General features: G+C 41.9%; 4 protein-coding genes across 8 annotated transcripts in view; all 4 read right to left on the bottom strand.

Moving 5' to 3' along the window:
- The window catches only part of LOC149314233 (membrane-spanning 4-domains subfamily A member 4A-like), a 15869-nt gene extending 13980 nt beyond the window's left edge, over nucleotides 1–1889 (bottom strand). Inside the window, exons 1-2 of the mRNA XM_089520698.1 lie at nucleotides 1855–1889; nucleotides 1–112 (exon numbers count right to left, since the gene is read on the bottom strand). The exon at nucleotides 1–112 is cut by the window's left edge and continues 100 nt beyond it. Of these exons, the coding sequence (XP_089376824.1) occupies nucleotides 1–112; nucleotides 1855–1873 (131 nt within the window). The 5' untranslated portion in view covers nucleotides 1874–1889. The remainder of the gene's footprint in view (nucleotides 113–1854) is intronic.
- Nucleotides 1890–13773: 11884 nt separating this feature from the next.
- Nucleotides 13774–29046, bottom strand: LOC149314232 (membrane-spanning 4-domains subfamily A member 12-like). Of its 2 annotated transcripts, none has more exons than XM_089520692.1 (7): nucleotides 29027–29046; nucleotides 25443–25684; nucleotides 23478–23600; nucleotides 21864–21920; nucleotides 18388–18495; nucleotides 15200–15313; nucleotides 13774–14519 (listed from the first exon to the last, which is right to left on the bottom strand). In XM_089520692.1, exons 2-7 carry the CDS (start codon nucleotides 25671–25673, stop codon nucleotides 14406–14408), a joined length of 747 nt encoding a protein of 248 aa, XP_089376818.1. In that variant the 5' UTR covers nucleotides 25674–25684; nucleotides 29027–29046; the 3' UTR covers nucleotides 13774–14405. The 2 variants fall into 2 exon arrangements, with proteins under 2 accessions (XP_089376818.1, XP_089376817.1); XM_089520691.1 differs by having other exon boundaries at nucleotides 29032–29046.
- A 3449-nt stretch (nucleotides 29047–32495) lies between these two features.
- On the bottom strand, nucleotides 32496–44149 carry LOC149314231 (membrane-spanning 4-domains subfamily A member 8-like). Its single transcript, XM_089520690.1, has 7 exons — nucleotides 44098–44149; nucleotides 43139–43385; nucleotides 41596–41718; nucleotides 37473–37529; nucleotides 36615–36728; nucleotides 35635–35748; nucleotides 32496–33868 (listed from the first exon to the last, which is right to left on the bottom strand). Exons 2-7 carry the CDS (start codon nucleotides 43376–43378, stop codon nucleotides 33710–33712), a joined length of 807 nt encoding a protein of 268 aa, XP_089376816.1. The 5' UTR covers nucleotides 43379–43385; nucleotides 44098–44149; the 3' UTR covers nucleotides 32496–33709.
- A 4005-nt stretch (nucleotides 44150–48154) lies between these two features.
- On the bottom strand, nucleotides 48155–64476 carry LOC149314230 (membrane-spanning 4-domains subfamily A member 8-like). 4 transcript variants are annotated; one of them, XM_089520694.1, is made up of 8 exons: nucleotides 64378–64475; nucleotides 61821–62125; nucleotides 60979–61229; nucleotides 57677–57772; nucleotides 56621–56677; nucleotides 54577–54702; nucleotides 52991–53104; nucleotides 48155–49723 (listed from the first exon to the last, which is right to left on the bottom strand). In XM_089520694.1, exons 3-8 carry the CDS (start codon nucleotides 61195–61197, stop codon nucleotides 49610–49612), a joined length of 726 nt encoding a protein of 241 aa, XP_089376820.1. In that variant the 5' UTR covers nucleotides 61198–61229; nucleotides 61821–62125; nucleotides 64378–64475; the 3' UTR covers nucleotides 48155–49609. The 4 variants fall into 4 exon arrangements, with proteins under 4 accessions (XP_089376820.1, XP_089376821.1, XP_089376819.1 ...); XM_089520695.1 differs by having other exon boundaries at nucleotides 61962–62125; XM_089520693.1 differs by lacking the exon at nucleotides 61821–62125 and having other exon boundaries at nucleotides 64378–64474.
- Nucleotides 64477–71032: the final 6556 nt, after the last annotated feature.

The following is a 71032-nucleotide window of genomic DNA, read 5'->3' as shown; positions in this document are numbered from 1 at the left end:
GATTGTATATAGTGCATTACATTACTAGGAATCTGCTCGCTGCCATTTGGATCTATGATGACCACTCTTCCGTTAGCCAGCTTCATTGGCTGTGCTGTTGTATCTAAGCTGTCTGTAAAAGAAACATATAAACTAAAAACAAAACATTGCTTGTTCTTATCCCAAAAAATAGAATCAAAAGTGAGAAAATAGGAATCATGGTCAAGGTTTTTTGAATAGTGGAGGAAAACAACTTCTCATCTTCACATAGCAAGGCTCAGTCTTGCTAATTTTTGAACTAATGAATAGTGAGTTTTGACTTATTATTTTGTTATTGTTCTGTTTCAAGCCCTGGAGAGGTATAACAATGAAATGATCTCTGCTATGCAACATACAACAGGAGCTTTGGTTTTCAGACTGGCTATGTTTTCATGAAAGAGGAGCTCTGCTATTCACACTGGCAAAGATTTGTAGGGACAGAAACTCTTGTTTGTAGATTGACTTCCAATTGAGGAAAACAGTTGGCATAATAATTAAGATGTGCAGGAAAAGATAGTGGAATACCCTGCCTTGGCGAGTGATGAAGTCTCCTTTTTGGAGGTTTTTAAACAGAGGCTGATGGCCATCTGTTGGGTGTATTTGATTGTGTCTTCCTGCATGGCAAGGGGTTGGACTGGATGGCCCTTGTGGTCTCTTCCAACTCTGATTCTCTGATTCATTGTTAAACAATTTTTAAAATGTTAATATAAATACATCAGATTTTTAAAAATTATTCAGACATGGAAAACTAACCGCACACATATGTTGTCTATATATTTAAACCATACATACAATAAAACTATAAATGCTACAAAACAGCAAAAAGAAAGAATATTAACACTACTGACTTCTCACTCCTTAAATGATGACTGCATTCCACAGTTGAATATACTTACTTTAAATGATAATATATTTATGCTTCTATATCACGCAAACTGTTTAGTTTACAAAACCTAAAACCAATGTACGGTTCCAATGAAACAGTAGAAAAGTAATAAACAATTCACAATCTTTCTTAAAATTATTCAAGGATTTCACCTTATTCAGCATTGTCAATTTGTCCATTTTAGCAAGTTCAATTATTTTCACCAGCCAATCTGTTTTTGTTGTTGTTGTTGGAATAACAGCATCTTTCCATTTTACACATATAAATGTGTTAGATTTTGACCTCAGTAATGATTAAGAAAACAAATTAACCTTTCTATTTAAACCTGGCTTTTCAAATTCTGAATAAAACCAGTATCTACTTTGCTGTCTAGATAGACATTTTTGCTGGTGTAAGTGAAATGACTGCAGGGAATATCACCAGATCTTCCTCTAATTACTGAGGCTATTTTGAAAACTCAGCTTTCTTTAAACTCTTCCTCACTGTTTCTTCAACGTGTCTGAACTCATCTTCTCATGAGCATAAAGGAGTATGCTTTTCAAGATGTTGTGAGTGTAACCATAATACATGTTGAGTTCCTATACAAAAACTACATTCAGGTAATAAGTCTTCCATTATGTGGGGATACACATATTGTCTGATTAAACACTTTTCTAGTTCTCAACCATTGTTGTGTACAGTAATGTGTCCCTCAACTAAACTGACCAAAATCAAAACTAAAGAAAAACAACCACAAAAAACAAACAAACAGTGTACATGACTTTTAAAATGTCTCCCGTGCATTGCCTCCCACTCTTTAGTTGACTTCTGGTTATTCAGTAGCAGAGATGGGGAAGCCTCTGCTTATGCTGAGAAGGAGCACTGGAACTAGGAAGCCTTTCACATCTGAACCATGGATCAAATTGAGCTGCATTTCCAAATTCATTCACTCTCACTTCAAAAGTACTTACGTGTTGTGTTACACTCCATGATGTCCTTGTTCTGAGAGTGGTCCTGCAACTTCACCAGGGTGTGCTAAAGATGAAAGCAGTTTGAAGTGAGAGCAGAACAGGAAGTGGGGTGGCTTAGGCAGTTTTAGGATGTGGTACACTCGTGTTCACTGCATGAATGTACCCAGAGGAGTAGATGGGGAAAAGGATTTCATTTGGCTTCCAAAGTTCTCAATCACCAGATTGCCTCTTTCCCTTCCTTCCTTCAGTCTTGCTGGGAATCACTGTCTTGTGAGAGGAGTGCTGCTGTGTAGCCTTTATTAGTGACAACATTTAACAAAATCAGCCAAACAAAGGTGAGAAGGGAAACCCAGAAACACAAGATCGGTCCAGCTTTCCTTGCATATCCTGAGGTTGAGCTCCTAGACTTGAGCCGAAGCTAAATTTCACCTGACTGTGGGAATGCAGAGAGGGCTAGTCTGGGATCCTGCCCCCTTATCTGCCCCAATGGGAGAGGTGGCCCATCTGTGGCCAACTCTTCACCTACTATGTCTCTATTGAGCCCAATTTACTGTACAGGGTTTTTTCTCTCACCTTAATACCTGCCAGTGTTGGGGAAAAATAATCAGCAACAGTAAGCTAAAAAATTAGTGAAAAGTGAATATATATATATATATATATATATATATATATATATATGGTTAACATATAGAAAAAGTGACCCCCAAACCCATGGGGAGTCTCCCAGAAAGTTGAAAAACATGTCACTGAGACCTGAAAAAAAATCCTTCTTGGCCCGGTAAGATGACCAGCAAATAATGCCTGTGGAAACCCAAAATGCCACACAGGGTGGGCGAGTGTTCAGTGTCTGGCAGAAAAGAGGTCGACTACATGGCATGGGCCTATTTAAGGCTCTTCTGTACTCTTGTGATACATGAGTTGCTTATGAGAGTCCCCAACCCAGCAAGAACTGCATCTCATGACTCCCTCCCCAATCTTGTAGCTGCTGTAAGCAGCTTCATGAGATCACTGTTTTCACTGAGAAACTGCCCATCTCCTAAACCAGCTAGAGGTTCACAGCCATGGGTCCCTCTCAATCAGATATGCTTGGAGGGGGATACTGTGAGATTCAAGAAGGTTTGGCAAGCCAGGTGACCACTGGGGCTCCAAAATTCTACTCCAGTAATCAAGTTCAATGCAACAACTTGATTAATTGATTTTTTAAAAATGGTTATATATTTGTAGTGTGAGAGAACTGGACCTCCATTCAAACAACTAAATCATGTCTATCAGTGTAAATGGAGTGTACAGAGATGCTCACTGAAGGACCATTTCCCTAATAGTCTAAACAGTCGTTTGCAATTCCACATGAAGGTTACCATGGATAAGCAATGAACTTGGAGGCTTCTGCTGGAAAACAATCACAGTATACTAGTGAATGAACAACTACAAAATCAATTTTATTTCCCATTTCTGATGGAGTGGCATGACATGTCATACCGTCTGGGGAAAGAGGATGTGTGCTGCTGCCTCTTCCCCTTTTCTATCTCCCCCATTTCAGAAAAAAATGTGTAGCATTTTGTTTCATTTTTATATATTTTCAGTAAGGTATAATAAATAAGGGTTAAATGATGAAGGTCGGAGCCACAATCATTCAAGTTCACATTCAAGGAACATGTCCAAAAACAGAACTTAAAATAAGCATACTACAGGAAGGATAGTCAGGGTCAGTTTGTAGACCATTTGGAGGTTGTGTTTCCTCACCAGTTTCCCTATTCTGTCTGTGACTCCTTTGATGTATGGTAGAAATACCTTCCCTTTGGGCAGTTGTTTGTCTATGGGTTTTTCTGGATATGATAGCCCTTCTGATGTCTGAACTGAAGTACCCATTAGCCTGTGGATCCCAGTCTAGGTGCTTCAATTCATATTCCAGGAAGTGGGGTTCACAGATCCTTTTTGCTTGGTCTACCAAGCAATTTCTTTCGAGGCTCCTGCATGGCTAGCCCCTGAATGACTGAAACTGACATGACATCAACTTTCAGTTTCAGGAATTGCCCAAAATATGGCTGACACCTACAGTTTTGTGGATTTATTAGTAGCGGGGGGTGAGGTGGGGGCAAAGACATCAAGCCGTCACATTTTTTGCAGTAGTTCAGCTATTTTTTTAAAAAAAAAACTTTTGAGGGCAAGGTCAATTAGTGTTAAACATGTCATTTCAACAGAAGACATGGGGTGCATCTACACTGTAGAAATAATGCAGTTTGACACCCCTTTAACTGCCATGGCTTCATGCTACGGAATTCTGGGTTTTGCAGCTTTGTGAGATATTTAGCCTTTTCTGTCAGAGAGCTCTGGTGCCACAACAAACTGCAAATCCCAAGATTACATAGGATGGGGCCATGGCAGTTAAAGCGTTGTCAAACATCATTAATTCTGCAGTGTGGCAGCAACCCTAGAAATGTTTTATTAACAGCAATCCAATTGTGTATTAGATCCAAGTAGGAAAACATTCCTGCCACTGTCTCTTTGTTTAATGGCTTCTCAAAATTTCAGATACAAATGTTATTATTAGAATTAAAAGATATAACCATGTTAATCTGTAGAATCAGTATGTGGAGATATCTTGTAGCACCTTTGAGACTAACTGAAAGAAAGAAGCTTTTGTAGACTAAAGTCTAATTCATCAGATGCATTTGGTGGAGTGGAAGCTAGGGATAGACATACATATGCCATTGGTATATGAGAATGTAAATTCAAATTCAAAATCCTTTGTGCATGGGAATGAAGTAGCAAGCCCAGTTTTAATGATGGTCATTTGTGAACAAAGGCATTGGGAACTATCCTTTGTGCATGGAAATGAAATGGCAAGACCACTTTTTGGTATGGGAAACTAGCCTGTAGGTGAAGAGAATAAATGAGTGTAGGACACCCCCATGAGGATGGGGTCAGATATTGTTGAAATGTCTGCAGTGTGCCAGGATGTTATTGTTGTTATTGTTGTTGTTACTGTGTGCCTTCAAGTTGTTTCCAAATTATGGTGGCCCTAAGGTGAACCTATCACATAATTTTCTTGGCAAGATTTGTTTAGAGGGGATATTGCCTTCCTCTGAGATTTTAAGGTGCTTTACAGAGCGCCCAAAAAGGGCGCTCTGCTGGCGCCGCTGGTTGCTGCATCCGGGAACCGCAGCGGACAAACCGCGCGATTCCCGGATGCAACAAAAAAGAAGCTGCAAAATGAAGCTTCTTCTTGCGGCGTGGAAATGGCACTGCAAGTCGCTAATGGCGCACTTGCAGCGTCATTTCCGCCATGCAATGTGCGAACACTAGGCGTCTGCAATGTCAAGATGGCGGTACCCATGTAGAACGGGTGCCGCCATTTTGTATGCGCTTGGTGCATACTAGGGTTAGGGGCGTTCAGAAAGGACGCCCCTTTCTAACCCTAGTACGTGCCGAGCACGTACTTTTTGCCCGTCTGTAACGGGCCTAAGTTTCATGCACTCCTTCAAGTCAGAGGCAGAGCAGTAAGTATGCTTGACAATGATCTTCTTACTTTAAAAATTTTTTAATTGCGAACCAACCAAGCTGATGAGCTTGATAAAGCTCTCTTGAGTGGTAGTGGGACGTGAGGGGGACCATTTTACTACAGCACTCATTACTATATTAAGGACAAGGTTAGCCCATATTTCTCAATAAAGAGGCATAAGAGAAACAAAGAGGTTTAAATGGAGGGGGGCACAAGGTGCAGTTTGAACAGAAAATTACAAACAGGAAGCTTTTACTCAGAGAGAGAAAAAACAACAGAGAGAGCTTGGGGAAATTACTTTTCTGGATAACAACTCTCAGAAGCCTGGCTTTTGGGAGCTGTCATTCAAAAAGTGACATTTGAAAGTTTGTTTGTTTTTGTTTTTTGCATGAAATCTGCCTACAAAAGGTGGAGACAAAGACATATGTGGGATGGTTAAACATTGCCTATTAGTGTCCGGATACATCACTAAAGGGCTTTTGGGAATATGTGTGGAGTACTGGCTATGACAATTAGCCAAAGAAACATCCACAGCTGTTAACATCCACAGCTGTAATCAGCTGTTAATACGCTGACCATATCAATGGTAAAATGTGGACGCTGTGACTGTTTCTGTTTCTTTGGGGTTGTTCCCACTTAAGATTTGAAACGATTTAAGATACAACGTTTTTAATAAAATCGATTCAAAATAACACTGTTCTTATCCCGCTATCCGAATCGCTTTGTTCATCGTTCCCATCTGGTTATTTAAATCAAAGTTTTTACCTGCAAGCGTTCCTACTTGGCATGAAATCGGTGTTTAAATAAAGCGATTCTTCTCCTCCATACCTTATTTGGAGCTGTCAATCAATAGTACGTCAGAATGACGTAACGTTAATCCGGAATATTTGGAAGCGATTTATCTTTTGGCATCGTTTCCATTTCATTGACAGCCAGGGAGAATCCCTTCAGAGAGCACAGAGATCAATGAAGGAGGCTTCTGGCAAAAAGCGAAGCTCTTTCCAGAGGAACTATGGGATAGGTTTTGGAGGGCAGCATCCTGTCTCCCAAGACAGCCAGGGAGAATCCCTTCAGAGAGCACAGAGATCAATGAAGGAGGCTTCTGGCAAAAAGCGAAGCTCTTTCCAGAGGAACTATGGGATAGGTTTTGGAGGGCAGCATCCTGTCTCCCAAGACAGCCAGGGAGAATCCCTTCAGAGAGCACAGAGATCAATGAAGGAGGCTGCTGGAAAAGCAGGGAGGGAGCACTCTTCCCAAAGATTCTCTTTCCAGGGTTGGAGGAGAAGGGAGGAGGCTTCCCTTCCATGCCTGGGCGAGATCAGATGCCTCCTCGCGAGGAGCCTTCCCTTCCCTGCCTGGGCGAGATCAGTGCCCAAGCGGGCAGGGAATGCCTCTTTGAGAGGAGCCTTCCCTTCCTGCCTCTCCTCCATTAGAAATGGGCTCTCCCCACACAGAGGGGAGGTTGCAATCCACCGGGGGAAGCCTTGTACTCCTTTGGCAGATGCAGGCGCTTGAGCAGCCGGGACTTCAGGCGCTTAAAGCGCTGAAGAGATTAAGCGCCTGTAAACCATTAAAATAAAAAATAAAAATAATCCTTATCTCTTATTGAAAGACCACAGCGGACAAAGGGGTGAGGGAAGCAAAAATGGCGACAGCCAGACGGATGGGGACAGAAAGGGCAACTCCCCCAAGGACAGCCCCATCGCACTCCGCTCCTCCCATTCATCTAACGCAATTTCAAAGGCTGTCGTTCCTATTTAAATGCTCCGGTTCCTAAATCGAATCAATGGAAAAACGTAGGTCAGACCCTAGTGTTTTTTTAACACGCATTAAATGAGGAAAACTCGAATCAAAATTTTATTCCGCTCTACAATTCGATTTGTAGTGGAGACGATTGCGGGTTGCTCTAGAACCGTTCTAGGTTTAAATCGGATCCTAATAGGAACGCCACTCCTTGGATTCGATTCAGAACGCGGGGTTTCTTCAGCCTGGTTGACTCTCCATCATAGGTTTTTAAATGAGAAGATTACTGCTCTTTGCAGTGGAAAGATAATCTAGCAACCATTTTTGGAAGAGGCTTCATGAGTAATATTAGATCAAACTCAATTTTAAAAAGAAGTCCAAGCATAATCTTTAACAAATGCACTTAATGGAAACTTGCAAATAGTCTGCCTAAGTGAAAGGTTGCAAACAGTCTATTGAATTGCCTGAACAGACCACATCCTGAATAGCTGAACACAGCACAATGTCCTTTGAACCTTCACCAGATAATAAGTTTCATTTCTTATTACATTATGGTGAAGTGGGTTTCCATGACTGTGTGCAGTACAAACCCTGGTCTCCAGAGTTGTAGTCCCGTGCTAAAACTACTACACCACACTGGCTCTGAAGGCATACACCCACACACAGTTTTTTTAAAAAAAAGTTCTGTAAATCCTGACATTTGCTGTTTATGGAGGGATAATCGTTGAAATACAAAAATCAGGATACCATTAGATACTGACATGTGAGTTCAAGTGGAATCAAAGTGCTATAACTGTGAAGTGTGAAAGAAAGGGGGCTTAAATCTGTCCTGAAAAGAGAGATTTTCTGGATACTTGGCTTCAGCGCTCCTAACGCAGAAGTTAATGGAGGATATTGAACTTCCTTTGAACTGACATCTCTGTTTTGAGTTTACAAGAAGGAGTTGAACTAATGCAACACAGCTGTTCTCCATCAAGTACTGACAAAAAAAAAATCTCTCCATGTTTGTCAAGAGTGGGAGTGCATAAAAAGCAGTCATCCTTTGTTGTTACTGAAAGTAGCTGTAACAGAGGGTGAAATGAAAAGTATCAGCACAGATCACTGGGAAGAATAGTAAGGCCTGATACAGTTGGACGAAAAAAGCACCAGTCTGTGGTAGGGGTGAGGGCTGAACGTCCCCATGCTCATACTCCTCCCCGTGCTGCCCAGGTGCCATATTTGCATGCACCTATTCAGGCGGCGCACATATTAATGATGTCCCTTTAGCACAGACCCAAATGGGACTGTGCCAAAGGGGTGTGATCAAGCTGCCCAGCATCCTTTTTGTGCTCTGCTGAGGCCTGATCAGTGCCATGGTGTGAGTTTGTCATGGCACCAATCCAGGGCAGAAAGGGGTGGTGTCTTGCCACCCTGCCCCTTCCTGCCTGTCTGTACCGAGCCTACGTTGGTTACTTTGAGAAAAAGTTTGTATTTTGAGGGGGGGAATTGTATGTTTATTAACTGAAATATTTGTTAAAGCTGCAAGATGTGAAATGTTATGGAAGGTTGTTCACATGACTTGAGTTATTGTGTTTATTAGCCTGGCTTGGATAGTAGAGATGACTGTGTTATTAGGCTGGAATGTAACAGCAAGTACACAGGAGACAAAGTGCTGTATTTCAGTCCAATGTTTATAGATGAAGAATATTCACAGTGGAATTAGGCTGTAAATTTTTGTTTGTATATAACTAAGTTGGTATATTTGCTAAATGACTGTTTTGTATGTTGTGCTGTATTGTTGTACCCTATGGATATTATAAAATATTTTAATAAAACAAGTATTTAATCGTTTTTTGTGGGTTTTTCAGGCTATGTGGCCATGTTCTAGCAGAGTTTCTTCCTGACGTTTTGCCAGCATCTGTGGCTGGCATCTTCAGAGAATGTTTGCCTGGAAAGGATTTGGCTATATATATTGTGTGACCTGGAAAGGCAGGAGTGATTTGCATGTGTATTGTTTGTTGCTAATGGCAGACCTCAGGGTGTGAGGGTCTGCACAAGAGGATTACACAACTGCACAACATCCACAGGCCTAATCCTCCTTCCATATTCCATGAAGACTCCCTTTTCATCCCTGCTGACAGGGGATTACCCACACCTTTCTCTGGATTCACCAGCTTTGAGGACTCCCACCTTCCACCATTCTACCTGGACGCTATGGCACTGGACCTCTTCTGCTATCTTCAAAGGGTTGATCCCAGCGTCTTCTCAGCTTACCACTCCTACGATGAAGAAAACATCCCTCCTGGGCCCAGCCACCAACAGGGAAGAGCACACAGTGCTGTTGACCACCACCATCGTCTTGTCATGTGACAGTGGTCCTTCTCCATGAGGGACCATACACCTTATATGAGGGGCCGCGAAGCCTTCTGCGAGCCCTACTGAAACTAGACTGTGCCTGGGTTTGGAAAAGTTACTGTGGGAGTGAGATGGGGAGAACTGTACCATGTGGGTCCATGCCCTGGTGTCTCTGCTGTTTGCACCAAGGTTGTTTTGGTTCTTTTGGTCAGCATGCAACTGAAAGGGAGTGTGTCCACCATAGGCTTTGTTGCTGGCTTGTAGGGCTAGGAGGTAGCTTACTGGTGTCTTGTAGTTTGTATTAAACTTTTGGTATGTGACCAACTGTTTCAAACAGGGGTGACCTCTGAGCTTTGGAAGCTCAGAACCTGTGAAGGAAATGTCCTGAGTAGTTAGGAAGTTTATAGCACTAAAGGCCACTTTTGGGGACTTTTGAGGGAAAGACCTATCATCCTTTTGCAATTGTATTTGTGCCAAGAGTATGGTCTTTCAACTGTCTGGTCCAATTTCTTCATCACACCTGGCTGCCTTGTTGCATGGCTGAGAATGTGGAGTGGATATTTAGATACTGGTTTTTCTAATTGAAATTTCCTTCTTGGAAGCAAAGAAACCCCACAGCACAGTGGGAGGCAAATGACAGGTAGTTGTTCTTCAAGGCAGTTGTGATCTATGCACTTGACCCATTTATGATGTTTTGTTATCTATTGGTACATGCATGACTCAGATGTCTTCCAAGTTTAGCGGATCTGGCTGCATTGACTGTTTGTGTTTTTGAAGGTGTTTTATCATAGAATTGATGAAGGGTGAGCTTTCTCAGAATGTCCATTTTAAAAGAGAAGCTATTGAAAGTGTTCTCCTATATATTGGTTAGGCTTGCCAGACTGAAAACCCAAGAGGGCTCTTTTCCCTCTAAGAGTCGTGCAGAGGAGGGGATTTCAGCAGGTTTTGTTTGCCGCACCACCAGGTAACAAGCAACCTGTTGAATAGCCATCTTCTGCCCAATCATTACAGGTACAGGAGCTGTCTCTGGTTTCAACCTTGGCAGTTGGAGTTGTGGTCATTTTGAGGTCAGCTTTTACAAATTAAAGCCTAATTTTTGGGGATGGGACATTGCCTTACTTTTATTATTATTTTATTTTAAAGTTCTTTTCCTTTTTGGCTTTAGCTTTTTCACTTGGAGAAGCTTGATGAGGCTTTTGTCTGGAAAGGCATTATTTAAAAAACCCTTTAAGTCAAAAGTTTGGGTGGCTGCTTGTCTTCAAAGGGAAGATATTTTTACCATACATCAAAGGAGTCACAGACAGAATAGGCAAAGTGGTGAGGAAGCATAACCTGCAAATGGTTTACAAACCGACGAAGAAAATCCAGCAAATGCTTCGGCTCAGCCAAGGACCAGAGAGACCCTCTCACAGCTGCAGGAGTTTACTGCATACCATGCAGTTGCAGACAAGTCTACATAGGGACCACCAAATGCAGGGTGCAAACAAGAATCAAGGACCACAAGAGACACTGCAGACTGGGCCAGCCAGAAAAATCAGCAGTAGCAGAACATGCCACAACCATCCTGGGCATAAAATATTTTTTGAAAACACTGAAATTCTGGACCATGCCAACCACTACCATGTCAGGATGCACAGGGAAGCCATTGAAATCCACAAACACCTGGACAATTTCAACAGGAAACCCTTTGCAGGATAAATATGAGACTCTTGTTGTGCTTTGAGTACTTGAAGTAAATAAACAGTTAATGAAACATTTTGTTAAGACAATACCTAAAAAAGTGGAGAATGCTTTAAGTACCCCTGCAAGACTGCCCCTAATATATCAGAAGCAAAATTAAATGAAGGTATTTTTGTTGACCCAGATATTAGAAATCTGCTGTCAGATGAAAATAGTGTAGTAATGCACAGCTATAGCATTCCTAGAAGATGCCCATCTTTTAAAAGAACTTCAAAGATGGGAGAGTCTACTACTCTTTGAGGCATTCTGTTCCACTGGCACACTGCTCTCAAAGTAACAAAAGTTCATCTTAATGTTTAGGTAGAATATCTTTTGTTGTAATTTTAATTCATTGCTTTATATTCTAGTCTCTACAGCAGCAGAAAACAATCTTGCTCCATTTTCTATGTGGCATCCCTTCAGATATTTAAAGATAGCTATCATGTCACCTCTCAGTCTTCTCTTCTCTAAACAAACATATCCAGCTGCTAAGTCATTCCTCATAGGGCTTGATCTCATCTTGATTTCCCTTCTCTGGACACATTCCAGCTTATTGATATCCTTCTTGAACTGGTGCCCAGGAATGGACACAGGATCCATGTTTAAGCCTAACCAAAGCAGAATAGAATGGCTCTAATACTTCCCTCAACTGGGACACTATATTCCTCTTGATACAATGCAAAATTGCACTGGCTTTTTTGGGCTGCTTCACCCCACTGTTGATTCGTGTTTAGCTTGTGGTCTACTAGATCCTTTTCGCATGTATTGCTTTCAAGCCAGGTGTCCCCTATCTTATATTTGTGCATTTCATTTTTCTTGCTTAGATGGAGTACCTTACATTTATACATGTGGAATTCATTGTTAGTTTTGCCTAAACTCTCTTATATGTTAAGGTCATTTTGAAATCTGGTCATGTTGTCTGGGGTATTAGCTATCTCTCCTAATTGGGTGTCATCTGCAAATTTGATGAGCCTGCCCTCTATTCCATCATCTAAGTCACTGATACACCTATTCAAAGATATTGAATAGTACAGACCAAACCCTGTGGCACCCTGGTAGTCACTGCTCTCCAGGATGAAGAGGAGCCATTAGTAAGCACCCTTTGTGTTTGTCCAGTCAACCAATTACAAGCTGTTTATCCCACATTTTAATAATTTGTTTGCAAGACTGTCATGGGGTACTTTGCCAAAGACCTTACTCAAATCAAAATACACTATGGGCCCAAACAGACAGGCCCAAATAAAGCTGCTTCAGTTCACTTTGGTGATATGCTGTTTAAATGACAAATGCATCTTAAGAAGCCAGAAGTTGTGCCGAAGCTACACTCCAGTCCTTAGGAGAGGCACGTGGCTTTGGCATGGCTTCCAGCCTCTTAGGATGCATGCAGCATTTAAACAACATACTTCCAAAGTGATCCGAAGCAGCTGTATTTTGGCCTGTCTGTTCAGGCCCTATATCTACAGTATTCTCCTGATCTATTAAGCTTGTAACTATTTAAAGAGAGAGAGAGAGATAAGATTAGTTTGTCATGACTTATTTTTGAGAAACCCATGCTGGATATTAGTAATTGCCACATTCCTCTCTAAGTGCATATTTAACTGACTGGTCAGTAGTTGCTTGCCCCCCCCCCCCTTGTTGTTGTTGTTGTTGTTGTTGAAAATGGGGACATTTGCTCTCCTCCAATATTCTGGGACCTTTTCTGTCCTTTAAGAATTCTTAATGTTTACTGACAGTAGTTCTGAGATTACATGTACAAGTACCTTTAGTACACTTGGATGTTGCTCATCCTATCCTGGAGACCTGAATTCATTTAAAGTACTCCTAATATTGTTTTGGTTTCCTTCCATTTTCTGGCAGTTGGTGCAGCCGCTCATTGGTCCCAAGGCAGAAAACTACTTCCTGGACCTGCCACAGTTCTCCACCCAGGTTTACAATAATAAAAACATATTGGCAATAATTTCACATTTATTTGAAAATATTACTTTGGCGCTCTGTCTATCTATCTATCTATCTATCTATCTATCTATCTATCTATCTATATGCACTTTGAATAAATTCAGAAATATAAGGCAGACAAAACACCTAGAATAATATACACACACACACACACCATTTTAGAAAACTGGAATGGAAGGCTTGGTGTACCTCATTATCCTGAATGTTATTATGAAATAAAATTGGTTTGATTTTAAATAAGAATAAATCAGATAACACTACTGGTATGGAAAAAGAATAGTTGGAAAATAATCTCTGTACATGTTCTAGATGAGTTTCTTCCTGAAGTTTTGCCAGCATCTGTGGCTGGCATCTTAAAGTACTCCTCTGAAGATGCCAGCCACAGATGCTGGCAAAACTTCAGGAAGAAACTCTTCTAGAACATGGCCACAGAGCCCAAAAACCCCACAAAAAACTATGGATGCCAGCCATGAAAGCCTTCGACTCCACAATCTCTTCTACACTTTCAGTCTCAGCTTGTTATTACAACATACACAATCTATATTTTTTCCTTTACAAATGGTGCAAATTTCAGATTTTAGCATAAATTAGGAAATAATAAACATGAAAGTAACTGGATGTTTATTAAGGAACATCTACAAGTATTCTTTCAAGAAAATCAGCAGAATATATATCTTTATTACATATAACAAAAATTTTATTTAGAACAAAATAGGAAATTTATCAAAACAGGGACAGAAGTAAAACCTCAGTATTAGGTTTTATAGTGTATAATCATCTAAGTTTTATATCAATACGTGATTAATTGAACAGCCTGTTTTAAGCCTCCTGTTCTTCAAATCTTTCATCTGAGGTGGAGACTGAGATATAAATTGAAATTCATTGCTGTGTGCCTTCAAGTCATTTCTGACATGGTGAACCTATCACAGGGTTTTCGTGGGAGAAGGGGGTTGCTCTTGTCTTCCTCAGGTGATGAAAGTTTTACTTGTCCTTGGTCTGCATGGCTGAGTGGGGATTTGAGCCCTGGTCTCTCAGTGTCCTAATCCAACGCCCAAACCACTACATATGCTAGCCCTCGGTATGGATTTAAATTACTCAGCCCAAATTAACATTATTGTCAAATATAATTTATCATTTGACTATCAACACATTCACATCTAACCTGAAAGTTAAAAAAAAGGATAATAGTTTTCAAATGTTTACAAAAGATATATGTAAAAATGCAGTTTAGTCTTGAGATCTAAATTGCCGAGACCATTTGCAGGGGTGGCTTTTCATTCCTCTCATGTGCTATTTGCTAACCTTCTACATTGGGAGAAAGCATTGCCTGATCATAGGCTGGTGGAGGTGGGTTATTTTCAGTGGGAGGCACACCATTTCCGATTATAGTGTATGGCATAAAAGCCATAGTCTGAAACAGAAAAAGAAGTTACTATAAGAACAAATTCCTTTGCCTTCAGCATCAGTCTCATGGCAAGATTCTTTAGTGCCATCGCCTCACTAGGCATTATCAGTTCACATTTGTTCATCCCTATCCCTTTGCTAATTGAAACTTATGATCCAGACATTTTCTCCTGTCCCTAACAGTGGATACCTTCTAAGGGCAGTAGTGTCACGGGGGGGGGGGGTTTGCAAGGGGTGGGGGCTGCACCGGATGACATCCCAGAAAGGGGTGACACTTCAGAAAGGGGATGATACCAGGTTGGCTCCGGATGCTATTTCAGCTGTGCGGGTGCTGCTTTGGCCTGCATGGTTGTTGCTCCGCCCCTCAGGGCTGTGTGGGTGCTCCTTGGCCCTATGCAGGCACTCCTTGGCCCTGTGTGGTGCTCTTTGGCTGCATGAGTGCTCCTTGGCCCCACGAAGGTGTCTCTTGTGGCTGTGAGGGGGGGCTGATCTGGCCCTCATGGGTGCCCCTCTCCACCCCCTGCACCGGGTGTCACTGGGTGTGGGAACGCCACTGTCTGAAGGATCTCCTTCAATGGAGGCAGGTTTAACCGGGCAACCTAAAGGCATTCTTCATTTACATTCATTTATTTCCTTAAGTGGAACGTTTTCTTCTTCTCACCTTGTTGGGTCTTTTAATAAACTTACCATATCATAGCTAAAGCAGGCTTCCTGACACCTGAAACGGGCTGAACAAGTAGTGATACAGAATTCTAGCAAGGTAAACAGGAAGAGCATGACACAGAGACCCGTACCTACAGCCTGTTGAGAAGAGAAGCAGGTTGAATGGCATAACTCACATACCGCACAGAACTGGCAAATTAATTCAATAGTTGCAACACTGAAAAACACCTTAGTTGCCACTTTCTGAGTTGAAAATATATTACCATAATTTATATCTTTAAATATCAAAGTCAAGATCATCCATGCCATAATATTTCCAATCTATATGCATAGTTGTGAAAGCTGGACAATGAAGAGTTCTAACAAGAAGAGAATCAACTCATTTGAAGTTGGCCACTGGAGGAAAGCTCTAAGCATACTATGAGCAGCCAAAACCACAAATCAATGGGTCCATGAGCAAATAAACTGACTTCTCACTGGAAGACAAAATGACTTAACAGAGGCTATCATACTTGTGACACATGAAATTATATGACACACAAGAAAAATGATAATACTTAGTAAAGTTGAAGGCAGTAGGAAAAGAGGAAGACCACATTACAGATGAATTGCTTCAGTAAAGGAAGCCACAGAAACCTTGAACAAAAATGTTGGTGCACTTGGAGCTCTTTCATTCACTGGTTGCCTTCATATCATAAGTCATGCTTTAGTTGATGATCTCCGTCTGGGCATCGACAGGGGAAGTGTGACCCTGCTGGTGCTCTTGGACCTCTCAGCAGCTTTCAATACCATTGACCACGGTATCCTTCTGGAACGCCTGAGGGAGTTGGGTATTAGAGGCACTGCACTGCAGTGGTTCCAGTCCTACCTCTCAGGGAGGTTCCAGATGGTGTCACTTGGGGACAGTTGTTTGGCTAAGAGGGAGCTCAAATCGGGCGTCCCTCAAGGTGCGATTCTGTCCCCAATGCTGTTTAACATTTACATGAAGCCGCTGGGTGAGATCATCCAGAGACATGGGGTGGGGTATTATCAGTACGCTGATGACACCCAAATATATTTCTCTATGTCTCGGACTGAAGCAGTGACTAAGGATGGCATCTCTCCTCTGAATGCCTGTCTTGGGGCGGTAATGGACTGGATGAGGGAAAACCGACTCAAGCTGAATCCAGGTAAGACGGAGGTACTCGCTATAGGAACCCTGAATCCAGGAATGGAGTTGTGTCAGCCAGTTCTGGATGGGGTCACACTTCCCCTGAAGGATTCTGTTCGCAGCTTGGGGGTGCTCCTTGACTCATCGCTCCAACTGACAGCTCAGGTGGATGTGACAGTCAAGAGGGCCTGCTATCAGCTCCGTCTGATATGCCAACTGCGCCCTTTCCCGGAGCCGAGGGACCTGGAAACAGTAGTACATGCACTGGTAACCTCTCGATTGGACTTCTGTAATGCGCTCTACTTGGGGCTACCCTTGTGCCAAGTTCGGAAACTTCAGTTGGTACAAAATATGGCAGCCAGATTGATCACGGGAGCTTCTAGGAATGACCATATAACACTGGTCTTGAAGTCCCTGCACTGGCTGCCTACTAGTTTCCGGGCAAAGTACAAGGTGTTGGTGATCACCTTTAAAGCCCTACATGGCTTGGGCCCAGAGTACTTGAGGGAATGCCTTCTTCCCTATTGTCCGTCTCGCACACTAAGGTCCTCTGGAAGAAATCTACTACAGCCAAAAAAATCTAGATTAACATCAGTTTCCCAGAGGGCCTTCTCTACTACTGCTCCTGAACTATGGAACGACCTGCCGGAGCAGATCCGTCACATTTCCACTCTGACAGCCTTTAAGAAAGCACTCAAGATGGATCTCTTCCGGCAGGCCTTTCCAACTTAGTTACCCTCCCCAGATATAGAGATATTGTCCCTTCATTTGTCTATTCTTCCCCGCCTAGGTTTCTGCCTTTTTAAATGCTTTTAATGTTTTTAATGTTTTAATACTATTGTTGTTTAATTCTGTTTTAGTACTGGGTATCGGGGGGGTGGTAGGTCTAGGGTTTGATTTTTAACTTCATTGTAATTGATCTATTTTATTGTTGTAACCCTCCTGGATTCTTCTTGATTGGGCGGACTATAAATAAATCTTTATTATTATTATTATATATCGACTTATACTGACCCCATCCTAGGGTTTTCTTGGCAACATTTATTCAGACAAATTTGCCACTGCCTTTCTTTAAGGCTGAGAAAGCGTGACTGCATTTGCACTGCAGAAATAAATCAGTTTGGCACCTCTTTAACTCAATGCTATGGGATCTTGGGAAGTGTAGTTTTTGAGACATTCAGTCTTCGCTGTCAGAGAAGAGCTCTGGTGCCATAAGAAACTACAAATCCCAGAATTCCATAGCATTGAGCCATGGCAGTTAAAGTGGCATTGAACACTCAGGTCCTCTGGGAGGAATTTACTACAGCCTTTAAAGACCAGGTTTACGGCGACTTCCCAGAAGACATTTTCTGCAGCCGCTCCCAATTTATGGAATGGCCTGCTGGACGAGGTCTTTCAAATTACCAATCTAGAGAGCTTTAAAAAAGCCATTAAGACGGATCTCTTCTGGCAGGCCTTCCCGGAATAGAATACTTGGCCACGAATAAAACTCCCATCTATCAAACTCTGCCCATGATGACTATTTTGTGGACTATACGGATTTTAATATGTAGTTTTTAATCTTATATTGTTTAATCTTGTTTTACGGGAGGGCACTATGTATATATGGATGTATTTTAACTTGTTGTATGCCACTTTGATTGCCTGGCAAAAAGCTGGATAGAAATACATTTTTTATTTATTATTATTTAGATTATTTCTACTGCGCAGATGCAGCCTGAAACTTACTCAAGGTCACCCAATGGGTTTCCATGACTGACCAGGGACTGGAACCCTGGTCTCTTGAAGTCCTAGTGCAACCTTCAAACCAGTACACCATGCTGGCTCTCATTTATTGGGGTCATCATAAGTTAAAGCTGATTTCCTGGCAAATAACAAAAACAAATACCAGGTTCTCATCCTCAATGGTCAGACAATATGGTATTAGTAGAATTAAAATACCATTTTGGCTCAAGGAATTACTTCAGATCATGGTATACAAATTGCTGTTTAAGTAAAACACACAGTCTTCTGTGGATCCTGCTCACATAGTCAAAGTTCTTTGTGCAATTTGTTCACTTACATAAGCATCATAACGTCGAGAGTTTACAGTCAGTTGTGCTATGAACAGAATCATGCCAACGGATGCCAGTATTGCACTGGTGATATTCATTCCTACACTGCATTTCATCTGAAAGAAAGTGGTAAAGAAGGAAGCTATTCAAAGGGAGAAATGGCATACTAATTTCTGGAAAAGCAATAGATCAATAAAAGGGTTGCAACTACTGTATATACTCACATGTATAAGTTTAGAAATTTTAGTCAAAAAATTGAGTTGACTTACCCACAGGTCAATGTAACTACTGTACTTTAACTTTTATTTAAAAAGGAACCATTCCCTGGTGACAGGCAAGAATGTAAGACTGACCCCCCCCCCCCCCCACACACACACTCTTCTCTCTTCTCTCTGCTTCTATTCTTCTTTACTCTCTGATTCATCAAGGGTGAGCACAACAGTTCTGCCAGCTAGTATTTTGTAAGATCTTTGGCATTGTTTTCCTTTGCTTCATCTTTTAAATCCTTTGTTACATTCCCCTAAGTTTTACCCTTGACTTATTCTCAGATCATATCAAAATCCATACTTTTGGCCTCCAAACCTGCCCTCGACTTATACATGAGGTCAGTTTATAGATGAGTATATATGGTAGTCTATGTGTATACCCAAATGTATGTTCAACATAAAGCCTCAGTTTTAAACTATATTCTGTAGACAAATGTGAATCAGCTGAAGTGTTCAAAAACTAAAGAAAAGAAAGCCTGATAGATTCTTCTGCCGCAAGGCCGAAATAATCTTCTAATTAAAGAAAAGCACCTTGTTCATCGTGTCAGGCAGATGTATAAAGGTTCCAGCCTTCCAATTTGTAGTCTATATGCACTGTAGAAGATCTGAACCATGGAACCTATCTGTGTTCAGCTGGTCACACAGATTTTACACACACATTTAAACTAGAGTTACAGACTTACTTGTCTGGCAGATCTTTTGCAGTAGTTGCAGGGGGTCAGACTTCTTCTCCTGTTCCCTTATCTGTTGGAGTTCCCCAGGGCTCTGTTCTGGGTCCCCTTCTGTTTTCTCTCTACACACTGTCCTTAGGAAAACTCATCAGCTCTTTTGGTTTTTCCTACCATCTGTATGCTGATGACACCCAGCTGTATCTTTCTGCCCCTGACCTTTCTCCAAGGCTTGAACAGCAAGTCTCGTCTTGCCTTACAGCTGTCTCAGAGTGGATGCGCCATCGGCGTTTGAAGCTCAACATGTCCAAGACGGAGCTTCTTGTCTTTCCTCCTAAGCCCAACCTTCAACACTCCTTTTCTGTCTCTGTGGACAACATTTCCATTCAACCAGTCCAGCAAGCCCGCAGTCTTGGCTTTATCTTTGACCCTTCTCTGTTGTGTATCCCTCAGATCCAGACCACAGCCAAGGCTTGTAGATTCTTTTTGTACAATATTGCCAAAATCCGACCATATCTCTCCGCCTCTACTGCCAAGATCCTGGTCCATGCCCTAGTGATCTCACGACTTGATTACTGTAATGTCCTCCTGGCTGGACTTCCTCTTTCTCACCTCCGTCCTTTAATCTCTGCCCAGCATTCAGCTGCACGCATTATCACTTCCACCCACCGCTCTGACCACATCTCTCCTGTGTTGGCATCCCTTCACTGGCTCCCTCTCCCTTTCCGCATTCAGTATAAGCTCCTGCTGTCTACATTCAAAGCCCTCCATGGACTGGCCCCTCCTTACTTATCAGACCTTCTTTCTCCTCACCTTCCCACTCGGGCCCTCCGTTCTGGTAGTCAAGGGTTCCTGTCTCAGCCCAGGATTTCCTCTGCCCCATCCCGGATTCGCCCCTTTTCACTTGCTGCCCCTCACTCCTGGAACCTTCTTCCTCCACAAGCAAGAGTCATCACTTCTTTAACCAGCTTCAAAACGGAGTTGAAAACCATCCTGTTCAGAGAAGCCTTCCCAGACATCGCATAATTGTCGCTTACTATCTGATATTCTGTTGCTGACTGTTTATTGATCCATTTCCTGTATTGCTATGTACTGTATATGTATTATCCTACTTGTGAGTATGTATTTTCCCTGGATAATGATTAACCTTCCATTTTGAAGCCAAGCCCTCCCTCCTGTCCATCTGCCTTGGTCCAGGCCTCGGAGGTTGAGAGGAACTGCTGGACCTCTTACCCTTTCCCGTCACCACTCCCTTCTCCTTCTGTGTCATGTCTTTTTAGATTGTAAGCCTGAGGGCAGGGAACTGTCTAACTAAAAAGATTGCATGTACAGCGCTGTGTAAATTTACAGCGCTTCATAAATAAAGGTTAATAATAATAATAAAATAATAATAGAGCAAAGGTTGGAAACGCACCCCACTGACTGTTTTTGTGCCCCTAATTGTCCCCAAAACATGTTCTTGAAAAAACTACCCTAAGGCATGCCTATCACAGAGTTTTTTTGGGCAACATTTGTCCAGAGGGAGGTTGCTTTTCCCTTCCTTTCAGGCTGAGAGAGTGTGTTGTGCCCAAGGTCATCCAATGAGTTTCCATGGCTAGAGTCATAGTCCAATGCTCAAACCACTACACTACACTACACTGCCTTTCAAGTGCAAAAGTAGTTGCGCTGAATCAACTCAAGAGGGAGGGAAAGGAAGAGGAAAAGAGATGAGAAGGTGGGATATTGCCCTTCCCTGCTGACTCAGGCAAAGCACACTGCTGTAGCCTCCTCTAATTTGTCTGTTCTTCCTCAAAAAATAGCTTTTGTGAACTTGACTACATTCTGATGTTACTTGGCCACATATGTCTTAGTTTTCATCTGTGAAAAATTGGAGAGTATAGCAGAGACCATTTTTCCAAAATGAAGTAAGATAGATGTCAACTGGGCAGCACAGGGGATATTAGGAGTGATTTGGCCCTCTGAGGACCCCTGGGGGTATCAGTGTGCCCCCCTGACAGTTGCCCATCCCTGATCTAAAGCTACCAGCCACATTGAGTGGACTATATGCTTGGTTTAGGGGGAAAGATTCCTTGATGGGCCAAAAAAACCCAAATCTCCCAAAGAGCAATGCTGGTCCAAAAAGCAATTTTTACTAAGAGGTGACTGTGTGCAGTCAGCTAAACACATGTGGTCTCCTCCTTCAGACCTCCTTCAAAATGTGTATGGGTTACCCTTCCAGTTGTTGGATTGCAATTCCCATGAACTACCCATTTGAGACAAAGCCCAGCATGTTCAAGGGCTGTTACCAGGTTTAAAAAAGGTATCAAGATGACTGGATCTGAGGCATGGCTGCTCTAGGGTGGTTAAAAGTTATCTGATCTAAAAAACAAAAAAACAAAAAGAAAAAAAAAAGAAAAATGAGATGGGGGGGAGAGAGAGAGAAGTGAAAAAGAAAATGGTACTGGTATTTGGTGGATATCATCCTGGAGGTATAATTAGAAGAAACGTTGCATAAGCAGGATGATAGAAGAGGGGTGTAAAATACTGTTTTTATCTTGTTCTCTCTCTTACCAAAGATGTGTTCAGTTTTTTTTCAGCAGACACAGAAATTGATCCCGAAGCAATGAACTGTCCAAATAGACAAAAAAGATACATTTCAATTCACTTACATTTTGCAGGAAAACTCCTCTACTTAAAAAAATGTGACACTGTAGGAAAAATAGTTAAATTTCTCAGTCATCTGCATGGGTCAAATTCAATACAAGATAGTTATTCCAAGACTGTTGAGAATCATATGATACCTGCCTGCCATTTAGCTGGTAAATATGAGGAGCATGCCAGGAAAAAAACCCAGAAGTTATAGCCCTCATTCAGCACCAGTCTGAATACACAGGAACTTTAAATCATACTTTTAAAAGCTAAATACCCAAAGGTCTTTGCCTGAGGTGAATGTGTCAATTTTATTTTCTTTGACATTCATCTAAGTAAACCTCTATTAAATGTATGATCTGTGAATTTTGGAAAGTCTCATAAAACAAAACAAAACATAAACACACCATACAAAATTCTTACCCATATTGGTGTATCATGAGTCAACCTAAATCTCTAGCTGACTTTTCCCAGTGCTTTCTTCTTTATGTAGGCAGATGAAACCCAGAGGCCCCTTATATGACAAAAGTCATTGGGTAAAGTAGCAATAAGGAACACTCCCTGAGATAGGACTGAAGTCACCATAGCATTATGCCTCAAAGCCAAACTCGGATGAGATGACCCCAGAGCTGACTGAGAAAGCTGCAGTAAAAAATACCAACTTTTCTATGCTCTGCATTTCTGGATCTCACAGGAAGTTACTTTTCTGTTGCTAATGGAGCTGACAGTTTATTACCTTTGTTTTATTGCCCTTTGTCCCTAGTCCCCACATGGCCAAGAAGGGAGTGGCATCTGCATGCATTGATATCCCTCAAGACCATCTTAACTGACAACAGAAGTAACATCTGAGACAAAATATAGGCCCATGACTCGTCTAACATCATCATCTTTCTTCTCCTGTATGATTTTAAACCTTTGTCTGATGAAGATGCCAGTGAAGCTTTGAAAACTTGCATGATATATTTTGTGGCTTTTTAGTTGGACCAATAAAGGTATCACTCTTTTGTGTATTTTGTATTTTGTGGTAGTTTGCTGCATGGCTACCATGACTACCCATGAATATGTTTCCTGTGTTCCTTAGGAAAACTCTCATTTGCAAGAGTTGACTATCTGGTTTACATTCTTGTTCAGAACTAAAAAGTGCTGTTCACAGTCAATGAGGGCAGAGAAAGGTTTCTACATAAGAACCCTTTTTTTTCTGTGTGCATGTCCAGATGTCTGCATATACATCTGTATCCTTAATCACAGAGATGTATGGCACTCCCTTGCAAGATCCACTCAGTGGAAACTTAGCCACATAGTGTCAAGAGTTTGAGATCAGTATTCAAACCACCATAATGTCATCCCTTTCATTTCTCCACAGATACAAAAGGCTTCAACAGATCACTCTGTGTGCAAGGAAAGCGACGAAGAATAGTCAGAAGACGTGTGAGTGTGCAGAGCTAATGTGCCCATTCTTTCCCTCCCTTTCCCCACATTTCTGTTAACAAGTATTACAATACTTTGGCATTCAAAGACAAATGATATCCTACGTACAAACAGTCCTCCCCAGAATGGATAACCTGCAACAGCAGACACGCTGATGTACGGATAAGCAATAAACACAGTGGACACAGCCCCAAAGCCAATATGAATCAATCCAATGATGATCTGGATAGCCTGTGGAGAGAAAGTATGCATATAAGATACAGTTCTGGAGTGATGGGTAGAAATATAGACCTAAATCCCAATGGCTAACTGCCCCTAACTAGAGAAGGCTCAATGAACCATTGGAATTTACATAAATACAGTGTGCCCACATCATACGTGGGGGCCTTTTATGTGGCTTTCAGTTTATGCTGAAAGCTGCACGATGGGAGGATGAATGGTGCGTGTGCCCACCATGCTGCGCATCATGCACAAGCCCCATTATATCCAATAGGGCTCGAGTAGGGTTGCCATAATTCTCTACTATAAACTGCGACAAAATGTAGGACAAAATTTAGACCAAAATATAGGACAATTGTAGAATAAAATTTAGTCTAAAATGTAGGACATTTAAGGTCCTCCATTTTTCTTAAATGTCCTACATTTTGGGCTAAATTTTATCCTACAATTGTCCTATATTTTGGTCTAAATTTTGTCCTACATTTTGTCCTGGTTTAAAGTAGACAATTATGGCAAGCCTAGGCTCGAGCATACATGCTATTTGCCTTATGCGGTGTGTGTGTGTCCAGAACGGATCCCTCTCGTAAGGCAAGGTCTCACTGTATTTATTTAAATACTCAACAAATTTCAATTAGGCTATTTAAGTTGGGGCTAGCAATTGGTTTTAATGTACAGGGTATTTGGGGGGTTGGTTTGTTAATGGAAATATTTTCCTTTATTTTTACATGGGTTTTTCTGGGTTTTTTTTGGGGGGGGGGATAATTCATAGAAAACTCAGATAAAAAATAATCTAAATATTTTACATGTAGTTACTCTTCAAAAGTATGGAAACATCAATTTAAATTTAAGACAAAAACCAAATGACATCATTCACTTATTACAAAAAGTTAAAAGAAGTGGAGCAGCTAATAAATGACTTCCGCCCTTATGCTGAACTTTTTCACAGCCCTGAGTGTATGAAAAAGATTTTCCTTCAGTTCTATCCCCTCTCACTCTCCCAGACTGATATGTTAGCCCAATGCTTTCAGTAATTCCATGGTGCCAACACTCACCCAGTCAATGGAGTCTTCCTAGTGTTTTGTAAGATTTACATCTAATTAATAAATCTATATTTATTGGATGGTGGGACAGGGCTATGACACTCCAATGGACTTCTATAGGTACAGTTGTTTAGAGCAGTGATCAAAGGTGGGGTCCAGGGACCTGTGTCAGTCCACAAGTCAGCAGCTGCCAGTCAGGGATGTAGTCAGGAATTTGAAAAGGGGGGTCCAGACTAAGTGTCACCATTATATTGGGGCTTGGGCACGGCGGCGTGGCAGCATGCACCATTCATTGTATCTAATGGAAAGGGGGGGTCCGGACTCCCTGGACCCCCCCTCCGGCTACATCCCTGTGCCAGTCCATGGAGAGTTTCCAGGAAAGAAAGAAACAATCATAGCCAAATTATTACATCAGCACTTAGATTCACAAGGATACTCTAGGTGTCTCAATGCTGTTGTTAGCATTTTACATCTGGCTAAAGGGACACAGTCAGATATTTCTCTGATCCTGTCTACTCCCCACTAGGCACAGGATGGCCATTTTAGAGAAGGCAGGTTCATAAGCTATACAGTAAGTCTGTGGAAGGAGAACAGGAATACCAACCTCCCCAGTGTCTGAAAAAGGACACATGAAGACATTAGAGAAACTTATCTCTGTGTTTACCACTAACAGAATGTCAACCAGGGTGTGTTAGAAGGGTTTTTATGCTTTATTTTCTTTTACTTTACAAAAGCATATGCTGCTTCAGCAGCAGCAAAGAAATCACTGAAGTCACCGTGGGCAGGAACATACACAGATGACAAATGTACTTACTGCCAGAGTCTTGGTCTCAGCTTTCAGGAATTTTTCCAGTGGTCCCAGTGGGCGGTTTTGCTGGAACTGGTTACTTCCAAGTGGCTGGCTTGCACATTGGATGTATTGTGCTGTTCCTGGTGTGGGAATAACAGTGGCAGGGATTGCTTGGCTTCCCTGGATTACATTGGCTCCATTTGTAGGAATGAAGATTATTACACCATTTTGCATTCTCAGTGGATCTGTTGCCATAGTTAAATTTTCTATGAGAAAACGCCAAAGAAACAATGAATTCACTCTTGTATTTGGACAAGTATTATGTGTCATTCCCTCTCAAAATCCCCCTCCCCCCACAAAGTAACATAGTAAGGTTCCCCTATATTGACAGACCACTGGTCCATCTCACTTAGGGTTTCTCTACACCAAGGGTGGGCAGGGGTATTTGGCCAGGACCCAAACCATCTGTTTCAGACTATAGGGTCTGCTCAGCTGCCAAAAACAGAAATAAATGAAACGAAAAAGCAAAATCATGACTGGAATCCTGTTGGTTACTACCAAATGCTAATCTGTTTCATTCATTGGATCTACTTGGGACTAATAATAGAATTTAGGCCCAGAATGTGTTGTCTTTTCACAAAATAGTGGCATTTTTATTCCAAATATTGCATTTTCGGTGAAATACAATGCCCTTTGCACAAACCAACGCTCCCTAAATGTGAAATTTTGTAAAGATTTGTAAAGATTTCACAAAAAAGTTCAGCAATGTGAACATTTTAATGCACAAAACTTCTCAATCTCACCTAGAAGGAACATTTTTTTTAAAAAAAGATTGTCCACTCTTGTGTTTAAAAACTAAACAAGCAAAGATTGCTGCCCAATTTATCCACTTTGAGCCTAGGTGGATAAAATCTGTGAATGTTGGCAATTTTTTATTTTAACAAATTGAAATTAAATCCTCATCTATCCCTGTCTCTAAATCCTTCAACCTTGTGTGTTACACTGGAGTTGCCAGTATTGTCCTTTCACAGCCATTCCACTCCTCCAATGCCCTGTTCATTTTTTCCATTTCTTGAGAATCTGAACACATACATGCCCAGCCAGCTGCCCATGATTACAACATGGTCTTAAAAATTAAGAAGAAAGCAGGATGTTATGGTGAGCAGTGTTGTCTACAGCGAACTCTGGCCTGTCCATGTCAACCATGCCTTGCTGCCCGTCAGTGGTCATCTGATGAGTGGGTGATCTTTGGGTGGTGCAGTCTCAGAATTCACAGTTGAGATGCAACCTTAGTATGCTGCATCCCTCTGTCCACCATATTGAGCTTTTGCCCCAGGACAACAACAGTATTCTCCTCTCCTATTGCAATGCATTAGGCAAAACAGGAGTGAAATACCTGGTGATCAGCTAGGGATGCTTGATCATTGGTTTGGTTCATGTTTTCCAAATAAAAATAAAATATTTTCAAGCAAACTGACCTGACCTGAAATTTCTGGACTCACGAGCAAACTGTAATGCAACTATCTTTGGCTTTTGCACATCTTCACACTCTGTGATGTAGTTTGCGGCCCCCAAAGTATACCACAAATGGATATAAACATTCACATTAGCCAGAAACTAGCACTGAGAATATGACCACCGATGAACTAGGTGAATTAGTGAGACTACTAGATTCTATGATTCACCAGGTTGTTTGAACAGGCAAACTGAATCACTCCAGTGATAATACTCTGCCAAGCAGTTCACCTATATGCAATTTTCCTAGCTCTCAGTCCATAATTAACCTGTCTGTTAAATATCCATACTTCCCCTAGCAAGTGCCCTGTGGGTGCTCACATAGCTTCAAAGCAATGAGTTACAAGCAATATAGTTACACACAAGTAGTTATTTCTTTGTGAGTATGTAAGTATGATGTTTCAGAAGTCACATGAGTAATGTGAATGACATTTTTCAGTATAAGAATCTATATTTACTGATTATTTAAAAAGTTACTGTGACATAACTGCAAGGGGCATTGTTATAGATTAGTGATTATTGATTATTTTTAAGCTACATTTTAAACCAGAAATCAGCAGGGAGACCAAGGACTTGATTGTAGTACTAAGGGACTGCGTGGCAACCGCACGGTCCCTAGCCCTATTACAGCGCCGCGCCATAACAATGGTGGCGCCCTGTACAGATGGGTGCTGCTATTGCTACGTAAGCGCCGCGTGATGTCTGCACAGTGACACACGGCGCTTACGTAACTAGTGCGCCATAGCGAATCATGGCGCACTAGTTATGCTGCAGCTGGTTTGTTCGCTGCAGCTTCTCACCGGCAGGAAAGTAGGCACCGGCAGACCACCCTTTTTGGGCGGTCTGTCCCATGCCATAGTTTATTTAGCTGCAGCATTGTTCCCAGAGGAAATTCATATTCCAAATTCTGGGATCCTGAATTCAATGTGAACCCAGTTTTTATAGCATTTTGAACAAAAAAAAAGAGTAGAAATCACATTTCATTGGTTACATTGAATTAAACATTTACACCCCTCTATATTCATTGGATATTCACATATTACACCTAAAATATGTCACTACCCCTTGTGGGATATCCATCAATCAAACTGATCTAAATATTTTGTTTCAAAGTCTCCAAACTATCTATGCAGTACATCATTTCATTTAGGTTAGCAACTTAAAATATGGAGCCATTTCCAAATTGTTTACATTCCAAAGCAGAGAATTTGACATGACCCGAGTAACAAACTTTGCTCTCATTTCAGCATTATAATTTTAAACTTCTGAACATAAGTAAAATTCTGAATTTTAACCACTCTACCACAGCATCATGAGTGGAGCTTGAACCTGTTACTTTTTGAGATCAAAGTGGCCATGCCAGCTGGGAAATTCTGGGAGATGTGGTCCAAACTGTAAAATTTCCAGAGCTCTGATCATAAGTGCCCCCGCAGCCATTCTGAATCGTCAGCTTCTTGTTAGCTTCCCCCCTCCTGTAATAGCAGCTATGAAGTGTGTGTGTGTGGGATTTCCTATTAACTCAACTTCAACCCTATTATGAGAGATTTCCCCCCTCATCCCTGTCATCAACTGCCCTGATCAGGGTCATGGTTTTCTTGATTGAATCAATCCCACCTGTAGCACAGTCTCCCTCTATTCCTACTGCCTTCCTTTTTTAAACTATTCTCATTATATGTTTTGTGCATAATATCTTCCTTCCTCCTCCTTCCAGGAAAACTTAGCCCTAGGTAGGAGGGTGGGGAGGCATGTCCCCCTTGTTTTGATTCTGTGATGATGGTGATATTAGTGGATATGGCTAACGCATGCACATGTGCTCCAAGGAAGATACAGGACAGGATTTCTTAACTCAGACTGCATACAAAGGACAGGGGACAGGCAAAATTGTCTTGAGCCAGTCTGTCTTGGGTTGTCTGTCCCAAATGAACTGAATGAGAGGGAAATGTGCACCTAGGGACTGGATGTATTTTAGATGGGTGCTGAAATTACTGAGTAATAATGGGATTGAAGCCCTCTTTCTCCTGGTATGTTTTTAAAGTGCAGCTGTAGCCCAGGTGAAATACAGATCCCCCTCTCAATTCATTTAACTCCCTTACCTTACCTTCCTTGATGCCTTTGTTCTCAGACTCCTATGAATTATCTCACCAGGAAGTAATGGGAAGTGAAAGTAAACATAGGAGGAATGTTATATCTAAATTTAACTCTTCACCTCCCAATAGTTTTGCACCTTTTGCCACAGCTACCTCTTAGGTTATGCCATTCTATAAACCACTCTTCTGCTTCATAGGTTCTGTCAGTCACAGTCCAAGTGTTCAGAATCTCATTAAGGCTTTTTGCATGACTTCCATTGTTATCCATTCAGGCCAGAACCCCATAGGCCACTGGCATTCAAACCTTTTACCCTTGGGAACCCTCTTTACATCTACATGTGGATGTCGCCCCCCCCACCAGACATATGAATAAAAATATTTTCTTCTTTTAGGGTACATATTTTCATTTCCACAATCATGTATATATATTCATCTTTTAAGATTTTGTAAGAAAAATAGCATTGAGTAGTTTTATTTAAGTAAATTCAACATTTTAACTCAACATATGTGTAAATTTTACACATCATATTTATTTATTTATTTATTTATTTATTTCTATTCTGCTTTTTCACAAAGGAATCAAAGCGGATTCCAACAGCATAAATAAAACATCAAACAATTAAAAATTACAATTTAAAAACCCCAAACCCCAAGCCCTCCCCCCCAATCATAAAAACAGTGATCAACCCCTAAAAAAAGATTAAACATCAAAAAATTTTAAACTGTCTGATATGAATACACTAAAATTTTGGGCAGAAATTTTGGGGGGAGGAGGGATTAGGACCTCCAAGTTTCTCCCCCTCCCCCCCTAAGCAGTTCTTGCAAGTGCCTTGGGGGTGCTCACCCCTGGGGTCCTGCCCCACAGTTTGAGACCCACTGCTGTAGGCAGCTTATGCTTAAAGTAACCCCTAGTGACATTGGCATAACTACCTCTTTGGACATTGCAGAAGGACACTTATAGTACCTTGTTCTGCAAGACCTTTGGGCTGAATGCTCTTAATTGTATCCCCTATCTTCCTAGCCACTCATTGGTCAAGAGAATCTGCCCAGGTGCTCTTGTACACTGCAGGTAAAAGCAGCACTTCTTCCCTTGTCAAGGAAGGTGACAGCTGCTCCTCTTTCCACATGGGCACAAGACACACACACACACACCATTGGCCAAGCTGTGCCCAGGGATAGAGCAGAACCAGAACAACCTCAGTTGCCTTGACACACCTGGGAAAGAAGCAGCCTTTGTTTCCTGGACCAGTGGTGTAGCTGTGCTGATGTAATTTTATGCCATTAGGTCTGGGCTTTAGACTTAGAGCTGCCCTATAGTAGCCCTGAAAAGAGAGAGGAGATCAAGGTCTGTTTAACATGAAATCTTTAATCCCACCTCTCACGCAGCACCAATTTTCCAAATACACAACTGAGTTTCTTCTAGCTTTTTCTTAAAGGGTAGAGCAAGGGGTTTGAGGTCAGCAAACACAGTGTAGTAGTGGGGATGCAGACCCTAAGCTTTACTTTTCCCTTTCTTGAGCTAGCGCTTTCCCAAGAAAACATGTTCCCTTTACAAATTAAAAACCTATTTTCCATGTGGAAAAAAGAGTGAGTTTGTTTTCTGTAGCTACAGTTGGACAGGAAATAATAAGAAAGGAGTTTCCAGGTAAACATGAGGAAGAATGTCTTGATGGTAAAAGCTGTTTAACTGTGGAATAGCCTAACCTCAGAAAGTAGTGGACTCTCCTTCAATGGAAGTTTTTAAACAGAGATTTGACAGACACCTCTCAGGGATACTTTAACTGTGGATTCCTGCACTGGTAGGGTTTGGGCAATAGATTACCACTGATGTTCTTCCAAATGTATGATTCTTTCATTTACATCTATTTTGCCCAGAATTCTGTTGGTGTCTCACACATGTGTATATTCCCTTACAGAAGCATTTTTAGCCAATGCATAATGTTCCTGTTCAGTTAAAAGTTATGGAAGTGAAACTATGCATGTGGTGGTGTTATGCATGTGGACGTGCATTCTCAGTTCATCTATGTTGGTCAGCCCCTGCTGAAGTTGACAACAGTGCTCCTTTCATTGTGCATATAGTTGTATATTTGTTTGTACATTTGGTTTTACAACAGTGCATTCAAAATAAGCTTTATGTCTCACAATCAAAGCATATACAGAGAGTACTCTATGCCACCCCAGTGTGACTGGCTGTAATGTCTAGGGATGTAATTCTTCAGTACGTTTCTTCTTGAAGAAAGCAATGACTAATTTTAGCAATTTTCTTCTTACTGTGAGAAAGGGGAGGGATACAGATGGGCAGAAAGGGGTGGCAAGACGCCGCCCCTTTCTACCCCAGATGGAGGTTGCAGCAGACAAATACTGAGGCCTCCACAAAGCTTAAAAAGAACCTGCTCCTGGCGGGTTGTTTTTAGGTCATGCGCAGGGCGCCATTGGCACTCTCATGTACAAACATGATGTCAGCGTGGTGTGCTGGTGTTTGGGTGCTGCGCCGCATGGATGTCTTCTTTGCACACCCTTTATGGATGGGTGCGTGAAATGATAGTGCCCGTTCGTCGAAAGTAGGGCTGGGCACATATGGACACCCAGCCCTACGGAGCCCTAATTTTGGCCCAAGGCTGGCGCAAAGCTCTGGTCTGTACTGGACCAAAGTCTTCAAAAACTCACAATCAAAGCACAGCAGGTGGCTATCCAGCCTCTGTTTAAAGGCCTTCAAAGAAGGAGACTCCACCACTTTCCAAGGGACTGTGTTCCACTGCTGATTAGTTCTTACTGTTAGGAAGTTTCTCCTAATGTTGAATCTCTTTTCCTGTAGCTTCCATCATTGTTCCAGGTTCTGCTCTCTGGAGCAGCAGAAAAGAAGCTTGCTCCATCCTCAATATGACATCCCCTCAAATATTTAAACAGGGCTCTCATATCACCTCTTAATCTTCTCTTCTCCAGGGTAAACATACTCAGCTCCCTAAGTCGCTCCTCAGAGGGCTTGGTGGTTTCCAGACCTTTCACCATTTTGGTTGCTCTCCTCTGGACATGGACAATTTGGTACTGCCAAGGCAACTACTATAGCAGGATTAAGAGAATGTAATGTAATCTGCACCATGGCAAGGAAGCTTCACTATATAACATCCTAAAGAAACTTCAGAACAGAATTGTGAGCATCACGACAGTTGAGAATTTCACTCTTACCACATGGCCTCACTAGGAGCAGCTAATGAACAACAAGGGTTCTTATGAGTTCAGAATTTTCATCAGGATTTCTGAGCACACAAAAAACATAGGTTCTTAAAAATGATTTTGGACTATTTTTGCATATTCTTTCAAATCCTAGTAGTATCCCAAACAAGCCTGTTAACAGCCCCTAGCAGCCTGTGTGGCAATTGAGCTCCATGGCTTTAGACAAGCAGCATAGTAGCATCATGGCAACTACATGTCAAGTACTAGGCGAACTTCCCCTCAACTCAGTAAATCACTCCTCTGTAGATCAATCAGTATAGCTTTATTTCTGTAGTTGCAGAGATGTTACCAGGAAGATGTCTTGGACAGAACTGAATACTAACCACATGTACAACAGTAGAAAAGTACAGCTCCTTCCTGCAAATTTAGCAGGCTTATGTCTAAGTAATCTGTTCCCATAACAAAAAAGTCACTTTTAGGTTTGCTAATGTTTTACACTCCTTCCTTCATCTATTGAAACCAGTAGGTAATAGCTAGCTGCTCTGAGCAGGAAAATTTCTCCTACACACATGCAGCTGGCATTCCAGCCATCTTTTGATCATTTACAGTGAAGGTTAGCCTCAGCCTCTACTCTTATTTATAAAATATCAAGTTGTTAATGCTAGCCAAAATATAAGCCAGCTATTACTTAAATGATACACCACACAATCCATATACCCAAATGCAGTACATCAATACATTTCAATATAACCAAACCTCTCCCCCCATAAGGTCAATATTAAAACAGAACCTCTTTTCATATCTTATTAAGCATACATACCACAAACCTGGGATGCTAATAACAGTGAATCAATTTGTGACTAAAATGTACCCGTGAACACACACACACACACAGAAATGGACATAGACCATATATAATCATGTCTAATTGAGCAACACAATATAACAATATAACAGCAGAACCAAACAGCACAGCTTACCATCTATCTATAGGCATTACATACAACTAAAAATCCTAATTCATCATGATATCAACATTATTATACCATCACACTACTAAAGATAACATCAACCTTATTAGAATCATGACACTATATTTCCATATTGTTTTTGCCAGTGGCCCTTGATACTGCTGAACAACCTTACAGCACTTAGCAGTTCGGGTGTAGGCAACTTCTGAGAGGTTGGGCAGGCCATTTTGTACTTCCCCAGACTTTGATGGGCCACCATCTCTGCTGCCCTTGGCTTTCCTGTTTGGGAAGGAAAAAACATGGGGGAAGGAGCCTCAAAGGAACCGAGGCAATGGTCAGCTCTAGGTCAGCCAGTTCTTAGCTTGAAATTAAAGGAATTTAAGGAGGGTTGAGTCATCAAATCGACTATGTAACGCTACTTCCATTATCATCTCGTCCCAATTTTCAGGCCCTGAACCATAATTTTTAAAGCCAGTTAATTAAACTGAATGTTCTACTAAAAGCTGAAGCCATAGGACATAGCATTATTTCACCATTGAGATTGCTATTGTTGATGATATTGTCCATGATTTCTATTTTGGATTTGTTCCTGAGCTGGAGAATTGTCAGCAGGATACTGGTTAGGATAGTACGGAGGAACAGGATTGCCTTGAACAATGTTCGATCCATCTCCAAGGACATTGTATGGCACATAATTTACATTCTGAAACACAAAAATAGATGACTTTAATAAATTATTAAAATAATATTTTAAATTTAAAATTGTCATTTTCATCATACTGACATGATTTCTTCATGCTGCTACAAAAGCACCTGCTCAAAATTAATGTAGTTGAACTATCTCCGTATGACTTCTGCCAATCTGGTAAGGAATAGGGCATAGTCTCTTGTCCGGTAAATAGAGGGGTATACTGTAGTTTCCCCTCCAAGTAAATGCATCAGCATCATGGTGGGTCACAAGGGCCAATTACCCAATGAGGATGACCAGTGCCAAGTTTCAAGTTCCTTCCCAGAAGAGGTCATAAAAAATCTAGAGGGACCATAACAGGGAGAAGACAAAGAGAAAAAAGGACTGGGTGTCCTGTCCCACCTAGAGGAAGCTTGGTCAAGGCTGGACAAAGGTGTCCAGACTCCCAGCTTTCTCCAAGAACATCCAAGATTCAGACGCCATTGGTATTGTGAGTTGAGCATATGTAGATAGACACATCAGGGATAGGATTTATGACACATCATCAGTGGCTGCTCCTTGTAACATCATCAGTTACTTTAATTAACTGCCTGGAGGCAGATGCCTCTATGCTGAGATGCCCTTTTGCTCTGTAGATTGTTGGCTTAGAATAAAGTTTCCCTTTACAGATCTCTTTTTCCTCACATTCTTTCAAGTGCCTTTTGCTGGGTATGTGAATGCATTTGTATAAGGTTCCCATTTCTGGGAGGATGGAGAGGAAAAGTCTCTGCAGAGTCAGAGTGGGATAGTGCAAGCTGGAAGCCCCAGTAACTTCCCATTTACTAGAAAAGGGGGATTAAAATAGTGGGTGGGGAAAGCTCAGATGAATGATCTTCAGGGCTTCCATCTTCTACTGGGGAGAAGAAGCTAAATGAAACAGTCTTCACACAATGTAAGGAAGTGAAAGGAAGGGTAAGCAACACATAGTCAGATCAGTTTCATACCGTTAGATTTCATTACAAGTTCATTTACAATCAGCCACAAGCACAAGTGGGTTGGGTAAGGGGCTTTGTGGGAAAAGTGGATTTTGAGGATGGGTGTAGATACATGTGAGAGAAGTTGCACCTCATAAGCTTTCAGAGGCAGTTCCAAACATACCAAACAGCAGGTAGACCTTTTGGGGGAAGCAGGGGACATATAGATTGTGAGGGAAGATAGATATGAAGGAGTGAAGATCTCCAGTAGAAATGCACTGGAGGGGTGTAAGGAATGGTGGGGATATTGTCCTATTTGAAAGCAAGGAGAAGTAACTTGAAGTGGATCCAGGAGTGGACCTGAGGAGGATCACCATGTGACTAGAGAGCAATAAAAAAGTAGAGTAAGGTCCGTTCCGGACAGGCATAAAGTACGCGCTCCGTGCATACTAGGGTTAGGAAGGGGCGTCACTTCCTGACGCCCCTAACCCTAGTACGTGCGGAGCACACAAAAAATGGTGGCGCCTGTTCCATACGGGCGCTGCCATGTTGACATCGCGGATGCATAGCGTCCAGACATCACGCCCCAGAAGTGACACCGCGAGTGCGCGACTAGCGCCTCGCGGCGCCACTTCCGGGGCACAAAAAGAAGCACCATTTTGGCGCTTCTTTCTTGCTGCGTCCGGGAACCGCGCGGTTTGGCCACTGCGGTTCCCGGATGCGGCGCTGGCAGACCGCCGCTTTCAGGCGGTCTGTAACGTGCCTAAATTTGGCATTTTCTCCATGGGTTTTTTAGTCTGCTTAGAAGCAAACTATTTAAACACTTACCATTTCATTGTTACAACAGGTTGCCTGGCAGCCAAAATGAGCTGATGAAACTGCAATGCAGAACTCCAGCAGGCTGAATAAGAAGAGCAGAGCAGAAATTCCAAGACCTGCAGACTGCAAAGCAGAGTAACATTTATTATTTATGTTTTAATTCAATTGTAAGACAATGATATGCAATAATCATATTTCGGGTACCACTGACTTCAGTGGACAGAGGCTGGGGAAGACTGTTTTAAATCTGTAAATCAAAGCGTCCACGAACAAGGAATGATCTTGAGATCTGAAGGGTGAATTAAAGAAGCAGATTTGCTAATGCTGATGATCGGAAGGTCAGAAGGTTGGCAGTTTGAGGCCCAAGTATCGTGTGACGAAATGAGCTCCCATCACTAGTCCCAGCTTCTGCTAACCTAGCAGTTCGAAAGCATGTAAAAGTGCAAGTTGATAAATAGGTACCACTTTGGTGGGAAGTTAACAGCATTTGGTGCAGTCATGCTGGCCACATGATCATGGAATTGTCTTTGACAGTGCTGGCTCTTCGGCTTAGTAACAGAGATGAGCACCGCCCCCTACAGTCAGTTATGACTAGACATTCATATCAAGGGGAAAACTTTACCTTTTATGGTCTCTTTTATTGCATATCTAATGAAAGGCATTTCACAAAAATTCCTGAACGTGCTAGAGTTCCAGATTTCTAACATCAAACATTAAAATTTAAAAAAAGGAATGTAAAATTTTAAAAAAGGAATGTCCATGATGAAGACAACTTTGTTGTACAATTTAAACTTTGCTTTCTGTTTTCTCCTACATCATTTTTCACTGTCAATCACAGAAGTGCCTATTCAGGCAAAAAGCTACTCTTCCCTTTGGGTGTGGAAACATCTAACTGACAACAGCAAAGCTCAAACTCTGTGTGTCTTTCTTTCCCATTTACCTATGTCCCCTTCCTTCAACCTTCTCCATAAATTCAATGTTTCACTTACCTTTGCCAAATATGGCTGGTAATGTCCATTTATAATTAATTCCGCTATGTAAAGAGAGATGCCAGTTAGTGCCATGATAGCACTTACTATGTTCATTCCCACACTCCATTTCACCTGAAAGAAAGACACAAAGAACCAGCCATGGTAAGGAGGACCTCCTGATGCACTAATGTGTGGCTGAACAGCACTGAGCAAATGTTTAGACACTTTCAACTCTATGGAGTTTACCGCACAGCCCCCAAGGACTTCTGAACAGTTCCTGAAAATCGCCTCCTCTGGGACGGATCAGGAATGCAATTGGAACTTCCGGTGGCGTTGGCGGCATTCTGGCGTGCGATACAATGCATGATAGCCCCCATTCTGTTCCCATCCTGCTCCCATTTGTTATGAGTCAGGAGTGTCCCTGGGGGCTGTGCAGTAAACTCCTCTGATTCTATGGAGTATATCTTTCTGCCCTAAATCTTATTGTTAGTCTCAACTAGGGTAGATGCACAGAATCAGTGGAATTTATCAATGTGTTGACTCACCATTTAAGAATTGATTCAATGGGTCTCCTCTAATTGGAACATACCAATTGGATTCCAGCCTCTATCTGTTATCTGTACAGTACTGGATCCTGTGGCAAGATTCGTAGTGCTAAGCCCACTGTTGCCTTTTACTTGGCAAGCCAAGGGACTTGGCTGGCCCATTTTCTAGACTGGTAGCAGAGTTTGATGATCACCGGTCATTCCCAGTGATTAAGATACCTACTCATGTGGACAGTGTAGATAGCTGATATAGAGCTGAACAGCTAATAAGAAAGAAGGGTATTGGTCAGAAATTATATAATTAGAGGAAGGGGGATGTTAAATATCTCACCAAGGAAATCCTTAGATGGTTTGTTGCACTGACAGACAGGGATCCCGAAATAATGAACTGTCCAAAGGAAAAAGAAAAATGAGTTTGATTGTGGGTACTCACCATTTACAGAAAATGCTTCTCCATTCAAAAAGATTTAAAGCAGTAAAAGAAACAAAATCTACAAACATCAAATACCAAAAGCAGCAGATAAGTATGGCGTTAAATTGCAGTTTTAAAATACAAGCGATCAGAAAAACATATATCATAGAATCATAAAAAATTGAAAGCTGGAAAAAGTCAAGATCTTTTAAATATGAGTGGCCCATTACAGACGGGCACCCTAGCATGGACTCAGTCCGTGCTAGGGTTAGAAAGGGGCGTGTCTTCCAGACACCCCTAACCCTAGTACGGACTGAGTCCGTACGAAATGGCGGCGGCCGTTCCACATGCCCGCCGCCATTTTGACATAGTGGATGCGCTGTGTCCGCATGTCGCGCAGCAGATATGATGCCGCAAGTGCGCCATTGGCGCCTCGCGGCATCATAGCCATGACGCATAGAGAAGCCCATTTGGGCGCTTCTTATTTGCAGCGCAGAGGAGCCTCGCGGTTTGGACGCTGGGGCTCCTCTGCGCTGCAAATGAAGGTGGCAGCAGACCGCCCCTTCTGGGCAGTCTGTAACGCGTCTTTGTATATTAAACCAGGTACACTTACACTACTGATTCAAATGAATTACCAGGGAATTGTCTGAACAGTCCTCACTAGGATTTTTTGTCTTTCCCATATGAAAACATTGGCTGGCATCCTGCAGTACAGTGGGCAGAATGTTCATGTAGCGCCTTTGAGACTAACTGAGAGAAAGAAGTTGTAGCAAGCTTTCACAGACTTAGGCCTTGTCCACACAGGCTAAACAAAACATTATCCCATGTTCCCACATTGATAAGTTTGGACAATGCAGGGCAATGCAAACTGTCCAGATAATGTCTGGCCAGTTCAGCACTGAACCCAAGGAATGTCCCCCACTTAAACTGGTTTTTATAAAATGACCTTTTGTTCCAGAGCATTTCAGAAGATCCAGAGCTTTCCATTGCAATGCCAGATGGCCATTTACATTGCATTCTGCTGTATTGCCTGCAACCACTGGTTTGAGTTGCTCACTCTGAAACTGGAACGAGGCATCCAGCCATGTGATCAACATTGGGCGTCTTATTATGACCTCAGAGTGAGTGATTTGTGCTGGCAATGCCAGAGCTGAGTGGCACAGCTGTCTGTCATCACAATGGGGTGCCCAAGGTAATGGGATGATGTTGAGGCGGCTTCAGGGCTAATATACTCTGGACTGCTCCTGGAGTATTCTGGCCCATACGGACCCAGCCTTAGATGCATGTTCCTCAGATAAATGTTACTTTAATGCAGTTACACATTTGTAACCTAGAGTACTGGCTCCATAAGTGCTCTTCATCTAGTTATATTACATATTCACATCATAGTATGATTGCCACAATTGCAAATCCCTTCCCAGCCCTATAGCTATCTTAACAGCCAGTAGATGCAACAAGTGATGGAGGTCTGTTCTGCTGATGATTAGAGTGCAGCATGAACAAGTTTCCAATCCCCTCCTACCATGCTATTTATATGCATGTGATCTTTGGTGTAATGAGAAATTGTGACAAGAGGCCCTGCTCCTGATTCTCTCAGCCTTACTTTCTTGCAATTCAGACCACAGAAAAGCAGTTAGTCTCAACTCAGTTGGGGAGATGAAATGAAGGCACACTCAAATGTACTCCATCCAAAAGTTCCATCCCCCAAAAGTTCAGAGCAGCTGGATGGTCATGGTCTGAATAATCACTCCCCTCTTTTCACTTCCTTCTGACAAAAAGGAGCTTGAAAACTGTCAAGCATGTGTGTGGGAGGTCTGAATGTAAGTCAAGGGCTAAAGAGCCCACTGCACCCTGTCCAAATAGAAATTTATGCATATCTAAGTTGCAAATACCCAGATATAGATGACTATTGGGAGGCCAGACAGAGAAATGCCCTTTTTGCAAAGTCCTGAACAAGGGGATGCAAGCCAAATTTTGTTGTACAAGGGCATAGGGCAAATTTTAGTGCAACCACAACTTTAGCTCCAAGAGAAACCATTTTCTTTTTTAATTTCTCCAAAAATCTCAAAAATAGACATTGGGGCATTAAGATTGCTTTCCTGGATCCCTCTTAGTAGGCCCAGAGTACTTAGCATCAAGAATTAAGGACCATGTTTTGTATCCACTAGAGTATTATCCCCAAACAGCAAGTTAGGGCCCATTCCTTACATTTACAATGGTTTGGAAATTGTATTGACACTGGGTCACAGAATCGATCAAGGCTGATGCGTAGTTCCCACTATGGAAGTGAATTATTTCCTTAATCCATGTAGTTCCCACTAGTGGGAATGAGTGCCTTTGTGGCACAGCTCAAGGGGTTTGCCAGGCTCCAAGGGGATGGAGGGTTGACTGCAAGAAGGAGGTTCCGGTTCTGGCCTCCAGGCCACCTTGATGGGGGTCCCTCTCAGCTGAAGGGTTGCTGTGGAGGAGTGCAGAGGACTCCGATCACTGGCAGCAATGGAAAGGGCTTCAGAAGGCCAGTGCTGGGATGAGTCTGGGGGTGGACAGACCAGTGAGGGGTTGTCTTGCATCCCCTGCCCGCAGGGCTTCCAGCAGCTGCACCGGCCTGGCCCAGCAGAGGGGAAAGCGAGGGAAGCAGAAGAGGAGGCAAGAAAGGAGAAGAAGGAGAAGAAGAAGAGGTGCTGCCGCCACCGAGGATGGATGGAGGGAGTGGGTAGAGGGGCTATAAAGAGAACACCCACCTGGAGAGATCCCCAGACGAGAGGGTGAGGCTGACCCAGCTGAGTGGCCCCGACCTCTCCAAGGCGGCTGCTGGGCTAAAGAGGTCCTGCACCTGGCTCACTCCCTCCAGGCCACCTATGTCCTCCATGACCACAGCGGCCCCAAAACCAGGTCCCCGAAAGCAGGGCCCTGCTTTGCCAGGTGAGGGCTTGCAAGGCCAAGGGAGCTGAACTTTGGTGAGATGCGAATCAGATTCGTCATTCCCACTGGTTGAACACTCCTTTGAATCAATTTTTTTGAAAAGAACCGCCAAAAAACTAATGTCTGAAAAGAGTGTGGGTTTTTTGCATCTGTCTCACTTCAAAGCTAGTCCAAATGATTGCAGTCTTCCAATGGAGACGAGGCACATATAAAGCGATTAGCAAACTGTTTCAAATCATAGTGGAAACAAGCTCCTAATTTACTTTTCTATAAGAATTCATCTATATACTGGAGAAATTAAAGGTTGCCCTTGGGGTTTGCTGTCTTTGAGGGTTTGCTGTCTTTGGCCACAATCTCACTGGTATGATACACTGGTGTAACTATGCCAGTGTGGGCCATGGCAGCAGGCAGGGAAAGGCTACAGGCACTGTGGCAGTGAAAGAAGTCAGGCATTGGATAATTAAGATGTTTAGAGCTTGTAGATTCTGTCTCACTCCCCACCATTGCAGAACCCTGGAGAAAAAAATGCACCTGTTAGTATGGTGTAGTTCACCAATAGGGTTCTAGCCTTGGTGTCCCCAGAAAATGAGTATGGGTGCCCTTTAACACTGCACAGTTCTAATGCTATGTCTCCACTTTAACTGTCTTGGCTCCATCCTGTGGAATTGGGGAGTTTGATTAGGCCCTACCCTAAATGGCAGATACCAGGATTCCACATGATGTTGCCACAGTGGTTAAAGTGGGATCATAGCACTATGATTACATAATGTGAAAGGGTCTCTAGCCCTGCCCAGAGTTCTTATTCTTACTCAGACTAAAGCATGACAAAATTTTGCAAGAATGAGATGGAATCCTGAGAACTGCCTCAAGACTAACAATGTTTATTTCCTTCATCTTCATAATGCTCCTGTGATTATTATTCCAGTTTACACAAATGAAACAGAGGATGATAGAAATTATGCTTTGTTTACCAGCTATTACTTCTCTTCACACAGAAAGTCAACCACTGAATAGGAAATTGACTATAGATCTTCTGTTATAAAGTCAAAATTCATTAGCGAAGGAACTTCATAAACAACGGAATGCAATGGAGTGCAAAAACAAAAAAAACATCACTTACAAATAGTCCACCCCAGAATGGGTAGCCTCCAATAGCAGCAAGACCCAAATATCGAAAGCCCAAAAGAACAGCTGAGATAGCCCCCAGGCCAATGTGGATCAATCCATTGAAGATCTGGATGGCCTGTGAGAGAAGATAAATAAATAAATGAATAAATAAATCCTCCTAGTCCTCCTGATGAAATGAAAACTCTGAAAAATGATTTGAACCTTTCCACCAAAGAGAAACAGCAAAGCATATTTCATATTTGAGAGATTTCCCTTCAATCTTGTCTTCATATTGGTGACTGACTTACTGTACATATCTTTCTTTCTTTAAGGCAGGGGTGGGGATCTTTTTTCTCTACGAAGACTACATATCACTTGGCCAAAATGGTTGGGCAAACCATGTCAGTGTTGCTAGTTCAGGATTGTCTCAGCCCTGAGGCTTCTGGACTAAAATCTGAGACCTAGGAATGTCCCCTGGTGCTGACATTCAGTATTATACATTTAATACCAATAACAGCTTGTCATTCAAACACACACACACACACACACACACACACACACACACACACACTATATTATTTTCGTGATTGAGCACATGAGCAGGAAAAACTGGGCTGATACCAGTTTTTATTAAAGTGTGTGGATGCCCTGCTGTCTGCATGGCCAGCTCTGAAGGTGGGCAGAACACCCGCAGGCTGCATGCACCACACAGCTTCAAGCTCAGTTATCCCCACCCTACCTTCCCACCATGCATGTGCATAACTGCATGAACACACTGCCTGAGACTACCAATTACCTCCCTCCTCCCACCCAGCTGCTATCCCATTGGACACGCCGTATGACCAACCACAGTCTCACATGCGATACACTGCCTGTTTAGTGCATCAGTGTACCCAATGACATGCTGGAAAAGCACACTCATAGAAGCCTCCCCCCCCCAATACCATATCCAGTGGCTTTTCAAAAACTGGAGCTTGCTGGCATCTGGGCTGCATATGGATTGCACTCTCCCAGCTGCGGCTGCATACAGTAACACCCAGTTTTAGCTTTTCAGTCCCACATCTATCCTGGAGGGATTTCCAGGTGTGATAATCTCCTACCACCCTGGAGTCCAGGGTTTTAATCCCTGCTCAACCATGGGAACCCACTGAATGACTTTGAGCAAGTCACAACTTTTCAGCCCCAGAGGATGGCAGTGGTAAACCCTCTCTGAAGAAACTTGCCAGGAAAACTCCACGATAGATTTGCCTTAGGGTGGTCATAAGTCAGAAGTGACTTGAAGGCACACAACAATGGTTTTGTGCATTTAATACCTTCAAAACTGCAAGCCACTCAAATGTGTTACTTCCCAGGGGATAATGTGCTTTGTTTTGCAATGCTCAGGAGGTATGATTGAAAATCCTGACTCCAAAAAATCAATTTCTGTCCCTCTTTCTAACCGGATCTGTTGATTAGTTTAGTACCTCCTGAATTGAACACCCCCCCCCCCCCAAATGTAAAGATGCCAGTGAAAGCTGTATGGAACCTGAATGCAAGCTACCATCAAAGGCACCTACCCCAAGAGTCTTGGTTTCCACTTTGAGAAGCTTCTCCAGTGGGCTCACTTGAAGGTTCTGTTGAAGTGGGATGCTGGAGCTTCCAAACTGTTGGCCACCATATTGTACATACTGTATTGTGCCTGCTGGTTGGATAACTGGAGCACTAGGGAACCCTTGGCCTATCTGGATCACACCAGCACCACTTGAGGGAATGAACACCCCGGTTCCATGAGGTAGCTTTGTTGGATCTGTTGCCATTGCTAAGCTAGGGACAAGGAATAAGCCATACAAACAAACAAATGAACAATTCTCCCTATGATTTGGATAAACATTGCAGACCCTACCCCTCTATAAACACACATACTGCAATCTAAAATTCAGACAATAAAGGTGGGATGTGTGTCCATGGGCTGATTTGTGTGTAATTTTCAGGGTTTGGAAAAATTAATTTTTTGGACTATATGGTCATGAGCAGGGAAGTCCTGGAAACTGTGGTCCACAAAAGTCAATTTTCTAAGCTTTGGTAATTTCTATGTTGCACTTTCCAGATATGTTGCATTCCAGGAAAAACAGAAAAGCCTTGAAATTTCACTGGGTAAGAGGAAATAAAAGGTGTGTGTGTTCATATTTTTCTAGCTCTTAAATACATAGAGTTTTTTTTTTTAAAAGATAGCCTTCAGAGAGACCACAACAACCATTTCAGGCCTTAAACAGAGATGAAATGCATTCAGATCTGGGTAAATTTCACAGCTTAGTTCAAATGCCTGCTCAATATACAATTGTAAAAAAATTCACACATATCCTATAGAGATAGGTCCATTCTCCCTTTTAGAGAGCTTCTGGTGATTTAGTAGTGAGTGAAAGCCTTCTGTATGTACTGAGAAACACTCTGTGCCTTTTAAGTCATTCAAAACTGAGCCCTGGAGAAAATTAAATTCTATCCCCAAATCATTTAACTCATTCCCAAAAGTACTTACATTACGTTATGCTCCTTGATGTGATCCTGTTCAACCAGACAATAGATCCACAACCACACCACAGTGTGATAAGAAGCGAAAACAGTGCTTGAAATGAAAATAAAAAGGAAGTTGCATATGTTTGTTTCAGATTGTGTCAGATTTCATTTAGGATGTGGTCTGTATAACTAACTGGAAAGTATTTCACAAAGTTAGAGTGAAATCATTGCAGTCATCAGTCATGACTAGTTATTCATGTCGGAGTAGCCTAAAACATGAATAATCTCTGAAAATTCCACATGAAATATTTTTCAGAAAACTTTTTCTTTTTCACTGCACTTAGGTCATGGAGTGTAGTCAGCAAGATAATGTCTCTTTCACAACCATTCTTTCTTGTCATTCAAAAGAGGTGGCGGACCAACCCAACTGACATTATTCAGACTAGAGGCTGTTTAAAGTGATACTTCATTTCTGATTGCAGAATTACACCATAATAATGAATCTACATACAACCTGCCCTTAATATGATCAAACTATTAAAAGCTGCTTCAAAAGTCAAAATTCTTACTGTCTGCACTTACCTTGCTTTTAGTGGCCACAATTCTCTTCGACAAAACCATGACAAAAATGTATGAGATTGGATTGATTGGCTTATCAACAACCACCCCTTCAAAAAAACTACACACACATTTTGACATTTAACATAGTTTTATTGCCTATTTTTTCTTTTCACTATTATGGAGGGTGGATACTGAGGAACTATTAAGCAACTACAACAGTAAGAGGGACACCTCCCCTACTCTAGAAAGCATATGTTGGCCAAATAGCAACGTACAATAACTTCAAAAACAAAAGATTGATACCTCCACAAAAGATTGATACCTTTATTGGGCCCTTCAAAATATATGAGGCAAGTTTTCAAAGCTCAACTGGCTTCTTCATCAGACAAAGGTGTTAAAATTACAGAGAAAGGTATCTCTGTTTTGTGGATTTTGGATGTTATTGTACTTTGCTGTATGGTCAACACAGCTGTGTTGCTAACAGACTTTAAATTTTATTTCCTGGACTTCACTCTTTGGTGTTTATCACACTGAGGTTATTGGAGCTAAGATCAGGGGTGACTGTGGGTTGAACGATGCGAATTGACATTATAACGTGAGTGTTTTATCCCACCTGGTTACCCTTCCGAATCGAGGGGGAATCGGATCCAAGGCACGTCACGTGATGCGGATTCAGGCAAAGCGGAGTGAGTGCAAATTGTATTTCCACACCGATGCATACCATGTGGATTCAACGATTCGAATTGGGACCCTTGCGCATGCTCAGTGGGGCTCTGGACGCATCTTGAACCTTTGCACTTTCCAGATGAAGAAGGGAGCCTGGTTCCACTGACAGCTTCAACTTTCTTCCTCCCTTCTATTTTCCCATCCCTGGCAGCCCAAGTCAAAGGGGTCCTCCATGTCAGAGCCCCCATCCATTTCATCCACATCTATATCTATCCTCTTGTCATTCTCCTCATCTATTCCATCTACATCTCTCCTTCCCTTCCCTCTTAGGTTGCATCCACACTGAGGAGATAATCTGGTTTAACTCCACTTTAACTGTCCTGGCTCAGTGCTATGGAATTCTGGGAACTGTAGTGTCCTGAGACATTGAGCCTTCTCTGCCAGAGAGCTCTGGTGCCTCAGCAAACTATTATTATTATTATTATTATTATTATTATTAAATAATAAATTATAATTTTAATAATAATAATAATAATAATAATAATAATAATAATAATAATGGGAGTTGGAGTTTCTTGTAGGGTCCTTGGCTTGAGGCTGTGGAATTCTGGGAGTACCATCTCTCCCTCCAGCCTCCTGTTTCTTTCTCTTCAGATCTGTCATCTGGATTGAAATCTACCTTGCATCCCTTTCCAGTTTCATGTGAATGCTAGCCTCTGCATCTGCACTGAGGAAATAATCTGGTTTGACTTCACTTTAGCTATCCTGGCTCAGTGCTATGGAATTCTGGGAACTGTAGTGTCCTGAGACATTGAGCCTTCTCTGCCAGAGAGCTCTGGTGCCTCAGCAAACTAACACCTTAAATTATGATTATTAATAACCTTATTATTTAAAATTTATTGTTATTATTATTATTTTAAAATAATAAATTATTATTAATATTTTTAAAGTAAATTATTATTATTATGGGACTTGGAGTTTGTTGTGGGGTCCTTAGCTCGAGGCTATGGAATTCTGGGAGTTTCATCTCTCCCTCCAGCCTCCTGTTTCTTTCCCTTCAGATCTGTCATCTGGATCTACCCTCCATCCTTAGCCTCACGTGAATGATAGGGAATGTCACCTATCTCTAAATGCCCTCTGCTTCATCCGAATGTATCACCCACCGGCAAAATTATTGTTATTATTATTATTATTTTGCAGTGAAATAATTTTTTAATAATAATAATAATAATAATAAATTTATTTCACTGCAAAATAATCAGTGTAGAAACTGCAGTTCTACTTGGAAGTAAATCCTGCCTCCACCTTGGCCCCACTTTGGAGGATGCCCTGTCCCCCATCCCCAAAGAGTGTGCACATTGTATTACCACACCAGAGCATACTTTGAGAGGTCAACGATTCAAATCGGCACCCTTGTACATGCACAGTGGGGCTCTGGACGCTGCCCTCCTTCCCTGCCCCCTCCTTAGCTGTCATCCTTCATCGGGGTCTAGGAGAAGGCAGGGGATGATGGGATTGGTGGCAGGCTGAAGAAGGGGAGCAGATCGGGGTCTAGGAGGACTCAGGGGATGATGGGATGGGTGGCAGGCTGAAGGAGGGCAGCAGATCGGTGTCTAGGAGGACTCAGGGGATGATGGGATAGGTGGCAGGGTGAAGGAGGGGAGCAGATCAGGGTCTAGGAGGACTCAGGGGATGATGGGATGGGTGGCAGGCTGAAGGAGGGCAGCAGATCAGTGTCTAGGAGGAGTCAGAGGATGATGGGATAGGTGGCAGGGTGAAGGAGGGGAGCAGATCGGGGTCTAGGAGGACACAGGGGATGATGGGATTGGTGGCAGGCTGAAGGAGGGGAGCAGATCAGGGTCTAGGAGGACTCAGGGAATGATGGGATAGGCGGCAGGGTGAAGCATTCACATTCACGCAAACACACACACATACAATATATCTATATATTCACATTCACACAAAAACACACACATATATATACATATCTATAGAGTCATATTCACACAAACACACACACACATATATCTGTATATTAACATTCACACAAAAACACACACACACATATATATACATATCTATATAGTCATATTCACGCAAACACACACACACACACATATATATCTGTATATTCACATTCACGCAAAACACACACACACATATATATATATACATATCTATATAGTCACATTCATGCAAACACACACACACACATATACATATCTATATATTCATACACACACACAGACATATATATTCTACACATGATTTACTCCAAAAACACACCTCACCCTCCTACATAGCGCCCGGGAAGTGTGCCTGAGGCCGGGGAATACCCCCAAAGACAACGGAGGGATCGCTCCCCACGCCCGGGTTGCCCTGAAAGTGGAAGGACCACTGGAAGGGAATGGGGGAAAACTGCATCATGGGAAATTTGCAACCCAGGGCGTTTGCGGTGGAGTACCAGAGAAGTAGCAAAGCTGCATTCCACACCAGATCAAATTGCACTGCCATCGAAGGGAGCTTGGAAGCGAATTCTGTGAAGTCCCTTTTTTTCCGGTTTTACCAAAATGAGGGATCACTTTGGAACCACTGCAGAAGCACCTCGCAAGGAGCTCCCATAGAAATGAATGGTGTCTGATAACACATTGACTTCACGAAGTGAAACCGCAGCATCGTTGGAAGTGCACTCGCATCGGAAATGAGCCAGAACTGAGCCTTTTAGAAGATGATCTAGGACTCGTGACTAGTATCAGGTTGGAAATCCCCCCAACTTCTGTTAAGCTAGAGTTAATGGTTTGGACTGTGACTTTTCTGAATGCAGTCACATATTAAAGATTAAAAGAAAGATGTTCAGCACACAAATTTATTGAAAAGTGGAGATGTTTTATACAACATTAAAAATACTGAAAGATTCAACAATACATAATCATTTTTGACACAAATATTGCTTATATATACTTATGAACATTGCTTATGTAATTCCTATGTATACTATAGCATCATGGTTTTGGAGTAATTTCTCTATAGAATCTGCTATGACAACAACTATATGCAACAATTTTTACTTTTTAAAATATATTCGTAGATTTGTCTTTTTCTACTCAAACATAGAAAGACAGCCATGTTCGTCTAGAAAATCAGTATGCAAAGGCTTTGTGTAGCACTCAATGAAAAAGAGAACTTGGGAACATAGGGTTTTATAAACTTGAGCCTACTTCTGCATGGGGACTTCACTGTATCCAGCTGAGGAAGTAGGCTCTCAAGTCTACAAATTCACACTACTAACGTCTCTCTTTCACTTAAGTCTCAGAGGTGCTACAAGATCCCTTTGCATATTGATTCTTAGACATGCATGTATGTATTTCAATGAAGAGAGGAACAGTAATTATTTTCTTTTAGGGGGATGACTGAATTGGTGGAAGTGTCATCCTCTTTTACAAAATAAAAAAAGAGAGAGCTGGATGGAAGACAGAGAAAATGAGAGAGTGAGATTGAGAGAAGATAGCTATCTCTTTTAAGATGGCTGTTTTGACCATTTTTGCAATACTAAGCAGAAAAATAGAGGAATTTAAAATTATCAAATTATCAAAAGGCTTTCAATTAGTAGACTGAAGCAGATCTCCACAGTCTACAGTGTGGAGGACCCTAAGTATGTTGCTGAATATCATTCAGACATTGGACAACGCTTTCTGAGTCCAACTGGCATCCCCATTACTACATCCAAATATGAGCATTCCCCACAAGCTCCTTTCCTGTTTAGTTGGTTATGGTACCTATGGTCCTTCTGGATCATTATATAGTTTGAGGCCTTTGTAGGGGAATTTTAGGATAGGTACTTCCAGGCAAACCTATGCTACTCTGGTACACTCCGAGTAAGTCTATTGACAGGGAGTTTCTCTTTAGATCATTCTTGTTGGGACTTTCTCAATTCCATGGGGCCCAAATGTCCTTGCATGCCAGGCCAAGACCTCCTCACAGTACTCTGTCTGAGGCCTAGTGGCAGTATTAGTTCTTTCAGAAGTCTTAATGCTATTTCACTTTGTGTTTGTTGATCTGGGAAAGGAACTGGTGGGGATTACTCAGAGTACTTGGATCCAGAAGGACAGATTCTATCATTTTCAACTGATTTTTTAAATAAAAAGATTAATTACTGAAAGTTTCTACAGTGCAGTACGCACTGCGCAGATGCGATATATAGTATTTGCCATTTTTGAGAAAGGAAATGCTTAATATTTTACTATTGAGGTGGCTGGATAGTTAACATTGCGGGTGTGATGCTTCTCATAAATTTGTCCATGTGTTCTTCACTGGCTCTTGGAAGGGTGCATGGCATCATAGGCTGGAGGAGCAGTAGCAGAGCTTTCCGGAAGAGTCATTGCACCTCCACTGACGGTGTATGGCACATAAACCACAGACTCCTGTAACATAAAAAATAAATACTGCGATTATTGTCACCATTGTCATTGTCTTCCTCGCTGAGGTGGCATAAAGTGTCACTACCTCTCCAGTCACTATTGTTTAAGCATTAACTTAGTTCCTCAGACCTCAAGAAGTGGCTGTTACCCCACTTGGGAGGAACTGACTCTGTGATAAAGTAGATGTTAAGAGAAATGTGTATTTCCTACATTTAACCTCTCCTTTCCCCTCAGAACAGGATTGCCTCAGAAATATCTGACTCAGCAATTTAAGCCCATGTTAATTTTTTAAAATAGTCAATTATAAACCAAGGCATGCTAAAAGCAAGATACAGAAGTGAGACAAGTAATGAGCTATGACAAACAGACTTCTTTTACGGCTTAAGGGAGCTTCTCTTCTGAAAGCATGCTATTTAGTTTGATCTTTCATTAATCCCTTTACTAGCATAGGCATTCCCATTTCATTTGAGACTGAATTAAGAGAGATTCTAGAAAAAGGAAACAGGCATTTTATTTTGTGAGCTGATATCCTGGAACCAATCACAAAGTATATTAGGAAGACAGTGTTGCATATTAGCCACTGCTAGCTATATTTTTCTTGCAAAGTAATCATTCTCTTATAAACCAGTTTGTCTCAAATTTTGTTCTGTTTCCTCTTAGCTCAGACTCAAACTTCCTTCTAGTTCAGGCTTGGACTGAAGGAAGTTGCAGCCTAAAACATTATGAAGGCACAAAGTTTGCCAAACCAAACTATATCCAACTGAGAGAAATTGAGAGAAATATGTTGCTGTTGCTGCTGCTGGAGAAAAAAGAAACATAAGGCATTCCTACCTGCTTCAAGAAGCAAGGAGATTCAATCTGAGAAAAAACTGTCCTGAAACCTATTGCCAGTTCACTGCATCAATGGAATTTACCTATGGAATTGGCTTACTATTCAGAAATTGATTCAATAGGCCAATTGTACTTGGGACTAACCAACAGGATTGTCAGCCTAACCTATCTCATCATATCCTGCCTTTCTCCCAATAAAGGGACTCAAGGTGGCCAATAAAGGGACTCAGGTTTAAAACAATACAGTTTAAAAACAATACAAAAGCATTAAAATATATGAATATAAAATTTTAAAAAGCAAATAGTTTAAAAAAACAATTATGTATTAAAATTTGAAAGTATTAAAAACTCTATGCAAACCTTACAATCTAGGGAGGGTGTTCCAGAGCCTGTGAGCAGCCACCAAGAAGGCCCTTTCCCTTGTTCCCAGTAAACGTGCCTGAGAGGGTAGTGGGACAGAGAGAATGAACTCTCTGGAAGATCTCAACACTTTAGTGGACTCATAAAGGGAGATGTGGTCCTTCAAATAACCTGGACCCAAGCCACACAGGGTTTTATAGGTCAAAAACAGCACTTTGAATTGTGCCTGGAAATGGACTGGAAGCCAATGGAGCTGTTGCAACAAGGGAGTTGTAAGCTCTCTGTAGTCAGCTCCTGGCTGCAGCTCTTTAGGCTAGCTGAAGTTTCTTACTACTTTTCAAAGGCAGTACAGTGCCTTATAGTAATCCAAACAGGATGTAACCAAGGCATGTACCACCATGGTCAGATCTGACTTCTCCAAGAATGGGTGCAATTGGTGCACTAGCTTTAACTGTTCAAAAGCATTCCTGGTCACTGCTGAAACCTGGGCCTCCAGGCTCAGCCCTGAATCCAGAAGTACCTGAGTTTTCAGGGGGATCATAACCCCACCTAACAAAGGTTGAATCTCTACTTCCACATCTGCCTTTTGACTGACCAGAACCACCTTTGTCTTGTTTGGATTAGGCTTCAATTTGTTTGCTCTCATCCAGTCCTTCACAGCTGCCAGACACTGGTTTATGACAAGAAAGCTTCCTTGGAATTAGGTGTAAAGGAGGGATGAAGCTGAGTATCATCAGTGTACAGGTGACAGCTTACTCCAAAACCTCTCCCAGTGATTTCATGTAGATGTTAAAAAGCATAGAAGACAGGACTGAACCCTGAGGAACCCCACAAGCCAATAGCCAAGGAATCAAACAGGAATCTTCCAGCACAACCTTCTGAGAGTGCCCCTCCAAGAAATAAGGAGCCATAGTAGAACAGTACTTCCAAGCCCCATCCCAGAGAAGGATACCATTGTTGATGGTATCAAAAGCTGCTGAGAGGTCCAGTAGAACCAACAGGGACACATTACCCCTATTCAGTTCCCTGTGTAGGTCATCTCTCCCAAAGGCTCTCTCCCCATCATATAAGTTGTCTTCCAGCTAGTTTCGTTTTGGTTTTTATTCTCTGTAATTTTATGGTGTTTTTAACTCTAGAGTGTTTTTATGATGTGTATATACTGTTTGTTCAAATTGTATAATGTTTTATACCCTTGTTGTAACCCGCTTTGATCTCTTTTGGAAAAGCGGGCTAGAAATAAACAGTATCATCATCATCATCATCATCATCATCATCATCATCATCATCTACCAAGGTGACCAAAGTTGCTTTTGTCCCATAACTAGGCCTGAAACCAGACTGACATGGAACTAGATCTCTTCTCAGGAGATTACTACACATGGCTTTTAAACCTCAATTACAGTTGGAAAAAAGTGCCTTTGACCATATTTATCATACGACCTGCAGCTGCTGTATCTCCAAAGCATGGTTAAGGTGCCCATTTTCACAGAGAGGAGAAGCCCATCAATAAGGTCTTAAGCATGCTAATCTTCAAGTGTGAAACATTATTGCTAGGGCAGTTGTGATATTGCCAGTCATGTGGTCTCAGTGTCTCCTCCTTTTCCCCAGTCCTACTTCCTCATTATTCCCAAGCAGGCTGATTTCATTTATTTTTTCTCCTATTTCTTTTTGTCTTTTAAAACTTAAATTGCATTATCAGAACTCTGGAATTGTATGAAAAATTTGTGTGTGTGTGTATATATAAACTGAAAGGTGTGTTTGGTAGTGCACAGGCAGAAAGACAGGGTTAAATGGGAGTCCAGAAGAGAGCATGATGGCAGAAGCAGCCCTAGTTGCATGATTGACAAGATGTGTAATCATGGCCGCTCTGAAACCAGTATGTTCCCATATTTATTGACTAATGTGACTGCAGTAAGGGCAGGGCTCATGTGGTAATGTCCTCAATGGGTTGTTGTTAGAATAAAAGTAGGGAATGGACTGATTTGTTAGACAAGCATAATAAAAAAAAAGAAGAGCAGTATCTGCTCAGTCTGCTAAGTAACATCTTCTCAAATTCCAAGTATGGTATCCAATGCTTACCGGGTTAGTGCTACAGCAAGTCGCCTGGCACCCAAAGTGTGCTGTAGCAACAGTGATACAGAACTCCAACAAGCTGAACAAGAGGAGCAGGACACAGAGTCCAGTACCTGCAGACTGAATATGGCAAGATGTTTATTTTTGTTAAAATGTATCTTTTGGGGAAAAGACATCTCAGGTATAGAACTCTTGGTTCAGTTGCAAGGTATAACTCTTGGCTGACATGCAACATTAAGACGTACATGACTAAGTATCAAAAATACATCAGGAGTTTGGGGCACTAGTGATGAACTATATGGTCAAGAAATCTGCCTGGCTTCTTATTTATACAACTTAGAAAGTGGGGGGGGGGGGGGGGTTTGACACCTCTTGGGAAAATGTTGTTGTTGTTGTGTACCTTCAAGTCATTTCCAACTTATGGTGACCCTAAATTGAACCTATCACAAGGTTTTCTTGGCAAGTTTTTTTTTTTTTTTTGGTCCTTGTATTCCTCTAAGTTTGAACAAGTGTGACTTGCCCAGGATCACCTAGCAGGTTTCTATGGCTAAGCAGGAACCCTGGTCTTCAGAGTTCTAGTCCAACACCAAAACCACTACTCCATGCTGTCAAAAATTGTGATAATGGGTAAGAAGCTGAGCAGGGACCTTAGGCTACAACATCACAAGCAGGTTCTACATACGTACATGTCTGACACTGTCATGTTGACAGTGATGTTTGGGTTACACATCCAAGTGGGGAAAATATTATTTGAGCTTCATATCTTTTACCTCACATGTGAATGTCAGTATGTTAAGACAGAACAAAGAAAGCTATTAAATGCACTATAGCAAATCTTTCATCAGGCACTCAACAAAGCCATGGCTCTGAGTCTGCAAGGCTTGAGCAGCACTGTTGATGATAGGGTGACTTGGAGGTCTCCTATTCATAGGGTCACCATAAGTTGAAGTCAACTTAACAGCACTTAACAACAACAAAAATCTTGCTCTTCAAACCATAGGACAACCTTAGCAAACCATGCTCCAGTTTGGGGGGGGGGACCCACATGGAAGGCCTCCAGATGCAGATCCAAGAAAACTGCAGAAACAGCCCTCCCCTCACAAGACTTTGTTTGTTTGTTTGTTATGCTGCCTTTCTCCAAAAAAGGGACCCAAAACAGCTCACAAGATAAAAACACTTTTAAAACTTTACAATTTTTTTTAAAAAATTAGAATAACCTAGTTAAAACAGTATAAAATTAAAAACATACAAAGGTTAAAACATAGCTAAAACACACACTTAGCCTCATATAAAAGCTTGACTTTTCAGAAAAGAGAACAGTGGCTCAGAAAATCAGAGCTCAGAGAGAGAGGAAAAAAAGAGAATCGTATGTGTAATTAGAGGTTTTCTTGCTTTTATTCCCAGAACATTTCTGACTGCCTAAGAGACAGGCCATGATAAAAAAACTAAGGAGAATGGCTGTAGTGAAAATGACAAAACTCAGGGTACAAAAGTCTTCTTTCCTACTGTCAGATATTTTCACTTTTAGATCCTGACCATAAAGTCAATGTTCTGCATGCGATTTTCACTTACCCTTGGAAAATCATACTTACAGTATATTGATAAGAGTAATCTGAATAGTGATATAGGGAGTATGTAGCCAATGTTATTATATATAGAATGATGCCAATCAATGACATCACAGCACTCGTGATGTTCATTCCCACACTGCATTTCACCTGGAAGAGATAGACAAAATTAGACTACTAAAAAAAGTAGAAAGCACAAGTCTTTATGAAGCAACATTGTCACATAAAAGGAGTCCTCTCTCAAATCATTTTCAAGCAAAGCATAATAACAATTCATTAACATTCCTTCTGCCATGGTGGTCTTCGGATCCTGTGGGGACCTTTTCATGTTGCTGTCACAACATGTTTTTTTCCCAGTGCTACCAAGGTTCATACCAGTAGCCTCATCCCACATCAGAAGGAGACACACCATTTCTCTTCTGCTCACTACCAAGACCATTTCTTCCAGAAAGAAGGGGAAGTGCTAGCATGAAAAGGAAAGTCACTGTGTTCACCATCCCAGATGATCTGAGGCCTACATTGTGCAGGTATGAGCAGTGGCTCCCAGACTGTGCAAAAAACATCAGAAGGGGCCTAGTAGATGCTCTTTGGTGGCTTGCCTAAGTCATCAAAGAAGGAGGCTGGGCTAGTTACGAAGCAGCAGATGCACAGGAATCTGGATCATATTATCATAGAATCACAGAGTTGGAAGGGATCACAAAGGCCAACCCCTTGCCATACAGGAACTCACAATCAAGGCATCCCCGACAGATGGCCATCTAACCTCTGTTTAAAAACCTCCAAAGAAGAAGACTCTATCACTCTCAAGGGGATTCCACTGCTGAACAGCTCTCATTGTCAGGAGGTTCTTCCTAATGTTGAGGTAGAATCTCTTTTCCTGTAGCTTGAATCTTTTGCTCTTTGTCCTATTCTCTGGAGCTGCAGAAAGCAAACTTGCTCTATCCTCAATATGACATCCCTCCAAACATTTAAACAGGGCTATCATATTACCTCTTCTTTCTCTTCCCCAGGCTAAACATGTCAAGCCCCCTAAATTGCTCCTCATTTGACTTCTACACCTTTTATCATTTTGGCCATCCTCCTCTGGACGCACTCCAGCTTCTCAACATCTTTTTTGAACTGTGATGTCCAGAATTAGACAGAGTATTCCAGGTGAGGCCTGACCAAAACAGAATAGAGTGGTACTGTACTATCACTTTCCTTGATCTAGACACTATACTTCTACTGATGTAGCCTAGAATCGCATTGGCTTTTTTAGCTGCCGCATCACATTGTTGACTCATGTTCAACTTGTGGTCTACTAGGACTCCTAGATCCCTTTCACATGTACTGTTGTCAAACTAGGGAGTTTATCAAACGGGAGGAATTTCTCTTAAATTCGAATGAAAAGAAAGTGGGACCAGAACGCATTCACTTAAAGTCGCTAGTTTCACGTAATTATGTGAATACGCATTGCATTCAAACTGGCTCCCCATTGCCTGAAAATAGCATGCCATTGCCTGAATTTTCACATGGCTTTCTATCATGCAATAACGTGAAACCACATTATTGCGTTCGGACTGACTTCCCATTGCCCGAATTTGTGTGTAGTGGGTTATCACACAATAACGTTAAACCCCATGATTGCATTCAGATTGCCATCGGATTATACTTCCAATTCCCCTTGTCTGATAAACTCCTAGGTGTTCCCTTCCTATATCTGTGCATTTCATTTTTTATATCTAAGTGCAGTACCTTAAATTTCTCCCTGCTCAAATTCATTTTGTTAGTTTTGGCCCAGTTTTGAGTATTTCCTATCCTTTCAGGATGGTCTTATTTGCAGCAGAACAAGATGTATCTAAGAGCATACGTTTCATATGATCAAGGGGTGTGTGTGGGTGGGTGGAAATTCATGGAACTCTGTCATGTTTGCCTTCTGGTCCTTAACACCAACTTCTAGTGAACAAATTTCTGAATAACACAGATTGTAAAAATGGCTCCCCAAAGTATAATGAAAAAGAAGTTTGCTTTTTGCTATTCCTGGCATTATAGGAGACAAAAAATGGTTGTGTATCTGTCACTCTCTCACCAATCCTTGAGTGAGACGTTTCTCAGCTGACACAGTCACTGATCCAGAAGCAATAAACTGTCCAAGAGAAGAAAAAGGAGGTATTACACAAGTGTTACTCAAAGTTGTGGATGCTGCACCAGTATCAGTCCATGAGCCATTGGCTGCTTTTCCACAGAGAGCTTCCAGAAAAGTAAGAAACAGTTTTAGCCAATGGGTAGAAACACTGTACTGGTACAAACTGGGGGTGGGGAGGCTGCCTCCCAGATCAGATAGCCTTAGAAAAAGCTGTATTGGACTACAGTTCACAGTTTAAAAATCGATTCCAAATAAAACAAAAGAAAACCTGTCTTTAATGGGATGAGTGTTGGATAATAAGACATTCTTTGCCTTCAAGTACAGCTAAGTGCCGCCAGTAGCTTCATTATTGTGCGGAAGTAATTCCATTCTCAGTTTTTAACAGCAACATCCTCCACTCTTCCTTCAAGTGTTAGCCAGATATAAGATGCTGAATCCTATTCCTAAACTTTGTTAGTGATCATAGAACAACCAGCTCTGCTGGTGGCCATCTAGTGTCACCCTTCAAGCAGAAGTGCTATTTATTGTATATCGGTTTCATCTATGAATATAAAATTCATTTTCCAACTCTTGGTCCTTATGCAACCATATAGCACCATCCACAAGGATGGGGGAAGGTATCAACAGCACTAGGAAAATCCTGATCTATGCAGAATACAAATAAAAAATGCTGAACAGAGAAGGAAACTCTTTTCTAGGTTCAGCACCAACAGTGGGACATTTTCTGGTGTTTAAATAAGATTGTCAAATCATATTCACCATATATGTTAACGTGTGTGTCTATGAAGTATTATTTTTCTACTCTTCAAAATAAAGCTATATGCATTCCATTTTAAAAGAAAAATATTTATCAATCACTGGCTCCTGTACACAAGAAGTCTACAGCAAAACAAAAATTGTACCCAGCTCTGCCGTGTGTAGACTCTCAATGATTGACAATTAAACGGACTGGCTCTCAAAGACAGACATCAACAACAAGAACATCAATGTGTTACTTACAAAAATTCCACTCCAGAACATCTGGCCTACCACAGGAAGAACAGCATAGAAAAGTGCAAAGCCTATGTGTATTAATCCAATCATGATCTGGATGGCCTGTGGGGGAAAACCACATGCAAAATAAAACTACACATGTTCCTCCATATTCGCTAGGGTTAGGGGCACAAGACCCTTGTGAATATGGAAAAACCGCAAATAACAAAAACACCATGTTTTTACCCGAGAGGACACATCTCTAGGAATTTCTAGGTCCTACAGGGTAACTCTGTGGTCAACGTCCGACAGACACTGACCATAGAACTGCGTTGGAGGAGCTACAAATGCCTAGTAGAGTATTCTCTCTAGGAATCTCTAAGTCTTTTGGTGTGACTTTTGGTCAAAGTTGATCATAGAGCTATACTGGAGGACCTAGATATTCCTAGAGAGAACATATTAATCAAATCTGTGAATAATCAATTCCGCAAATATCAAATCTGCAAATATGGAGAGATGTATTACCTTTCCTGTGACGACATGAACCCTGACTTGTTAGCATAGCTTAAAAATGGTACTTGAAAACACAGAAAGAACCAGCCAGGTCATCCCATCTAATGCTGGGGTGGGGGACCCACAGGCAGGATATGGTTTTCCACTCAACTTCATTTGACCCACATGTGGATTTCCAAAAATACCCCCTCCCCATCGTAAAGAGTTTTGAACACTGGAAAATTCCATCTGTGGCCAGAAACAGTCTCACTATCTCAAATAAGTAATGTGTGTGAAAAAGAAAAATCATCATGACTAGACTGATCTGTTCTTCCCTTGCTTGATTTCCTTACTGAGGCTTTTAAAGAGTACTTTGACAATTTCATCTGTGTTCTGTGCTAAGCTCCTGCTGGTGTTTAAATTGATGTCTTAAAATTGTAATTTATTGTGTTATATTGGCTGATGTTTCTATTGGTTTGCAAACTGCCTCATGAAGGTAAAATGCTCTGAAAAGGAGGTTTGACCATTCATTTAATCAATCAACCAATCATAATTGATTTATAGGTGTGTCTCACTTAACAAAGGAGATGTGTTCCTGGGCTTTACTTCTTTAACAGAAACATTGAGAAATAATATGGGAAGAATAGGGATAGGTTAGGCAAAGGTAAAGTTAGTCAGTGATGCTTCAGAAGCAGAACCAGCTATCACACCTTCACGCTTCTGGAGTCAGGCTTATATCCTTCCGAAGTCGCTAAAATGAGTACCTAGCTTGCTGGGGGCAATTAGCTTACAGTTGTAAACTGCTTAGACACTGCTAGTTCAGTATGAAGTGGTATATAAATGAAGCTGTTTGTTTGTTTGTTGTTTGAGTGTTTTGCTGGTGAGTTAATCACAGTAATCCCTTAAGTGATTCCAGAAGCAGCTGCTTACCTTGCCTATTATAAGTTCACATAGCTGCAGTAGGTTCACATACAATAGAATCTCATTATTTCCCAGGTCAATCTTTACTGCATTGTGTTAATCACACAACACTCTATGCTTCAGGAGAAAGTGGAGGGAAAGTGATTATGGCTACCAACACCTCTAAACCAGCTGCTCTGTGCACATTCACACAGCAGCCGACTTTGGGAGGTGGTTGGCTGTCGTGACCACTTGTCCTTCATCACTTTCCTCCTGGAAGGTGACATTTGGCAGTGCAGCAAACAGATCACATAACCATGGATCGCCAAAGAGCTACAGTAGGAAAAACTGTGATAGGAAATGATGTCAAACTGGTATGCTTCCATTTTTAAATTGGCAAGATTATGGCAGGACAGTAGCCTGTTTTGATAATATCCTAAAATGATGGCTTTATTTATTTATTTATTTGATTTATATGCCACCTTTCTCCTGGAATGGGACCCAAGGTGGCTCACAGAAGGAAATCACTTGATAGCCTAACAATACAATTTAAAAAATGTTTAAAAAATCATCGCATTTAAAACAGTACAAAATTATTTTTAAAATCATACATAAACAACTAAGCTTAATTTAAAAGCTTTTTGTCTGTGATCTGCCTTGGGTAACTTCTGGGAGAAAGGCAGCATACAAATGGAGTAAATAAATAAATGAAATAAATATAAATAAACTTATAAATAAATATAATTTATAAATAAAACTGTAAGATAAGCTTCATTCATTGAGTCAAAATTACAGAGTCTTGAAATTTTATTTTTTTATTTTACTTTTTTGAATTACAAAAGAATTTATTAATCTGTATAGCCACTGGGCATCTTGGCTGGGGAGGATTTGAGGAATTATAGCCCTGAAAAGTAAAATTGCGAGCTATGTACAATATACAAAATTACCCCTTCTTCCAAGTTTTTCTAGTAACCAAGCCATGTTAACATAGGCCCAAAACACACTGCAGAAATAATCCAGTTTGAGAGCTTGGCTCACTGCTAAGGGATTCTGGGAATTATAGTATTGTGAGATATTTAGCCTTCTCTGTCAGAAAGCTCTGGTGCCACAATAAACTTAGGGTTGCCATAATGGAGGACCTCCAAACCGGGACAAATGTAGGACAAGGTTTGAAAATGTAGGACATTTTTTTTTTAATTTCCTGGCTAGGAAATTAAAAAAAAAAGTCCTAGATTTTTAAACCTTGTCCTCCTCCTCCTCTTCCCGGCCTGGGAAGAAGCCTCGGCCGGCTCCCAGGCCGGGAAGGAGGTGGGGGCCGCCCCTCATCGCGGTGATCGCCGTGGTGGGAAGCGGCCTCCTCCTCCTCCCTGGCCTCGCGCAGGCCTTGGAGGACCCCGCGGCCGGAGCTCCGACCGCGGAGCCGCCTTGAAGGCCTCGCTAGGGCCCGGGAGGGAGCGTCTCCGCGGCTGGAGCTCCAACCGTGGAGAGTCTTCCCAGGCCTCAGCAAGGCCTTGAAGCCGCTGCGAGGGCTGAGGTGGCCGCGGTGGGTGGGGCCGTCCCGGTTTGGGCGCCAAACCGGATCGGGACCGGGTTGGCACCACCCAAACCGGGATTGTCCCGCCCCCCGGCGGGATATGGCAACCCTAAATAAACTACAATTCCCAAGATTAAAGCAGTCTCAAACTGGATTATTTCTGCAGTGTGTCTTGGACCGTAGTTCAGAAAATACGGATTTACTGTGAAGGAGCTGGATACAATGCTTCACTTTTACTTGGCTTTTCTCACCAACTGCAACAGCTAAATTAATTAGAAATTGAAAGCTTAAGTGTGCTGTCGAAAGCAGGCTTTCTGGCTTATTGCATTGCTTACAAGTAAACTAGGAATTGTTTTGAGTTCATGAATCCTTGCTATCTTGAACAGATATCAAAGGCACTCACCCCCAGAGTCTTGGCCTCCACTTTGAGAAATTTCTGCAGTGGTCTCACTTGAGAGGTCTGCTCAGGTGGATTACTGGGGCTTGCAAGCTGCGGCTCTCCACATGGTACATATTGCACCATCCCTGGTGGTTGGATAACAGTAGTAGCTGGAAACCCCTGCCCTACTTGGTATACATTGGGACCATTAAAGGGTACATACACTACTGTTCCAGTAGCCATGTTCACCAAATGTATTACTCCAGGTATGTAATCTGCAAACACACCAGAGAAACAAACAAATGAATAAATAACCCTCTCTCAGATTTCAACCAACGTTAAAAATTTCCACTATCATAGGCACACATATAAGCTATGATTTTAAAAAATGAGCCTGAGAGACTGAGTTCCCTGCTACTCATTTGACTCAAAAATAAATGATCAATAGAGAATCCATCTTTACAATCAACAAAGCATTAAAATACAAAAGCATTAAGTTAAATACACCCATGTGGATTTATAAAATCATGATAATACAAATAAAACAGGTACAAAATGTGTGCAAGTACTACCTATTGCATGGGCAAAAATACAAAAAGAGACTGGTAACACAGCCAGAGAAGGAGTGTATTGGAAGATGTACAGCTCCTTGATAATGAAAAGGAACAAGCAAGGTGGACTGTACCTTAATGTTTGTTACAGGTTAATAATATATGACTTGCTCCTTTGCTATTTCATACAAAAAGAGCATATGCAGCAATATGCTGCATATAAAGCAAAAAAGCACAGGAAATTGTAAAAAGGGGGGATAAGACCAGGGTTTCCTCTTTTTGTTCCACAGAGAATTAAATTAATATGAATGATACCATTTTTCAATGAAAGCTGGTGACTGCTGTTGATTAATTGTAAGCTTCTTTGTTGTTAAAAACAACAGACCACTGCTAACGTACTGTAACCACAAATTCCTTTTCAGTTTCTGTGTTCTAGTTTCACTTTCCATAGCACACCATTTTAGGAGATGTAGCTTCCCCCTCCATCTTCCAGAATGTTTGTTTTTCTCTGCAATGCTTAATACAGAATACAGGAGAATAGCTGCCAAGAAATGTCTACAGCACAGGGAAAACGCTCACAGATGGTGTCAAATTGGTGTTGCCAGGTTTTCAAAACGGCACTAAAGAACAGTAAAAAAAAGTCATGATAAGCATGGTTGGCAATCAGGAAGTAGCAGTTAACAAGTTTGTGCTCTACCTAAATACCAATTAGCTTAGGCATGTGTTTCATTCCTGAAAGTAAAAAAGTGTCGTTTTTGTCCACTTTCTGTTCGCTTTATTTTTGCATTATTTCTGTTTGGGAAAAATGCATCTGAAAAACATCCTGCATTTGTGGGTTTTTCTACTTTTAAAATCCTGTTTCTGAGTGGGATTCGTCTAGTGTGATTAGGCTATAAAATTAACATATTTTCCACACTCATAAAATACATGATGCACACATTTCTGTCTTTATGCAGATCAAAAAATCTCCCCCAATACAGGATTTTTGGCATCTTGTTGAGTCTATATAAAAGAAAAAAAATGTTTCCATCAATTAGGAGACACCTGGCAGTCCTATAAGGGGCAAGCTTACCAACCCTCAAATAAAGTGCATCTCTTACAATAAGGGCCACCTGACCACCTTAGGTCAAACAGCTCTTGCCTTAGAGGCTGCCACAAATCACCACATGACACCAAGCTGGAGGAAAGGCCACAACTTTATGAAACAACAGCAAACAATTGGTAGGGTTGGCATAACGCATGAGGTCAGGATCTGTGACATCAGACACCCCCTGTTTGTCTGATCAGCCAAAATCTGGTAACTGCTAGGTATTGGGATGACCTAGGCGCTAAGGCACACTGATTGACCGCCATGCCACCATGCGCTCACTTGTTCCTTAAGTCCCTAGTCACCGGGAGGCACTCCCGCGTTATGGCCCCCACAATGGCCACAACGCCTGCCCTATTCGCCCCCGGGTCCCGAATGACTCCCAAACCAGAACTCCGTAGCCCTGGTATCACACCATGCAGATCCATGGCCTATGCTGCCGAACCCAAGTTGTGACAAAAACTCCACAAACCCAAGCTGTGGGAGGGTGGGAGAGCCAAGCGATGAATGGCACCGGGGCCTGACCGCGCAGCCTATTTATAGGCTCTGGCCCTGGTCTATGACATCGACTGGGAGACTCCTCCTCCAAGGCAGCTCAGCCAATGAGCTGCCTTGGAGGACCGGATCTCCTGGTTATAGAGCCTTCCTCCGCCCATCCTAGAGCGTCGCGAAGCGGAAGGGCCTCCCCTTCCACTCCACGCACCAATCAGGGTGGAGGATTGGCCCCAGAGGGATTCTGGGGCGCGTTGCTGCCGCTCTGTGCGGCAAAGCGGCCTGCCCGCCAAGTCAGGCAGCCGCTTTTTCCTCCTCTCTCCATACAAGGTTCAGATGGAAACAATGTATTTTAAGGAAGCATAAAATTGACTGTAGTAAGTCTCGCTCTAGTTGGGTGTATATATAAATGTGTATTTATTACTCCTGAAGGATAACATATGTGGTGTAACCAACCACTCTTTTAAGAGGTGTGTGTGTGTGGGGGGGATATAGAGGAGGTTTTCAACACACCATTAGTTAAGAGTTTTGTTTCTGTCCAGTGATGTGGCAAGAACACCAGCATTATCTATATATGAGCATTATAAAAGAGGAACTAATTAAACAGACCCTTAACTCTTCCCTGACAACTCATTGTGTCCCAACCCCCTCCTCTTTCCATTTAATGTTTTCTTCTCTCCAAGGCTTGAGACAAAAAGGCCACCTTAGAGGGAAATACTACAGACAGATTCATGGTGGATAATTGGTAACTTATTCATACCCTCCTAATGTCTTGATTTGGTAGAGACAGTCCCGATTAATCTATCGTCCCACTTTTTCAGCTGCTTTAAAAATGTCCCAGTTTATCTCTCCTCCTTCCATTTTGCTGCTTTGCCCTCAGCCTAGTTCAGTTGCTGTAAACTGAGTTCAAAGTACAAAAGTTATTTGCACTCCCTTAGATTCAGCAATGGGGAAAAGAGAGAAGGGGGTGAACATTTCCCCACTACCAGTGGGCTCATGCAAAAGCAAACTGCTGCAGCCTCTCCTAGCTTGTCTGTCCTCCCTCATGTGTAACTTTTGCCATCTTGACCACCTTCAGATGTTTCTTGGCCAAACACATCCCACTTTTCATCTGTGGTATGTTGGAGGGCATGCTTACCCACCCATCAATTCATCCCACCAAAGTTCCTTTTCATGTATCTCAAGCAGAACACAAAAGCAGCTTGCTATTCTTTCAAGGCTTTCAGAGGTGCACTCTGCATGAAATTAAACACTGGTCTTGAATATAATGAATGTCCCTCCACAAATACTTACATTTTATTTTATGAAGTGCTTGTTCTCAACTCTGCTGCGTGTCTGACAGAAAATGTGTTTCACCGAGCAATAAGGAGAAATGAAAGCATTAGAGGAGGAGCTTTACTGGCATCATCTTGCCCTCCTATCGTACCCTACATCTTCTCAGCCTCTCTGCTCTTGTTCTGACATGACACTTGAGATTCCAAATTTTCTCCTTTCCGCGATCTCATCCAGCTATGCCACCTGAGATTTCTCTTTATTCAGATACCTGCCAAGGGCCTACTTATTTCTTTTTTGGTGTTTTCTATATTTTGGTATCTCTTCTGAACAGGGACTGGCTTGTATTAACACTGCAACAAGGATCTCCCACCCTGCCACATACGCAGTTTGAACAGTCTGTTTATTTTCTACTCATCCAGTTTAGATTTATCTCATCCTGCTTCAGTCTCCTTAATCCCTTTAGTTCTAAGGTCTTGTTAACAGAATTTGTACTAACAAAACATTGCATACTTCTAGAATATTCATGTATGTGTGTTTCAGATGTGGAAACACACAACAGGATGGTTTTACAACAAACACAGTAAGAATAGCAGGGAGAAACCGACAATGTAATGAACTATATTACAATGCCCTGAAGTAACAAAACCACAACACTACCACATATATAGTGATCATATACGTATTTATATGTAAGTAGCCACACTGCAGTAATACTACAAAACACAAAATACACAGTGCAAAGTACTATAAAGAACTATATATCCCAGACTATGTCCACTGTGCTTCCTCTGGTCCTAACAACCTCTGTTCTAGTAAAATGATTTCCACAAGTAGTAGATAGCAAAATGTTCCAGCAAAATGATTTCCACAAGTGGTAGATAGGTAGCAGATGATAGTAGAATGTGCTTTTTCAGATCCTTATAACAACTGTTCCAGAAATATAATTTCCCCAAGTTTCTGGACAATAGGTAACATATTGGTGGTTGCAGCAGTGCAGAAATACTGGTTGTGGGAACTGTAGGTAGTAAATAGGAAGCAATGGTAGTAGAGAGTAGTAGAAAGATGACTACATCCAGAGTTCTTTTTTTAAAAAAACTGTTTCAGTATTTCTTCATCAGTAGTAATAAACTGTATATCCCAGCTAGGTATTGACTCCAAAAATCAGTATCTAAGATTTAGTTTTTCAAACATTTTCCAACAAACTCTGGATATAAGAGTGACATTACGAAATACCCATTATCCCCCAAAATAAATATATTATAGCTACATAATAATGAATTCTTACTTCTCTTGGAAACAAGCTATTTCCCACTGGATACAATAAGACTTTGTGCATGCTACCTTTTGCACGCAGCTTTATCCAACCTGTTAGCAATGGTTTTCAGATGGAACAAAATACCAGTTAAATACCTTAAAGAAACATTACCTTTTCTATGCTTCAGAAGCTCCTTATATAAACTCAGAGGGTGTATAGACCAGCACTTTATGCCGGCCTGCCCCCAATCTAGGGCTGCGGTAGGGCTGAGCATTCACACGCTCAGAGCCCTACTTTTGCCACCCAGCTGCCATCATGATGCGTGCCCATCTAGATGGCGTGCGCCATGATGACGTCCCTTGTGCGCAGTGCCCAAATGGTGCTGCTCATGAGGTGCATCATAATGCCATGCTGGGTTGGGGGCAGGGTGTGTGGTTGCCGCGTCCCCAACCCAGCACTTCCAGGGGCCGCATAGAGCCGCTCCTTACTGGGCTGTCTGTACAGCCCCTAAATCTCCTATGAATTGAAACCCTAGCGATGGCTAAAACCACTTGTAATACACATAAGGTTTAAACAATCATATTGCTATGCAGAATTATAATACTGATATCCATAAAGCTCATTTTACTTAATCTTGTATATTGACAATGATTTTATATTAACACCTAATACCAGTATAAGTCATTGGAGAAACATTACCTTTTGTATTCCACAATTAATTTATTGTGAAAACTAAGGGGTTGTGCAGACCAGCCATTAAGGCCATCGTGGGGCAGAGTCGGGGCATGATGTCCATACAACACATGCCCTGGCTCCGCTTCCATGGTGAAACTCCTCCTCCAAGGCAGCTCAGCCAATGAGCTGCCTTGGAGGACCGGATCTCCTGGTTATAGAGCCTTCCTCCGCCCATCCTAGAGTGTCGTGGAGCGGAAGAGCCTCCCCTTCCACTCCACGCACCAATCAGGGTGGAGGATTCACCCCAGAGGGATTCTAGGGCGCGTTGCTGCCGCTCTGTGTGGCAAAGCAGCCTACCCGCCAAGTCAGGCACTCCATGTGGCACACAGGGTCACGGCGCTCCTCTGGTGCTGCGTTTCACAACGCAGCCCCAAAGGAACACCTTAATACCATGGTGCCATGGCTATTGCACCCTTTCCAGGGCACATAAAGGAGCTGCTTTTTGTGGCTCCTTTTTGCACCCTGGAAAGGCCAGATTGGGGCATGGCATGCAGTTGCTACAGCACTGGTCTGGGGAAGATGGAGGCGGCTGGGGAAGACAGAGGCCCCTCATTCTTCCATAGACTGAAACTGCAAGTATGGATGGACCTAGCTGAGACAAAACTAACACTAATTGAATTCAGTTAAGGAACCCAGCTTGTTATGATATATATTTGTCTTCATGTACAAACTATGTTTTTCATGGGTTGTAACCCTAAACTAAAAATTAGTTATAAATAAACAAACTACAATCCATTACACCTTATGGTTTAAATGATCGTTTAGATTTGTCTGTTTAGGATTACAACCCATGGGAGATATAGTTTGTTCATGAAGACAAATATATATGTTAACACATTTTATTTTCACTGCTTAAAAAAAAAATCTCCAAGCCTACATTCCTATTCACTTTATAGCTTGTTTTGCAGTAGGGGTGGAATGGTATCCTGATAAATACAAATACAGTAGTCCCTCCTCATTCGCTGGGGTAGGGGTGAAGGACCCCTGTGAATGTGGAAAAAACACAAATTAAAAAAAACCACTATTCATTTTAGCTTTTTATTCCTCCTCTAGGAATGTCCAGGTCCTCCAGGGCAACTCTGTGTTCAAAATCTGCCAGAAGTTGATCATAGAATTATGCTGGAGGCCTGACAAATGCCTAGAGAAATGTTTTCTGTAGGAACTTCTATGTTTTCCAGCACAATTCTGTGGTCAACCTCTGCCAAAGTTGCACTGGAGGACCTAGACTGAGATTCCTACAGAGAAGATATTAGTCAAAACCACAAATAATCAAATCTGCAGAACTCAAAGTTGCAAATTTGGGGGCCAACTGTATAGAACTAATATTTACATTAAAGACCTATTTAACTTAGGGATAGATGTGTGTGAATAAAGCATTCAAAAGGACACAACCATACACCAAAGACAAGGAAATGTGACATTAGCTCTTCCCAATGAGCTTCATTTATTATTTGAAATTGCTTTCAAGAAATCTAAAACCCACAATAAACATCTACTCTTCCTCAATGATATGAGCATTTCTAGGGTGTGAGGTGGGTGTGGACCACATTTCAGAGTGGATGTCTGTCTTCTGGTGGTAGACAGGTAGGCTGGGACTCCTGGAGACCGAAAATCCTGGGAAGAGCTTGGTCCACTCACCCAGACCAGCAAAGAGGCCAGCCGGGACACTGTCAGCATGCCATGGTGAACTCTTGGAGGCCTCCTCTGTCACTGAATGGCACCTAGACACTTGCGACATCAGGAGCCTGTCCCTATGCCGTCTGTGTGTGATAATCTCCATTGTGAGTTCGATTCCAGGGCTCCAAGGTTAACTCAGCCTTCCATCTTTTCTTAGGTCAGTAAAATGAGTACCCAGCTTGTTGGGGGAAATTGGCTTACATATTGTAAACCTCTTAGATAGTGCTCTATTCATGATTAAGCAGTACAGTGCTACCTCGGGTTACGAATTTAATTCGTTCCGCGGCGCCGTTCGTAACCCGATACATTTCGCAACCCGAAAAGCCGCTGGAAAGCCGCTAGCCGCTAGCCGCGCTTTGAATTTCGCGCCGAAAAGATTTTCGTAACCCGAAAAATCCTTCGTAACCCGGAACAGTTTTTTTAAATCTAACTTTTTCGTACCCCGGAAATTTCGTAACGCGGTGAATTCGTATCCCGGGGTACCACTGTATAGGAATGTAAATGCTATTGCTAAAATGCTAATATGAGCAAGGGGAGTAGTTTGGAAAAACCAGGGCTCTTTACCTCCAAGACTAGAGGGACCTTATGTTCTGCAGTCAGTCTTTGCTTCCAGATGGGCTAGAGAATTGGAGACTTTTAAAAAAAATGAAGGACTGATCTATATTCTACATAAGCTTTTGTGGATATTGATCTGCTTCCTCAGTCATTGCATCCAAGGAAGTGCACTGATACCTACAAATGCTTGTGCTAAAATATAAATACTGTATAAATAAGTTTTAAAGGAGCTGCTAGATTCTTGTTATTCTTCCCTTGTTTTAAACTGCTGTCAAGTCAGCTTTGACATGGCATCCCTATGAATGAGAAACCTCCAAGTGACCCTGTCATCAACCACCATACTCAGGTCCTGCAGACTCAGGGTTGTGGATTCCTTCATTGTGTTTATCCATATGAAATGTGGTCTTCCTCTTTTCCTACCACCTTCTATCTTGCCAAGCATTATCTTCTCTTAGTGAGTCATGTCTTCTCTTGATATGGCCAAAGTATGACATTCTCAGTTTAGTTATCTTGATTTCTAGGGGGAGTTCAGACGTGAATTCTCTGGGACCCATTTATTTGTCTTTTTTTGCAGTCCACACACATGGAAAAATAAGTTTAGAATTGCACATGGTGACAGAAAATACATTTTAAAATACTATGGTAGTGCACATGCTGGTAACCTCAAGGCTGGACTTTGGCAATGCACTTTACATTGGGCTACCTCTGTACCAAGTTTGGAAACTTCAGTTAGTTTAAAACAGTGGCTCTCAAACTTTTTCTGGCTACTGCCCCCTTTCCTCTTGAGTGACAACCTTAGTAGCAACACCCTGGGCATATTTTTTTATATTAGGTCTACTGTAGAGATTGGAATACCAGTGACTTTTAGATATCAGTGAAAACTGTTATTGTAATTGTGGAATAGCCGTGATTCAAAACTGTGATTTTCTGTGATTTCTGTGATCGTCCACTACAGTGATACTGCTACTGATCTAGAATCACGGAACTGTAATTCCATTTCTTTTTTTTCAGATCACATTCCTCTTCACTCCAGTTGCTACTTTCCTTTGTTTTACTAGAGGCAGATTGGTTAGCAAAAGCAGCAGGCCTTTCCTCTTGTGCCTTGCTGCCCTTAATCAAAATGGCTGCTGCACCTTCAGTTCCAGCTTTGCTTCTTATTTTTAAAAAGGCAAGCACAATAAATAAATGCTTTGGTTAAATTTCCCCCAGCCCAGGGAGTGTGACTGAAACCTCCAAACTAAGGGATGATGGGGCAGACAGAGAAGACCTTTTGCTAACCCTCTCTGATCCCTTCAGTCTGAGTGGATCATGGAGGAAGGAGAGAACATGGCTACTGATCCAAAATCACAGAATTGGTAATGAACTAATGCATAAATCAAATTTTCTAGGCTGCCTCAGATGGCAGTGCATAGTGAGAAGTTGAATGACATTAATTCTGAAATATAGCTGAACCATGTGTCTTCATCTTCCAAAGATATCTGGGACCCAACTCATCTAACATAGGATGAATCTCTCTGATGCTTAAAACTCAGGATAATCTTAAAAATCATGTCCCTTGTACCAGCCACAGAATGGTCAGTGCTGGAAATCAAACCTGTCCCTTCTCTGCCCCCCAATTCATTGGTGAGCCTCCAGATAGCAGTGTCTGAGGACTGCTGCTTGATGAAGGCTGTGGGTTCTGATAGTTGAGCAACCAACCATCAGCTCAGGCTGAGTCCTGGGGCTGCAACTTTGAATGGAGTAATCATCTAAACCAAGTGATTTTTAAAAAAAAAAACATTAGCAAAGAATATTCCTGCTTCAGGTTCTCTCATATCTTCCTCATCACTGATATTTCTCTTCTCCTTAAATGTATTGAAGGGAATGGGCAATATCACTAAGGATTCTATAGTGATATCGCCCATTTCCTTCAATACATTTAAAGAGAAGAGAAGTATCAGTGATGAGGAAGATGCGAGAGAACCTGAAGCAGGAATATTCTTTGCTAATGTTTTTTTTTTAATCACTTGGTTTGAATGATTAGTCCATTCAAAGTTGCAGCCCCAGGACTCAGTCTGAGCTGATGGTTGGACGCTCACCTCTCAGGAGTATTTTAGCAATGAGCAATAAATTGAATTTTTCCCATCGTTTCTATTATGAAAAGGGGCAAATTACCTCGATTCATTTAGACCCTGTTTTCGTTCCCATTTATTTTAAATCACTTTATATTAAAGCGGATTAATTTGCTCCCCGTTCCCATTTGTGTCTGCAAGCTGTCAATCAAGCACGCAGGCTTCAGACATCACAAGTCTTGGGTTTGGTTTTTTTTGGGCAGCCAATGCAAATCGGCTGCATCCGAGGCTCTTCTGTTGTGTCTCCCCAGACTAGAAGGAGCTTCTATTTGTCCTCTTCTGTGTCTCTCCATATTAACTGCCATAACTCAGTGCTAGGGAATCCTGGGAATGGTAGTTT

The sequence above is a fragment of the Sceloporus occidentalis genome, unplaced genomic scaffold (assembly GCF_023333645.1).
Source record: "Sceloporus occidentalis isolate IW3139 unplaced genomic scaffold, rSceOcc1.0.p SCAF_4, whole genome shotgun sequence".
In the NCBI taxonomy this organism is placed as follows: domain Eukaryota; kingdom Metazoa; phylum Chordata; class Lepidosauria; order Squamata; family Phrynosomatidae; genus Sceloporus; species Sceloporus occidentalis.
This window is presented reverse-complemented; position numbering and strand designations above follow the sequence as displayed.

What these genes read in the sequence shown, in the direction of transcription:
- LOC149314232 (XM_089520692.1), bottom strand. Translation starts at nt 25,673, where the DNA reads ATGGCAACAGATCCACTGAGAATGCAAAATGGTGTAATAATCTTCATT. An exon ending in CTCGACGTTATGATGCTTAT is followed by an intron (nt 15,314 to 18,387) that starts GTAAGTGAACAA and finishes TCTTCTCAACAG; the next exon opens with GCTGTAGGTACGGGTCTCTG. An exon ending in CCTGCTTTAGCTATGATATG is followed by an intron (nt 14,520 to 15,199) that starts GTAAGTTTATTA and finishes TTTCTGTTTCAG; the next exon opens with ACTATGGCTTTTATGCCATA.
- LOC149314231 (XM_089520690.1), bottom strand. Translation starts at nt 43,378, where the DNA reads ATGGCAACAGATCCAACAAAGCTACCTCATGGAACCGGGGTGTTCATT. An exon ending in ACCATCTAAGGATTTCCTTG is followed by an intron (nt 36,729 to 37,472) that starts GTGAGATATTTA and finishes TCTTTCTTTCAG; the next exon opens with GTGAAATGGAGTGTGGGAAT. An exon ending in ACCAGCCATATTTGGCAAAG is followed by an intron (nt 35,749 to 36,614) that starts GTAAGTGAAACA and finishes TCTGCTTTGCAG; the next exon opens with TCTGCAGGTCTTGGAATTTC.
- LOC149314230 (XM_089520694.1), bottom strand. Translation starts at nt 61,197, where the DNA reads ATGGCTACTGGAACAGTAGTGTATGTACCCTTTAATGGTCCCAATGTA. An exon ending in TGGAGGCCAAGACTCTGGGG is followed by an intron (nt 57,773 to 60,978) that starts GTGAGTGCCTTT and finishes TTTCCCCCACAG; the next exon opens with GCCATCCAGATCATGATTGG. An exon ending in AACGTCTCACTCAAGGATTG is followed by an intron (nt 54,703 to 56,620) that starts GTGAGAGAGTGA and finishes TATCTCTTCCAG; the next exon opens with GTGAAATGCAGTGTGGGAAT.